The sequence below is a fragment of the Poecilia mexicana genome, unplaced genomic scaffold (genome assembly GCF_051168715.1).
Source record: "Poecilia mexicana isolate PSO_F unplaced genomic scaffold, ASM5116871v1 scaffold_13, whole genome shotgun sequence".
Taxonomy (NCBI): Eukaryota; Metazoa; Chordata; class Actinopteri; order Cyprinodontiformes; family Poeciliidae; genus Poecilia; species Poecilia mexicana.
The window spans coordinates 32,290,345-32,341,212 of record NW_028263382.1 but is presented as its reverse complement, the minus strand read 5'-3'; the positions used below and the strand labels follow the sequence as shown (position 1 = coordinate 32,341,212).

Here is a 50,868-nt window from a genome sequence, read left to right as displayed (position 1 = left end):
CTAAAGCAAAAAACCTTGTGTAGATGCAGGCTGAAGTAAAGAAGATAGTGTCATTGTCCGCAGTGAAGCATATCTTGTACTGACATGGACTGACAGGCCACTCGGTGAGGAGGAAGAAATTACTCCAGAGGAAAAATGAAAAGCCAGATTGCAGTTTGCAGATGCACACCAGGATAAGGATCTTCATTTTTAGAGACACATTCTGTGTCTGATAACTCTGAAGTGGAACTGTTTAGTTAATGATCATCAATACATTTGGAGGAAAAAAATGGGATGCTTGTACCATTCCAACTGTGAAGAATGGTGGGGCTGTTTTGCTGCAGGAGGAACTGGTGCACTTCATAAACTAGACTGCATGATTAGGAAAAAACGTTGTGTAGAAATATTGAAGCAACATCTAACTACATCAACCAGGAAGGAGGAGCTTTGGTGTTGAATGGTCTTAATGGACAATAACCCTCAACATACAGCCAAAGTGTTAAGTGCTTTATAAAAGTTTGGTTCGATTTAACTTCAGACAGTAATGGAACAAATGTGGATTTTATTTATTTATTTATTTATTTATTTATTTATTTATTTTTAATTAATTGTGTGCAAACTTCTGGTTTCATTTGTAGATGATTCCTGTGATGCAAACAAGGTTAAGAAGTTATTATGGTATAGTTTTTTACCTCTTGTAGGTTGTCTCATAACCAAACAGAGCAGAATTGTACAGTAGATATGCAAACTATACCATTGTTCATGTTAGCATTGCACATTCTCGTTTTTCTAAGAAACATCAACGCGTGCGAGAACAAGATGAACAGAAGGATTAAACTGCTCAAAAGGTGATGGATGTACCGATGAATCGTGCTGCATTTCCTGCACGACTGGTGCAACTACCTTTTTGTACTTTTCTTAGTGGTTGAGTTTATTTGTACAGGAGATTTCAGCAACAACACAGTTAAAAGTGCTTCACATGGTAAGTACATCAGGCAACAAGAGACACCAATTTATCAGCTGTAGCCTTCACGTCTCCCCCTCTCTGCACATAGAACATCTAAAAGCTTGTTAACTTCAGCCGTACCTAATCGTTTGTTCCTGTGGTGTTCTGCATGCGCCTCACAAGACTTTTTCCAACCCCAGAGTGCATCCAGATCTTAGCTGAAGGGATGTCAAGCCCCCTTTATTTTTCTATCATGCAGCTAAAATATAAACTAAAATGTTTCTTCAAATAACTGATCCAAATTTCTGCGTGCAGCATGTTTCCAATGGATTTTGAGATGAAAGAGTACACTGCATTATGTGTGTTTTTTTTCCGCTGGTTACATAACAAGGGACAGTGTGTAAAAGGGTTTTATTTAATTAGAATGAATAGACTAGTACACCCTCTTTAGGCTGCTGCTTAAGCATGACGCAGCTGAAAGTGACAGCAAATTAATCATTAGTGTGACAAAAGCTTTTTACTCCACAACAATATCTGCCTTTGCTAGCGGATGTTGAATTATGGCACTAATTCAATAACTATTAGACTCCACCTAAACTTTACTAGAAAGAAACTTAATCACTTCAGAAATGCCGTTAAAGTTCCTTTCATGGGCAGCCACACACCTTGAACGTTTCCACGTTTTCTCAAGTTTCAGCCACAAATTTCACATTTTATCACTTTTGACATCCCAAACCAATGGAAAGGAGTCAAGGTTTTGATTTTGAAATAAAAATCTAAGAGATGTCACATGCATTTTTGTTCCACTCCTTTCGAGTTAGTTAAGTCCATAGAAATCATATTGATTAATATTTGTGGGTCAACTATGGATAATATAGTAAATCCAGCTGATCTACGAAGGACCTCAGAGGTTTGTCAAACAACATCGTGAAGACAAATAGAAACAGTTATGAAGAAGTTTAAAGCAGGAAGGAGAGCATTAATCAGGAAAGCAGCTGTAAGGTTCAGTAGTTGTATTTCTGTTGACCATATAATTGCACAATTTTATATTTTGAAAACAAGTTTGCTTAATGGAATCTGACGAATTAAAAAAATAAAACTCACATTTTTGTCATAGAAAGATTAGACACCAAAGATGAAGTGTTTTTTTTTTTTTTGTCTTTATCAAAATTTGTCTCACAAAACTGCAATGGAAACAAACAATTCAACAACTAAACCAAATTCGTTGGAGGTTCTTAATAATTTAGAGCGCTACGTTTCATATTCACATATGAAATTAATTGTGTCTTTCATTTAATGGAAATGCCACAATTGTGAAATTCTTTTCTTTCTTTTTTTTTTTTTGGCATTCGTGACATATTGTCAAAGTTTTCTATAATGGAAATGCAGCAGATAATTGCATTTCCATTGATCACATAACTATCAAATTTATTGGTGATACTATGAGGTGTTTTTTTTTTTTTTTTTTTTGGCCATATAAAAATTGGTTTACTTTGCAAAACTGAGATGGAAACACTTTTAGCATGGAAAGATTCAGGGTGCCTGAATAGTTTTGCATGGCAAAGTAGCTTGCAAAAATCAACACAGACACTGGGTAGGCACGCACGAACAGATGTTTTATGAGATATTTATTTTTACAAAAAAAATTATGAGAGAACATGGAGAGAATAAAAACATTCCAAATTTGAGCAATTACACTTCAAACATAATTTACACTCTAATAAAATGACAAGAAAGCATTAGGCGAGATCAGCTTTATGGGAAACCTAAGAACACAATGTAAGATTAGACAAATACACAGAGCCATTTGTGCATTTAGTTTAATATTTTCAATGGTGATGTCTGGTGAACAAGAGTTGGGTAGTAGCTAGTTACATTTACTTGAGTAACTTTTAGAAAAAAAATATGTATATTTTCAGAAGTATTTTTAATATGCTGTACTTTTTACTGGAGTAATTTTATTGTGACGCATCAATATTCTTACTCTCTGGATACTCTTAAGTAACTTCACTGAATGAAGAACAAGCTTGTTGTAACCAAAAAAATTCAACAGACACAGACACATATCTGGATTGTCCTTAATTTTGTTAGTTTGTCATTGTTATGTGAATTATTTTCATTTTGATATTAAAAAATACCAAAATTGTGCACATAAATGTATATTTCAGTCAGTCTGATGGTGTAATTTTTACATATTACATGACTGATGTTTTCTTAAGTTATTCAGCACTTCTTACCTAATACCTTCCTTACTGTTATGACTAATGACTCCAAGCCTGATTTAGTTTGATTGAACTTTGTGCTTGTTCTGCTAAACTCGGACCTTGCACAATCCTGCTTCTGGATGTAGAAGAGCGTGAGATCCAGGCTGTTAATACCAAAACATGCTGAGTCTACAATGACTATGCTGTGGTGGGTTACACAATTCTTTTCCTTCAACTCTCACATACTTTATCAAAGGTTCTCCATCCATCCATCCATCTATCCATTTATCATTAGAGCGAGGAGTGGCCTTGAACGCACCGCGCAGAATGGGGCGTCTCCGTGCAGCAGAACTCCGGACTATAAAGAACCCGGTGTTCTCCCGGCTCCCTCTGTCTCTTTCACTTGTCCTCGTTACCTGTAGTGAAGACCTGGCGTGAAGCTGTGATGGACCGCTGGAAGGGCAGAGTGGCTCTGGTGACCGGAGCTTCGGTCGGGATTGGAGCGACCATCGCCAAAGAACTGGTCCGGTACGGCATGACGGTGGTGGGCTGCGCGAGAAGCCTGGACAAAATTCAGGTTTGTTACACTTTGATTAAAAATAAAATAAAATAAATAAAATAAAATAAAATAAAATAAAAATTGTGAGCAATTTGATATAAAGTTCGAATTTTACGCAGCTTTATCAAAGCAAATGAGAATACTTTCACATAATAACAATAATAAAAATAAATAAAAGTAGTAGAGAGCTTAAATTATTCATGAAATTAGTAACAAAAATATTTATATATGTATATGTACAGAGTCGGATTTATGTTTAAGATTTCTTTCGACGTGTCGTGATTGCATAAGCTGGAGAACAGAGGGGCGTTTCAAATGTAATATAAGCTAACAAAACCTTGTAAATATACAATGGTCCTGTTATGCAATAGAATAAGCAGATCGGTTTACAGTTAAAATCCACCGGGACTGGTTTGTAGAAAACTGGGAGTTCCGCAGAGCCTCATGAGTTACACAATAAAGCAAATGTCTGCAGCAGGCTACAATTTGGGTCTTTATTGAGTTGGATGTCGTTGAAAAATTTTCAAATGATTCAAAAAGACAAAAGCACCTTCCAGAAGTTTGAAATTAAATATGAAATATGTTCAGTCTCTGTGTTAAAACAGTGTAAATTGTGAAGACAAAAGAGAACCTCGTGTCACCGGGATACAGAGAGTAATTTCCTGTACAGGTTAAAGTCCTCCTCAGATTAAATTGTGTAGTAAATATTTAATTATTCACTCATAAAACCATAAAATTGTTCAATTGCTTATTCTGGAAGGATCATGTATGTTACAATAAAAAAAGAAAAAGAAAAAGAAAAGAAAATCTGCCAAGAAGTTTTTTTTTAATCTTCAAATTAAAAAGCATTAAATCATTACAGTAAGAAATTATTTAAATTACAATTTTTCATGTTTTATTCTCTTTTCTGGAGTTTTCGGTGGAAATGTGGGGGTTGTTTAGCATTTTTTTAAAAATAGAAATCAGTTTTGTTATGCAGATCTAAAAAAAAAAACAAAGAAAAACTGCCCAAAAACCAAACATTTAAATCCATCTGCTCATTTTTGAATATGTTCTAACATATTCAGATCGACTATATGACATTGTGGTAAAATAGTAAAATGATGCCAGTTCTGAGTCAGCTAAAACTAAACAGCAAAGAAAACCTCTGCATATAAAATAAATACTTTTTTATTAATTGCATTCAATGCATAGTTGTGTATATATTTATGTATTTAATGACTGGGGTTTGTTTTACATTTATGTCTTTGTGTGAGGCTGCTGTAAAAGTTGGAATTTATTGATCTGTATAATCAGATCCTGTTCACCAAACATTAGCTCAACATTATCTAATTCAAATATTATATTAGTCTTTGAAAAATCCAGAACTGACTGCAGTGGAAACTAAGGAAGCAGATGTACACATCAGATGTATGCAGCTTTCCACGTCTTTTTATTTAAACTTCCATCCTTAAATAAAACTGAAAATTAGTTTCTTTAGCACAAGATTTTCAGTCACCATATTGTCAGAAGCTTCAATCAAATGTTTGCACAAACGTCTTCTTCGTTTCAGGCCTTGGCTGCGGAGTGTAAGAGCGCGGGCCACAGTGGCGTCCTGATCCCGATGAAGTGCGACCTGACCAACGCGGAGGACATCCAGTCCATGTTCGCAGCCATCAAAGCGCAGCACAAAGGCGTGGACGTTTGCATCAACAACGCCGGACTGGCTCACCCCGAGTCTCTGCTGAGCGGCAAAACCAGCGCCTGGAAGAACATGCTGGACGTAAGAACTCACTGTGGCTCAGAAAATCTGATGAGACATTGTTTTGAGGCTTTCAGGGACAGTTAAAATATTTTATGTCTGAGAAGGAGAAGGGAGAAACGAGTGAAATGAGCAGAGATAAAGATGGGCTAGTTCAGCTACCTGAGATTAACCAGAGATGGTTAAGATAAGTTAGTGAGACCGGAGGATTGTTCGCTCAACCCAGAGCAGGAATTAAAACAAAGTTAGAATCAAGAGAAACTCTTGTTAGTTCATCTGGAGAAACTCCTCACTCATAATTTAGCATTAAACTGCTAATAATTGAGCAAAAGCCAGAGAAATTCCTTTTAGTTTACAAATCTAGAACAAACTTACAAAGTACCATCATCTTTATCAGAACAGGAATCCAGAGAAACCCCTAAATTATGGACTATTTATTCTTAAACATGGGGAACTAATTTGTAGTTTTATACTTTGTTTTTCTTTTGCTCTTTCCTTTGGTTTGTTGTTTTGTTGCATTTCCTTCTAATTCATGTAAAGCACTTTGTTGCTGAAATAATATAAATATAAGAACCTCCATCCATCCATCCATCCATCCATCCATCCATCCATCCATCCATTTTCTTCCGCTTATCCGGGGTCGCGTCGCCGGGGCAGCAGCTTCAGAAGGGAGGCCCAGACTTCCCTCTCTCCAGCCACTTCTTCCAGCTCCTCCGGGGGAATCCCAAGGCGTTCCCAGGCCAGCCGAGAGACATAGTCCCGCCATTGTCCTGGGTCTTCCTCGGGGCCTCCTCCCGGTGGGACATGCCCGGAACACCTCACCAGGGAGGCGTCCAGGAGGCATCCTTACCAGATGCCCGAGCCTCAACTGGCTCCTCTCGACGTGGAGGAGCAGCTGCTCTACTCTGAGTCCCTCCCGGATGACCGAGCTTCTCACCCTATCTCTAAGGGAGAGCCCAGCCACCCTGCAGAGGAAACCCATTTCAGCCGCTTGTATCCGTGACCTCGTTCTTTTGGTCATGACCCAAAGCTCATGACCATAGATGAGGGTAGGAACTTAGATCGACCGGTAAATCGAGAGCTTCGCTCTTTGACTCAGCTCTCTCTTCACCACGACGGACCGGTACAGCGCCCGCTTTACAGCAGACGCTGCGCCAATCCGCCTGTCGATCTCCCGCTCCCTTCTTCCCTCATTCGTGAACAAGATCCCCAGATACTTAAACTCCTCCACTTGACCTTTCCCTTCCTTACCTGCTATGATGCCAATAACAATAAACGTGTATATATATATATATATATATATATATATATATATATATATATATATATATATATATATATATATTTTTTTTTTTTTTTTTTTTTTTTTTAATTTTAAGAATCTTCTTAGTTTTTTGGCATTTGGTAAATAGAAATAATTTTTATAACTCTGCCAAAGCTAAAAGAAGGTGGTCTAATTTAACTTCATACAATAAGAGAAAAATAATGTCTGTTTCAATTAACTAAGAGACACTAAAATGTCTTCCACAGAGCAATTTTCCACGTGTTCATTCTCTGCACGTCATTCGCTTGTTGTTTTGCAGGTGAACGTTATGGCTCTGAGCATCTGCACTCGTGAGGCGTACCAGTCCATGAAAGAACGTAACATTGATGATGGGCACATCATCAACCTGAACAGGTACGCTTTCATTTTACTCATTTGTTTTCTTTGCCTTACAGACAGTAATAATAACTGACCGGGTCTTTTTTGCAGCGGAGAGCGAACTGTTCACGCTAACTTAGCCTCTGGTTCATTAAATATCACAGAAGTAATAATATGTAACTGGAACCTTATTGTAATTAATTCAGTCTTTTAACATATTTCTCTTCTTTTTCATTTTAAGTCTAGTTATTGGCATCAGCTACCCTGTCATTTGCTTTATCTAGGCAAAAAAAAGCATCAATAAGCACAGAATGAGTGAGATAAGTATACTTTATATGAGAAAGAAAAACAAAAAAGAGTACAGTTATAGTTAAATAGATAATAGTTAATAGCAGGACTGGATTAATATTCATTTCAAGGGGAAATAGAATCAAAGGAAGTAATTAAAGTTAATAGCAGTGATAACTCCAGCAATGTCTTTTGTTTAAAAGAGACATCCTTAAACTGAAAGGAAAAAGTTGAAGAACTTTAAAAGAATCATATAAGCAGTTCCACGGCTGGACTATTATTATTATTGCTTAGTGGAATCAGAGATGTGGATAACTTATGATGCATGCTGGTGTTATTATGGTGCTCAGACTGGAATTGCTATTAATATTTGAGTTCATATAATATATGTACTGTAGATATCATTGAGGGCGTGGAGGGGGATATTTTTGTTTGAATGTCATACTGATATGTTTAAAAATCTAGGTTAATTAAAATGAAGAATTGATTTTAAAAATTTGGAAAAAAAAACAAAAAAAAAAAACAGAAAAGGTACAGGGTTAAACAGGGAAGCACTAAGTAAGGCATACATTTTATAGAAGAGACATACAAATAGTCTGTACAAAGTTAATGGCATCGTTTGTTCTGCCAGAAGAACAACGGAGCTAAACTCAAAAGCACTACTGTCAATGGAAAATGATAACCGGCCACTCAGAGTTAATGGCAGCAACAGTAAATTCTGTGTTTTGATGAACAAGCAAAGCAAACAAAATCCAAGCGTGTGGTTGCTTATGAAAAGACTGCTGAGTTAAATGAGAGTCTTCTGGCACAGAACGTCTGATCCTGTTCTCTCATTTTATTGGGATGTTTTTGTCACTTTTGTGGTGGGGATATATCAGTAGTTCTTTGTAATGTGTTTGACTCTCATAACCCTCAAATATCCTTCCTCTCTCTTCCAGCATCTGTGGACACATTGTGATTAACAGCGGCGATATCCATTTCTACACGGCCACCAAGTACGCCGTGTCCGCCCTGACCGAAGGCCTGAGGCAGGAGCTCAGAGAGGCCAAGACTCACATCAGAGCCACGGTGACGTTTCAGTGCCATTCATTTAGAAACTGGGGCTGGGACTTTATTCCGTCAATTGTACCGCGCTGAAAATTATAACGTGATTAGCTTAGCGTACAGTTGTTCCAGTCGGAACCTTTTGGATTCGCGTGTTTCTGGTACGCTCGTAAATCTGACGCACAAGCGACATCCACAAACAACAAAGCTGCTTCTCTTGACCGACTCAAGGTTAATTTCTCTGTAAAAAAAAAAAAAAAATCTGATGGAACGTAGAAAAGTTTGCTGTATTCAAGTCGTGCTTAAAGGAGTTAACCAATCAACGAAGCTGTTCCAGCCTAACATAGCATCTGAATGCTAATCATGTAGCAGCAGCACAGACATCCCTAACGGCAATTTCATCATCCACAGTCTGCATTTCTAAAAGAATTTTGAAAGAACTTACTTGTATGATCAGAGGTACTTAAAACACTGAATTTGTATAACAGCATTTTGTACCAATCTGATGGTTCATCCATCCATTTTCTGTACACCCTTGTCTCTTAGTGGGGTCAGGAGGGTTGCCGGTGTGTGTCTCCAGCTAATGTTCCGGACGAGAGGCAGTGTACACTCTGGACAGATCCAATCTGATGGTTGAATAACCTAAATAACACATTATATAATTACATAATAAATATCTTTATTTTTTTCGCTCAAAAGTATTTTAAATTGAAAATTTAGCTTATTTTGTCTCAATATGGTTTTGATTAAAGTGCTACGAATTGTATTTAACTCGATAGAAAATCTGAATCGTGTCCCACCACTATTGAAAACGCACCTTTTGCACACAGTTAGCCTCCAATGAGTCAGATTATGATCTGCCCATGTTGATAGATCCACCACGCCCATAACGAACTCCCTCAGAACATCGTAGTGGTGACCAGGTTTAAAGCCGAGGCCGTCAGTCATCTTTTCATTCCTATTTATGTGGCGCGGCCCTGTGAAGGTGTGTTTGTTGACAAAAAGGTTCACGACTCGAGCTGCTTTGTCTCTGACAGATTTCTTGCTGCTTGAAATGCACGACTTGCTGCTGAGTTCGACTTATTATTCTTTCAGTTCATGCAGTAGTTTTTGGAATTGATCCTCAAAGATTCAGGTCCGACCAGTTCTGCAGTCTCTGATAGGACAGACATCTTTTTACGTCCTAACGTTAACTGACTGTCCTCTTGTCTCTTCAGTCCATTTCTCCTGGCATAGTAGAGACTGAATTTGCTCATCGTTTCTACAGCGAAACCCCTGACAAAGCCACTGCAACATATTCTCAGCTTAAGGTAAGCATATTTAAAAAAGCATACATTAATACACTTGATACTTTTTACAGAGAAAAGCAGTAAAGCCTTTATCTTATTTTACAGCCGTTGGAGGCGATAGACGTTGCTAACGCCGTGGTTTATGTCCTGAGTGCCCCGCCTCATGTTCAGGTAGTTGGTTTTTCTTTCTTTGCATTTTTCAGTTCTGAAGGATTGTCTTTTACTTTTCTTTGTCTGAGTGACTCCACCTTGTTTTTCCAGGTGGGAGATGTTGTGTTACGACCTGTGGAACAGCAGATGTGATGTAGAACCATGTGACGGCTGCATTTACACACAACTCACTCTTCAGATGATCTCCTTACTTCTTCTATGAAATTAACAATTTTAATCTCCAGTTTAAAGAATAAAAGTCTGATTTTAAGGTGGAACGTGTCGCTGCTGAGTGTGTGTTTTTTTTAAGTGCTTTGGATAAACCTTCACAGCCCTGGGATCTTTCCAACATTTTGTCTTATTAAAACAGTAAACTTGAAAAGATTATAATAACTTTTTTGAAATGAATGAAATCTTGATTTCAAACATACAGTGGCTTGAAAAGGTATTCATATCATTTTGTGTCACATTACAACCGCAAACATGAATATATTTTATTGGAATTTAATATGAAAAACCAACATAAGATGGTATATAATCATGAAATAGAAAATTATACATGATTCAAAACACTTTTTTACAAAGAAAAAACTGAAAACTGGAAAAAGTGCAAAAGTATTCAGCTCCCGAGTGCAACCATTTGTCTTTAGAAGTTTCCTGATGAGTGCTAATGACTAAGTAAAGCCCACCTGTGTGTAATCTAATGTCAGTACAAATTCAGATGATTATTCAGAGGATGTAAGGGACCAAACAACATCATGAGGTCCAAGGAACGCAGCAGTGTGGAGAAAATTACAGCAGGCCGAGGCTGTAGAAAGATTTCCTAAACTTTGAACACACCACTGTTCAATCCATCATCCAGAAACGGAAAGACATGAGACTGGGGCAGAACCTCACCTTCCAGGAGGACAACCACCCTAAACTTAAGCCAGAGCTACAATAGAATAATGTTGGAATCACATGTTATAATGGTCCAGTCAAAGTCCACACTTAAACCCAATCAAGAATCTGTGGAGAGATCTGAGCAGTTTTCCATCTAATCAGACTGAGATTCAAGGGTTTTGCAAAGAAGAATGGGTAAAAATTTCAGTGGATACACAAAGCTAATTTCTGCCTCACAATTGTATAACATTTTGTGTTTGTCTTTCACATTGAATTCCAATGAAATATTTTTAAGCTTGTGGTTGTAATGTGACAAAACATTGAAAAGTTCAAGGGGTATAAATACTTTTGCATGCCACTGTATAAACAACAAATGTTTATGAGGAAATGAAAACAAAGGGGGGCAAACTTAATGCAGTGCTATAGATGTTTAGAAATGCATTAGGCTATAAAAGTGAACACACTGTTCCCTGAAAAAGTATTTCAGTGAATCTTTTAATCTCTTACTTCTGCTTCAAGCTTGTGGTTATTGTTATTGTGTTGTACTTTTTACTTTTATTTGAGTAATTGTGTCATGTAGCAGCACTTCTTTACTTGAGTAAAATCTATGGATACTCCAAATAACTTCAATGAATGATGAACACGTTTTTTAAAAAAACTAAAATAACAACAGCCACAGAGACATACTTGCAGTTTTTGTGAAAGTTTATTATGTTTAATACTGAAATTAACTGATTTGGGGCCAGGGGGAATCTTTTGCTTAATTTAGTTATTTTGTGATTATGTTATTTACAAGAATTATTTTAATTTTGATATTCATAATTTGGTCCGTCTGATAATGTAATTTTTACATGTTACATGACTGATGTTTTCTTAAGTTATTCAGCACTTCCTACCTAATATCTTCTTTACTGTTATGACTAATGACTCCAAGCCGGATTCAGTTTGATTGAACTTTGTGCTTGTTCTGCTAAAGTCGGAACTTGCACAATCCTGCTTGTTAGAGCGTGAGATCCAGGCTGTTAATAAGCATAACTGAGTCTACAATGACTATGCTGTGGTGGGTTACGCAATTCGGCCCTGCTGTCTTCCCTTTCAACTCTGACGTACTTTATCAAAAGGCTCTCCATCCATCCATTCATCCATCCATCCATCATTGGAGCGAGGAGTGGCCTTGAACGCACCGCGCAGAATGGGAAGCAGATCTCCGGACTATAAAGAACCAGGTGTTCTCCCGGCTCCCTCTGTCTCTTTCACTTGTCCTCGTTACCTGTAGTGAAGACCTACCGTGAAGCTGTGATGGACCGCTGGAAGGGCAGAGTGGCTCTGGTGACCGGAGCTTCGGTCGGGATTGGAGCGACCATCGCCAAAGAACTGGTCCGGTACGGCATGACGGTGGTGGGCTGCGCGAGAAGCCTGGACAAAATTCAGGTTTGTTGCACTTTGCTCTTTTTTCTGTCTTTTTTTCTGGCAGCTCATCCAAGGATTCCTGTGTTCACCTCGGATCTTACTGTTGAGCTTTCAGTAGTTGACAAAACACAGGCGGATACTGCCGTCTTTCTTCTTTACTACTACAACTGGGGAGGCTTAGGGATTTCTACTCTCACGGATCACCTGACTATCCACCAGCTCGGCCTTTACACCCTCATACTCTTAGGGAAGAGTAAACCTCTGATGTACCGGTACTTTATTTAGCAGAGGGATTTCATGGGTAGACAAAGTACTGTGTCTCACAGTACAAAAGTACTGTGAGATACAGTACTTTTGAAAATGTACTGTGTCAACCAGCAGTGAATCCAAACACTTGTATTCAGGACCACTTCAGCCATGACCTACTTCTTCTGAAATGTGGCTCCACAAAGCAGAAGGAACTAGATTCCCGCCTGCTGATATGCAGCTGCAGCCTCTCCTTGTATGAGAATGGGATGCTACGAGACATGATTCAGCCCTTGGCTGACAACAGTTTCTGGCAATGTGACCGGGTTTTTGGCAACTCCCACAAATAGTAGGGGTCGTTCTGTTCGGTTGTGGGGACCTAGAGGTGGGTTGTACGATCAACAGATTTTGAGAGAGCATGTTAATCTGTTCCTGCTGATTTAACACATTTCCTTTACTTCTGACAAATCAGAAGCTCTTGGAACAACTTCTAAATTTGGCCTGCTACTTTGGGAATTGTACTGCACAATACGATGGCACAGAATAGCTCCTTTTTCTCGCTTCGGCTGTCTGTCCCTCCTGTTCCCACCTGCTTGCTTTTCTTCCTTATGTACAGAAGTGTAAAAATCTGGATTGTCTCCAATCAGCCTTTACAACTTTCTACATATGGTAGGATTATGAACATGTTCAGCAAACTGGTCTCTTGAAAGCATGGCAACATTAGCAACAACATTTCCAATAATCTTTTCTGTTAAATAAAAAAGTGGATGGGAAAACTCCTGCAATGATTCACCCTCTTTCTGTTTTCTAGAAAAAATAAAAAATAAAAATCCTGCAAAGTGGTCTGAGACAGCAGCTCTATAACTGGCACTTTTGCTGAAGATAGAGGAATCTAGTTCTAGCAGAAGTGGAATCTAGTTCTACCAGAAGTAGATGGTACAGAATTTCAATCTGATATGCTTTTCTTTAAGTTTCTGATTCTCCTCTTGAAGATGCCGACTCGTATCCTTCAGTTCTCATCTGCCACGGTTCCTTAGCAGAGAATTCCTTTCACGAAAAAAAGGGAACCAAAGACAAATTTAATCCATCTTAACCCTGTCCAATTCAATGAACCAGCTAGATTTGAACTACTACAAGCACACCCCACTGCCTTACAATCCTGCCAGCAACGCCAGATGGTGACCTGAGGTACAATTACCACTAAGTATATAGTGAGTTGTAGAACCTCAAATTCTCTTTTCACCAGACATTTACACAGATTATTTTGAAAGAATTAACAGTTAGATGTATTTTTATTTGGTTCACAAAGTGCAAAAATTCCCTGATTTAAGACAAAGTGTAATCACGGTATAAATAAATATTCTGTATAAACATTGTGTTATACAGGGGTGAAAACCCCCCAGCTATAAACAGAGTACGATGCTGGCCCTGGGAACCTCTTAGCTGAAATGTTTGAGTAAAGTAGACTGATTGGGGGAGAAATAAAAAAGAAATCATTACTGTTTAAACTTTACCTTTAATAACATAAAGTTACCTCATTTTTAAAGTGCAATCAGTAATACTTTTATAACAAATTTATATCAGTAATGATTTCTTGGTTAATGTCAAGTTGTCATAACAAAGACATTTTGAATAATGTCAACTTTGTATTAAAAGTGTCATAATTTACCGAATGACGCTTTATGACAACAGTCATAAATATTCATGAAGGCTTATTCATGTTAATGATATGTGTTTATGACAGTGTCATGTCAGTCTTATTCAACCCCCTTCAAATAAAGTGTTACCCCACTAACTAACTGAAATATTGTCTTCACCTAAGAAAAAGGCAGAATTGACTAAATTAACATTAGAAACTAGGAAGCAAATGTAGGATTACACACTAGATGTATATAGCTTTCCACGTCTTTTATGGAATTGTCTTGAATCTAAACTTCCACCACTAAACAGAAAATATATTTTGCACAAGGAATCTATATTGTCTGTTCCTATTGTCTGTTTTGCCAGAAGTTCCAGCCAAATGTTTGCACAAAGTAAAACCACAACTACTACTTTATTTCAGGCCTTGGCTGTAGAGTGTAAGAACGCAGGCCACAGTGGCGTCCTGATCCCGATGAAGTGCGACCTGACCAACGCGGAGGACATCCAGTCCATGTTCGCAATCATCAAAGCGCAGCACAAAGGCGTGGACGTTTGCATCAACAACGCCGGACTGGCTCACAATGAGCCTCTGCTGAGTGGCAAAACCAGCGCCTGGAAGAACATGCTGGACGTAAGAACTCACTGTGGCTCAGAAAATCTGATGAGACATTGTTTTGAGGCTTTCAGGGACAATTAAAATATTTTATGTCTGAGAATGAGAAGGAGAAGGGAGAAACGAGTGAAATGAGCAGAGATAAAGATGGGCTAGTTCAGCTACCTGAGGTTAACCAGAGGTGGTTAAGATAAGTTAGTGAGGCCTTGACACTAAATACCCCTATACAATGTTGCACAAAATTTGATGCTAAAATACATAAAAACACACATTTATTCTTTGTATATTTACATTAGACACCTGTTGTTTTGCAGGTGAACGTTATGGCTTTGTATGAGGGACCGTTTAGGACAAAATTTACGTTTTGTCTCTCACACACTACCAAAAACTCTCGCATACTCCAAAAAAGTAGCCACGCACACTCAAAAAAATTACGTTTCGTCTCTCACACACTACCAAAAGGTCTCGCATAATCCAAAAAAGTAGCCACGCACACTCAAATAAATTACGTTTTGTCTCTCACACACTACCAAAAACTCTCGCACACTCAAAAAAATTACGTTTTGTCTCTCACACACTACCAAAAACTCTCGCATACTCCAAAAAATAGCCACGCACACTCAAAAAACACTAAAATGTCACACACACACAAACGTTAACTTTCTCGCTCACATACACTACTATCAGCTCGCTCACATACACTGTACTAACAGCTCGCACATTCACAAACGTTAACTTTCTCGCACACACACTACTATCAGCTCGCTCACATACACTGTACTAACAGCTCGCACATTCACAAACGTTAACTTTCTCGCTCACATACACTACTACCAGCTCGCTCACATACACTGTACTAACAGCTCGCACATTCACAAACGTTAACTTTCTCGCTCACATACACTACTACCAGCTCGCTCACATACACTGTACTAACAGCTCGCACATTCACAAACGTTAACTTTCTCGCTCACATACACACAAACGTTAACTTTCTCGCTCACATACACTACTACCAGCTCGCGCACATACACTACTACCACCTCGCGCACATACACTACTACCAGCTCGCGCACATACACTACTACCAGCTCGCTCACATACACTGTACTAACAGCTCGCACATTCACAAACGTTAACTTTCTCGCTCACATACACTACTACTAGCTCGCTCACATACACTGTACTAACAGCTCGCACATTCACAAACGTTAACTTTCTCGCTCACATACACACAAACGTTAACTTTCTCGCTCACATACACTACTACCAGCTCGCGCACATACACTACTACCAGCTTGCGCACATACACACAAACGTTAACTTTCTCGCTCACATACACTACTAACAGCTCGCACACACACACAGACGTTTATCTCTCACATACACAAGACTAAAGTTGAACACACACACACAGTACTAAGACTCGTTTTTTGAATGTGTGAGAGCGAGACTTTTTTTGAATGTGTGAGAGCGAGACTCTTTTTGAATGTGTGAGAGCGAGACTCTTTTTGAATGTGTGAGAGTTGTCACGGAAGAGGCGGGGCATAATTTTTGGATCAAACTGCGCATGCGTAGATCCTAAACTATAAGTTTCGATTGTTGACTCACTGTATGTTCTATTACTTAATATATTTGTGCTTTTAAATATATATAGAACGTTTAACTTTCTTGTAGATTAAATGTGCTATAGAAATAAATGAATCTGATTGATTAAAAATAGCAAAATTGCTGTAGTACAATCTGTCCACTGGGTGCCAGCATTACAGGAATTATTAAGAGGTCTTGTGAGAAATTCTGTTCCCCCGTGAAAATCTGTTCCCCCTGTGACGGGAGCGCGCATTGCAGCCAGAGATGCGGATCCGGTGAATCTGACCATTTTCACGGCGCTTCTGATCGATTTCTCGGTAAAAACTACTCATATGATCATGTCAATGTGTAACTTTCAGTTTAATCGGCAGCTATCAACATAAAAATACATACATAAATAAACGAGGTCTGGTGTGGAGGTCTTTTTTCGCTGTTTTGTATTATTTTGAAAGCGAAGAAAATCGATCTTTTTTCAGCTTTTGTCTCGTAAGCCTGACAAATAAAAGTCAGTCAACAAACACAGGTTCCCAACACGTAGTGTGCATTTATAATTTTTCATTTCTGATGAAGGAGGAAGGAGATTAATATACCTGCAAGATCTTTTACTTTGTTTTCAAAATATTTGCACTATGTTTGACATTTGTCCTTAACATAGTTTAATATAAGGTAGCTATTGAAAGATAGTTTCAATATATTTATATATATTTAAAAGCACAAATATACTAAGTAATAGAACATACAGTGAGTCAACAATCGAAACTTATAGTTTAGGATCTACGCATGCGCAGTTTGATCCAAAAATTATGCCCCGCCTCTTCCGTGACAACTCTCACACATTCAAAAAGAGTCTCGCTCTCACACATTCAAAAAAAGTCTCGCTCTCACACATTCAAAAAAAGTCTCGCTCTCACACATTCAAAAAACCAGTCTTAGTACTGTGTGTGTGTGTTCAACTTTAGTCTTGTGTATGTGAGAGATAAACGTCTGTGTGTGTGTGCGAGCTGTTAGTAGTGTATGTGAGCGAGAAAGTTAACGTTTGTGTGTATGTGCGCGAGCTGGTAGTAGTGTATGTGAGCGAGCTGGTAGTAGTGTGTGTGCGAGAAAGTTAACGTTTGTGAATGTGCGAGCTGTTAGTACAGTGTATGTGAGCGAGCTGATAGTAGTGTATGTGAGCGAGAAAGTTAATGTTTGTGTGTGTGTGACATTTTAGTATTTTTTGAGTGTGTGTGGCTATTTTTTTGGAGTATGCGAGAGTTTTTGGTAGTGTGTGAGAGACGAAACGTAATTTTTTTGAGTGTGCGTGGCTACTTTTTTGGAGTATGCGAGAGTTTTTGGTAGTGTGTGAGAGACAAAACGTAAATTTTGTCCTAAACGGCCCCTCATAGCTTTGAGCATCTGCACTCGTGAAGCGTACCAGTCGATGAAAGAACGGAACATTGATGATGGTCACATCATCAACCTGAACAGGTACGCTTAGGTGCTTATGAAAACTCAACTTAGTTCAATATCAGTAAATGTCGCCTGGGTAACCCTTAGATGTCTTTCTCCATTTCAGCATCTGTGGGCACATTGTAGTTAACAGCAGTATTTTCCATTTCCTCACTGCCACCAAGTACGCCGTGACCGCCCTGACCGAAGGCGTAAGACAGGAGCTCAGAGAGGACAAGACTCACATCAGAGTTACAGTGAGGCTTCAGTGTTCAATTTTGCTTAAAAAAATATTTGGGACCCTGGAAAAGACTATTATTGTATACATGCTAGCTTTTACACTGCAGCTAACATAGCCTCTCATTAATGCTGAGGCTAGTTAGCATAGCCACCGATGAGGACGAATGAACGGTTTTCCTGTAACGGTAAATTATTTCTCCGCCATTGGCACATTTAGCAGCGAGTACATGAGATGGATTGACAGTGCTAAGACCGTCCTCCTGGCTCTGATTGGTTGTTTTTAATCGGAGCGATGCATTTCTCCAGACGCTCAATAGCAGCTCGTGGAGGAGATCGACCTTTTCACAGATTATATTTATTTCTTACCATACAGTCATAACATGGTGACAGTTTTAACAAATATGCAAAAAAATCAAAATAAAATTATATATATATATATTTTTTTTTTTTTTTTTTTTTAATTTTATGAAAGTTACATGGGGCACCTTTAAGGCTAAGGTGATCATTCATATTTTCATTCCTGTTTGTGTAGCAGAGCCCTGTGAAGGTGTGTTTATTGGCGAAAAAGTTCATAATTCAAGGCGGTTTGTTTCTGAAATGACAGATTTATTGGCTTTTGAAATGCATGACTTGCTGCTGAATACAACTTATTGTTCTTTCAGGTTTTTAAAACATTTTTTGAATTGATCTTCAAAGATTCAGGCCACTATTTTTAGACGTCTTTTTAAGTCGTTAAAAGTTAATGTTAACTGATGTAAAATCATAACTGTGTTGTCCTCTTTTCTCTTCAGTCCATTTCTCCTGGCCTAGTTGAGACTGAATTTGCTTATCGTCTCCATAGCGAAACCCCTGGTAAAGCTAAGGAAACATATTCTCAGCTTAAGGTAAGCATATTTAAAAAAACATGTTAATACACTTGATACTTTTTACAGAGAAAAGCAGTAAAGCCTTTATCTTATTTTACAGCCATTGGAGGTGACAGACGTTGCTAACGCCGTGGTTTATGTCCTGAGTGCCCCGCCTCATGTTCAGGTAGTTGGTTTTTCTTTCTTTACATGTTTCAGTTCTAAAGAATTGTCTTTTGCTTTTCTTTGTCTGAGTAACTCCACCTTGTTTTCCAGATTGGAGAAATGTTGTTGCGACCTGTGGAGCAGCAGGCCTGATGTTGAACCATGTGATGGCTGCAATTACACACCACTCACTCTTCAGATGATCTTCATCTGTGAAATTAATGATGTTAATCTCCAATTAAAAGAATAAAAGTCTGATTTTAAGGTGGAATGTGTCGCTGCTGATCTTTTTATAAGGGCTTTGTAAACGCATTCACAACTCTGGAATGTTTCCACATTTGTTTTTAATGTTAATCCTAAATATTAAAACCATTAATTTAAATGGAATTTAATTGCTTTTTGAAGGGTTAATACTTTTAATTGTGCTCTTTCAAAATAAATTATTATATTTTGCTAGCTTGGAATTTAATGATCTTTAAAAATGAACACATTTTTGTTGTTTGCAACAACAAAAATATTTCAGCATTTTAATCTTTCACTTCTGCTTCCAGCTTGACACATATTTGATTGCATTGTTTATTACTATTATTATTATTATTATTATTATTATTATTATTATTATTAATCACCATAGTTTTTTTTGTTTTGTTCACCTTCTTGTCCTTTAAGATTTCACCACGCTTTATTTCGTGTAACTTTCTGCCACTCTGAGTGTCCCCTTCTATGGCCGAATCATAACTGTGTTGAGAAATTCCCTGTCTGCAGCGTAATGGGGCAACTTCACCTGCTGAAGTTCAAATTCATCTCTCAAAGAGAGACATGACTCCAGAGTCTATTTTAGGATCAAAGAAAGGCTGTTATCAGTTTTATTATGACTGTTCATGGCGTGCGCTGTCAGCACATGCCATGAACAGTGAGCCAACGGTGGCTAACTGGAGTTTATTCTTTCTTTTGTTTTTTTTCCCTCTTCCAAACTTTTACCTTGAAGTTATCTCAGGTATTAAGAGCTCCAAATTATGTGTGAAACCTTGAGCTTATATTTCAGATAGAGATCGTTGATAGACATTCTGATTGAATCAGTTAAGCCTTTAAGATTATACATGTTTGTAGAGAGAGAGAAAAATATCTTCAAATCACAGAATATTTGAATTTTAACACCCACATCTTGGCTTTAGATTCTGTGTTTAATGGTAAATTAAGTTCACCACATTAGACAAAAATAAAAATTAAAAATAATAATAATAAAAAGAAGAAGTGTCACCTTCTGAAGAAGCTTGTTAAGCTTTTTTGAAGGTAATTCAACAAAAATTCCGGGGGAAATGTAGGTTAGCTTCTAAATGAGAAGGATAGGGTTAGCAAAATTCAGTTAGCTAATCTATTTATCTATAACTACCATATCAAACATTCTAAAATGTAAAGAGGTTAGTTTTATATAGTATCAGACAAAAGGGGAGGTGTGTCTTTTTATACGATAAATGCTAGCAAGTAGCTTAGCAGAAACGGAAAAAAAGGCCCGTTTGTTCATATTTCTTAGGTTTTCGCACGAGACCGGATGTGGTCATTACATCACGAGAGCGTCAATGAGGTGAGAAGCTTCAGGATGAGGACCATGGAATGGGGTGGGGGGCAGATAGTGATCGAGGTTGGGTGTCAGAATCCACCCGCAAACTATTTTTATTGAATAGCTGGTGGGTGGATGGTCCCTAATCGAACCAATGCGTCCTGGAGCGAGTACAGTCTGTCTAGCCACTGTCTCTGACAGCGCACGCCAGGAAAAGCCATGGTAATAAATCACGGAGATAATATCTGTCAAATGTTCAACTTTAAGCTGCAGGAGTAAAACTGGAAATTCGGAGTTTATGAGAAGAATTATCCAACCAATTTTGTGGATAAAGGTTGATAGAGACAGAAAGCTTTTTAAGTCACTATTTTCCACATGTAATGATATTGATGTCTCTTTATTATTTAAGGTCAATGTCTAATTTCTTTGAATAGTTTTATGATTCAAGGAATCATGCAATCTGCCTGCTGCCAGGAAATCATAAAAAGTAGAATGTCCGTCCACAAGTTTGCAAACTCATCCAGCAGTTCACCTCTGAATTACTAAAAAAAAATTAAGAAGAAATGAAAAAATTTCTTTTTAAATGAATGCTAAATTAACATTAATAATTGCATATGTATATATTTGTGTTGCACCCTGTCTTAACTGTGTAGATCTTTGTTGTATGTATATTGACTGGATAGCTCAATAGGCAAGCCATCAGTCTTTCACCTGTTGGCTTTCACCTGAAATCCAGGCCGGGATACAAAAAAAAAAAAACCTGGGTCCTTAGGCAAGTCCCTTTGAGCTACTGCCTACCTCATACCATGAGAGACATTGATATGCTTAACATGCCGGCTCAGATGTTGCCCAGCCAAACAAGGTCTGCGTCAGGTGCTGGGGAACCAGAGCACCTTGATGACAAATGGGCTACTGCAACAAGATGGAAATGGGCGAAAGGTGAAAACCTGGATCTGTTGGAAGGTTACATGCAAAGGATGCAAAGTTTGACATCCCCAGTCTACAATGACTGCTAAACCCAGAGATTGGGTATGCAGCCACAGTAATGAATGAGAAAAAATCGTGAGAGAAATAGACAACCCCGACGCCAATTACAACGGCTGAGTGAAGTACCATCAAAAAGTCTCATTGAGGATGTGAATGCAGCATTGAGAACGATCCCTACCAACACCATAACAGAAACCAGCATCAGTGAGCTGAGCTACTTGGCTATAAGAACAACAATGAGATTCAATACCCACCATGGAAAGGACGGTTAGATGGTAGTGAGCCAACTGTCAGAGAAAAGACCAGTACCCAAGAAGTACAGCATACCTGAAGCACTCGAAACTGCCAAACAGAGGCTCCAAGCCTTGGCCAGCCGCCTAAAGAGATACACGAGAGAGCAGACCCTAATGGTTAACTGAAGGGCGCACAATCCTGATCCAGAAGGATTGATTACAATGTGCAGTTCTAGGCACAGCCAAGATACTGCGCAGAACCCTCAAGCTCCCAGGCCTTGAGACCTGAGAAGGGGATTTTATTTTTTTATATATAAACATATATATAGTATGAGTATTGTACATAGAATTACTAGATATTTAGGTATTATCTGAATTAGCAAAACTGAGAAGGAATAAAGCAAATTCTTCAGAGAGGCTATAGAGGCTTCGTAGTGTCACAACTTTTAGGGAAGCTAATCAAGTAGTTTCACATTTCTAAGTCAGAGTGAAGAAATAAACTTTGTCAAACAGACTCAGCAGAAGCTCAGATTAAAGTAAACTTAAAAATACAGCTTCACATACAAACATCTGCTAGAAGAGAAAGAGAGAAAAACAGAGTTGTTTTCATTATCATGACTGCGCCACATAAAGCCTCTCCTACGCACACACCTTATTTTGTCCATTAAAATTGTAGATTGAATTTCAACAAACTCACCGATGCATTTTCACCGTCCAGGGAAAACAGGAGAAACATAGCAATTTGGCTAATTCTGGGGCATTTACAGAAATGTTACTTACAGTGCATTGATAACGCCAAATACATTAAAAAAATTTAAATTTCAGTCCAGCGTTAGGATGCACACATCATGCAATCATAAATATATTTATGCTTTCTTTTATCTTTGTTATTTGTTGCTGATATTCAGTACCTTGTTTCAGCTGTGGCTGGTGTTAAAGCGCTTTATGAACAAAGTTGTTGATGATGATGATGATGATGATATTTCCCTTTTAGTTTCAAATCAAAAACACAAAATGTTAACAATGTTATATGGACCAGGCACAATGGTTTTCACAGTGCATATTAAGGCATGTTAAGGTATGATTGGTGTTTTTTGTTTTTGTTTTTTGTTTCATTAAATAAACCAATCAGTTTAAAGGGGTCACATGTATCCTGGGATTTTTGCTATGCACTGTTTGTGTTCCCTAATCCCTAAGAGTACTGGGGTTCCACTGTAATTTGTCAATGCTGTACTTAGGAAAATAAATTGTTTATTTTAATTATGAGAAACTTTTTCATGATGTAATAGTTCAAAATAGCAGTCAGAATTATCAGCGAGTATGACATACATAAATATCATATTTTTGTATGTTTGTTGGTATATTTCTTACTGATATATATATATATATATATATATATATATATATATATATATATATATATATATATATATATATATATATATATATATATATATATATATATATATATATATATATATATATATATATATTTATTTATTTATTTCATGACAGTGGCAGAAACTGGCCTCCATACAATTCGCGACCGTTCCTGGTGTTTTTGTCTTTACGCGCCACATAGATAACGTATTGCGTCACCACCAGCGTGCTGCGTTCACGGGTTTGTAACTATAGAAACTCGCTGGTCGCTCTGCTGCCCTGTCACATGCTTTATGGTCGCCTTTTTTAGCTGAAGAACGTTCGGGTGAGAAGCACTGATGGACCGCTGGAAGGGCAGAGTGGCTCTGGTGACCGGAGCTTCGGTCGGGATTGGAGCGGCTACAGCTAAGGAGCTGGTCCGTTTCGGCATGAAGGTGGTGGGCTGCGCAAGGGACGTAGAGAAAATAAAGGTTTGTTTCAAGTTCAACTTTATTGTAACACTGTTCAGCGCTAACCATCTTACATAAGGTGAAGAGTGAGCATGTCAAGTGGATCACAAATTAAGTAGAAATGCCCAACTTCCTCCAGCGGTCTAATAAAAACCAATGGTCTGTGGGTATGGAGAGTGAAGAGTGCCAAGTTCCAATAAGTAAATTACTTGTGGAATAATGATTTACATGTGGTATTTATTTTTTTAAACTGTAAATAATTATGGAAATAATTTATTATATGAAGCAATCAAACAAGCAATGTTGTTTGAATAGCAGGTAGCAGCTACAGTGCTAATTTCAGCAACAAGGTAGTTCAAAGTGCTTCACATCATAAAAAATAAAAAGTCATCGAAACAACATACAGTTGAGAAATCAGTGACAAACATTGCATTTTGACGAGTGCCGTCATCAAAATCATGAATACACGTCGATAGCCAGTACATGTGTCTCAATTAAAATAATTTCTATGTAAAAAAATTAATAAAAACAAGTTGTGTTTTTTTTAAACACAAACCGGATTCCAAAAAAGTTGGGACACTAAACAAACTGTGAATAAAAACTGAATGCAGTGATGTGGAGATGGCTATGTCAATATTTTATTCATAATAGAACATAGATGGCAGATCAAAAGTTTAATCTGAGTAAATGCAACATTTTAAAGGAAAAATATGTTGATTCAAAATTTCACAGTGTCTACAAATCCCCAAAAAGTTGGGACAAGTAGCAATAAGTGACTGGAAAAAGGAAATTGAACATATAACAAACAGCTGGAAGACCAATTAACACTAACTAGGTCAATAGACAACATGATTGGGTAAAAAAGAGCTAAGGAGTGTCAGTGTCTCTCTGAAGCCAAGATGGTAAGAGGATCACCAATTCCACCATTGTTGCGCAGAAAGATAGTGAAGCAATACCAGAATGGTGTTACCCAGCGTAAAATAGCAAAGACTTTTAAGTTATCATCATCAACCTGGAGGTTTTTCAGTCAGGTTTTAAAACTCTTCATAGCACAGAATCTGCTTTTATAAGAGTTTTTAGTGACATCATTCTTGCATGTGATTCTGGTAACCATGTTGTTCTGATTTTACTTGACCTAACTGCTGCCTTTGATTACACCACGTTGTAGGTATTGGTGGCACTGTTCTTAAATGGTTCCGGTCTTACCTGTAGGACAGAATATTTTCAGTGAATATTAGTGACTCTGAATCATCTGCTGCTTCAATGCCATAAGGCAGTGGTCCCCAAAGTCGGTCCTCGAGGGCCGGCATCCTGCATGTTTTAGTTCTCTCCTTAGTTTAACGCACCTGGATCAAATGATGGCTCATTATAAGGCCTAAGAAGAACATTGACATGCTGAAAAGGTTGTTACTACCACCAGGGAGAGAACTAAAACATGCAGGATGCCGGCCCTCGAGGACCGACTTTGGGGACCACTGCCATAAGGTGTCCCGTAGGGCTCAATTCTGGGCCCACTGCTTTTCTCTCTGTATTTACTGCCTCTGGGTTCTATCCTCAGGAAACATGGGATTTCATTTCTTTGTTATGCTGACAATTGCCAGATTTCTTTGCCCCTGAAGCAGAAGGATGTCCATTCCATCAAACATCTCCTGGCATGTCTAGGTGATATTAAAGCTTGGTTGGCCTTGAGCTTTTTAAATTTTAATGAAACGAAAACAGAGGTGATGGTGTTTGGACCCAGTGGCTCCTGTGAGTCCTCCTCCGTTGACCTGGGACCCTTGGAGGTTTATTTTAAACCTGTTATTACAGATCTTGGTTTTAAGGTGGACAGTGATTTCAAATTGGACAGCCAAATCAGAGCCGTAGTTAAGTCCATCTTTTATCATTTAAGGCGATTGGCGTCAGTGAAATCTTTTCTTCCCAGGCAGCACTTTGAAACAGTGATCCATGCTTTTATTTTGACTTGATTGGATTACTGTAACTCACTTTATCTGGGAGTCAGTCAGTCGCTGCTCTCACGTTTGCAGCTGGTTCAGAATGCTGCTGCACGACTTTTGACAGGAACTCGAAAGAGAGAGCATGTGACCCCTGTCCTGGCCTCACTTCACTGGCTGCCTGTATATTTTAGGATTCATTTTAAAATTCTTATGTTTGTTTTTAAATCACTGCATAATCTTGCCCTGACTTACCTCTCTGAGCTTCTTCACCCATACATACCCTAATAGGGTCTCTCAGGGATTCCTGACCTGATTCCTCTCTCAGGTCCGCAGATCAGCTGCTCTTGGAGGTACCGAGATCCAGAAGGAAGCTCGGAGGGGACATAGCTTTCTCTGTCATGGGCCCCAAATTATGGAACAACTTGCCTTTGCAGGTCAGAGAGGCCCCTTCACTGTCCACTTTTAAAGCTCGTCTTAAAACCCATCCATTTTACCTGGCTTTCAACTCCAGCAGGATCTAGTTTTAAATTGTATGTTTGTTTGTTTTTAAACTCAAGAGTTTTTATTTATTTTTTTATTATTGTTGCGTTTTAATGTACAGCACTTTGTATCAGCTGTGGTTGTTTTAAAGTGCTTTATAAATAAAGTTCGTATGGTATGGTATAACATCATCAAAAGATTCAGAGAATTTGGAACAATCGATGTGCGTAAGGGTCAAGGCAGTAAAACTCTGCTGGATGCTCGTGATCTCCAGGTCCTTAAACGTCACTGCACCTCAAACAGGAATGCCACTGTCAAGGAAATAACAGCATGGGCTCAGGAATACTTCCAGAAAGCATCGTCAGTGAACACAATCCACCGTGCCATCCGCCGCTGCCAGCTGAAACTCTACAGTGCAAAGAGGAAGCCATTTCTAAGCAAGCTCCACAAGCTCAGCCATTTGTACTGGGCCAGGAGTCATTTAAAATGGAGTGAGGCAAAATGGACGACTGTTCTGTGGTCAGATGAGTCACGATTTGAAGTTCTTTATGGAACACTGGGACGCCATGTCATCCGGACCAGAGAGGACAAGGATAACCCAATTTATCAACGCTCCGTTCAGAAGCCTGCATCACTGATGGTATGGGGTTGCATGAGTGCTTGTGGCCTGGACAGCTTGCATGTCTGGAAAGGCACCATTAATGCAGAGAACTATGTTCAGGTTCTAGAACAACATATGCTCCCATCTAGACGTCATCTCTTTCAGGGAAGACCCTCCATTTTTCAACAAGATAATGCCAGACCACATTCTGCAGCAATCACAACATCATGGCTACGTAGGAGAAGGATCCGGGTACTGAAATGGCCAGCCTGCAGTCCAGATCTTTCACCTATAGAGAACATTTGGCACATCATAAAAAGGAAGGTGCGACAAAGAAAGCCCAAGACGATTGAACAGTTAGAGGCCTGTATTAGACATGAATGGAGAGCATTCCTATTTCTAAACTTGAGAAACTGGTCTCCTCTGTCCCCAGACGTCTGAGTGTTGTAAGAAGAAGGGGAGATAACACACAGTGGTAAAAATGGCCTTGTCCCAACTTTTTTGGGATTTGTTGAAGTCATGAAATTTTTAAACAACATATTTTTCCCTTAAAATGATACATTCTCTCAGTTTAAACTTTTGATCTGTGATTTGTGTTCTATTGTGAATAAAATATTAGATGTTGGCACCTCCACATCATTGCATTCAGTTTTCATTTACAATTTGTTTAGTGTTCCAACTGTTTTGAAATCCGGTTTGTAATTATTTCATGATTTTATAAAATATTCCCTGTTACTGGGTCAACTTCAGCCATCAAACTCAATGGGCGGGATTAGGGAAGCCAGACTTCTCAATGGCTACTTCAAACAGGAAGTCGGGAGAATTTCTTCCACATTTGCTATGACATTGAAGTCAATGGCTTCACCAGGAAGTACAAAAATAACTTCAATACTATATTAAACAAATAAGTTTATGAATGTTAGCCGGTTTTAGCTAACACTGATCCCGCCTGAAGTCTGTGGCATCTTCCTCCATGCAGGCTCACAGTGAGCTCTCTTGTAAACCTGCTAGATATTTCAGACCAAACCAGAAACATAAAGGCCGCAGTTGCTCAGCCAGAATTTGTAGCAAATAAATTACAAAAAATTATTGAAGTTATTTCTACACTTTGAGTGGAAATAAGAATTTAAGCATCCCTAATCCTGTCTCCTGAATTTGATGGGTGAAGCTAACAGTTTCATTAAATAACTTCATTAAATATGTGTAAGTAAAAATGTATTAAATCATGACATAGTTATGTCCAGTTTTTAAAATGATATTCTTGCATGTAATTGAAACCCTTATAATTTAATTCTATATTTAATAAATAATTTCTATATATTTTCCAGTTTTAATAAATTAATGACACATTTAAATAACTCTTTCATAAGCTATTAATCTAATTATAATTTGACACTCGACGCCTTCTTTCAAAAACTTAAAACCCCAGCTGTGAACTGTTTGCACAGAGATCCTTTTAAATTAAGGATTAAAATTTGGCATGAGCTTCATCACAAGACTTTCTTGTGACTGTATTTATCTTCAGTTCTTCTCAAATCTGTTCCTGCACAATAAAAAGAAGAGACTGTAGCTGGCTGTGTGAACTTAGTTCAATTAGACCCTGTGCGTAAAATCCCTGGAGCTGATTTTATCTGGGTTTTTTCAGTATTTGCTATTTTGAAAACATAGGAAAACATAATAAATCTGGGCGATTGTAGTTTCTGATGAGAACGATGTGGCCCTCTTCCCAGGGCAACATTCTGTTAGGGGGCAAATAAAAATGATTAGTATCCGTATCTCTACTGAATAAGTTTTTAGTAGCTTTTTGTGTTGCACAAAATATGGCCATGATTCTTAAGATTACCAGTGTTTAACTGTGCACTAGAGAAAAGATAAATCAGCCCATATTTTCTTAATTTCAGGCAATCGGTGATGACTGTCACTATCCCACATTGTCAGTTACTTGGAAAAAAAATCATGAATTAACTAAAATTGGACGTGACAGATCAGCCTTTTATAAAGATCGGTGATCAGCCAGAAAACTGCAATCAGCGTTTCCCTACTAAACTCTCGTTTCATCACTGAAGGACAGACTCTGACTGTACACGCAAAAGTTTCGGTAACACTTTATTTGAAGGGGGTTGAATAAGACTGACATGACACTGTCATAAACATGACATAACACCTGTCATGAACATCAATAAGCCTTCATGAATATTTATGACTGTTGTCATAAAGCGTCATTCGGTAAATTATGACACTTTTAATACAAAGTTGACATTATTCAAAATGTCTTTGTTATGACAACTTGACATTAACCAGGAAATCATTACTGATATAAATTCGTTATAAAAGTATTACTGATTGCACTTTAAAAATTAGGTATCTTTATGTTATTAAAGGTAAAGTTTAAACAGTAACGATTTCCACCGATAAATCCCTCCCACTCCCCTGATTTCATTCATTTTTGGAGAACGGTGATCGGTCTATGCTTACATGGGAAGCAAATATGATCTAAAAATCAACTGCTGAGGTTTGACTGGCAGACCGGCCCACCAGGTCATGTCTGCATGTTTGCAGATAACAATAGTGAGCCCAATGTTGCCAACTCAGCAACTTTCTTGCAATATGTAGCAAGAATCAACAACTTGATGTGTAATGATGGCAAAATGTAAGGCTTCAGTTGTTGACTGTGTGTTCTATGACTGTGTGTTTTTGTGACGTAAAAACACATCACATAGCATATTTCCTGAAATGTGCTGTACAAATAAAATTTTATTTGATTTTGATCAGATTTGATTTTGATTTTAGCTTTATTTCAGACAATAAAATCTTTAACGGCCAAAATCAGAATCTGCAAGCCAGGTTTTTTAAAGATCAATGACTGGTGATCGGCTAGAAAACTGCAGTCGGTGCACCCCTAGTTTTTTTTTTGTTTTGTTTTCTTTTTTTTGCATAGGAAGCACCTAAGATCGAAAGTTATTGTATATAATGTGTTGTATGACGAGCCTGCCAGAGAAACTCACATAAATTTCCTTGAATTTAGCTGACCTCTGACATCACGCCTTTGAAGTTCTTTTGAATGCACCGGTGAAGTGACTGAAATAAATTAGTTTTATTGCAGTAAAACATTTAAAGTGATGATTTTTTTTTTTTTTTTTACTTTCAGAGCCTGGCTGCGGAGTGTCAGAGTGCCGGTTATGGCGGCGTGCTGATCCCGTTCAAGTGCGACCTGACCAATGTGGACGACATCCAGTCCATGTTCGCGGCCATCAAGGCGCAGCACAATGGCGTGGACGTTTGCATCAACAACGCCGGCCTGGCTCACCCCGAGTCTCTGCTGAGCGGCAAAACCAGCGCCTGGAAGAACATGCTGGATGTAAGGATGGTTCTGATCCGCCTGGATCGGAGGGAAGTTTGGCTGCTGATTCCACTTGAAGAAAATTCTTTCTTTTCTTTTCTTTTCTTTTTTCACAATTTCACAGGTTAACATTGTAGCACTGAGCATCTGCACACGTGAAGCGTACCAGTCAATGAAGGAAAGGAAAATTGACGACGGACACATCATCAACTTAAACAGGTAAACTTTTGGTTAATAATGATAGTAATAATAATAATCCTCCAAAATGGAGACATGCGTCAATAAACTTATCTGTATCTTACTGGATCTTTCGTGGAATGTTTGTGAGAGAATTGAAACGACTGGTTTCCAATAAAATGAACTGAATCGAACTGAACCAACACAAAGCAGTGGGTGATTAGGAGAATCGACGCGTTTTCAAAATAATTTAAAATAAGGTATCTGAACAGCCTGGGCATGATTTATATATTAAGCCTTCTTTGTGGGGTTATTGAGCCTTTTTTACTTCACTTACTCTGAAGCTGCTAAACCAACAGACGATCTTGCAGCATCTTTTTGCCAAACACTGGAGACCTTTAGCTTCTTCTAGAAGTGAAGTCTAATGCATCTGTTCCTGTAGACGCCTTCACTGTTGAGTCTTTTCTCCCTTTCAAACGGTCAGTAACGGTTTTCTTCTTGCAACTTCTCTATAAGCGAGATTTGTGGACCACTGGATTTATACCAAGATCAAATTATACACAATTTAAGTTACTAATTAGTAGAGATGCACCAATCCGATACTAATATTTGTATTGGCCCTGATATTGAAAAACATTTGATATCAGTGACAAGATCTGTTCAATCTACTTCTATGCTTCACTCTCTGAGCGACATCATGCTTTATTATTTATTTTACATCATATTTAGAATTCCTAATTGCACTTTTTGAACCATTTTTTAAGAAGTTTTGTGGCTGTTTGTTTTTTTTTTTAAACTGTCAGTTTTGACAGTTCCAAGTTCTTCATTAGTTATTTTACATTGATAGTTATACTCCTGGTTACACTGACCGAACAAATTAAAGTTGCGTTGTCTTTACATGTTTGACCCAACTTGTGAAGCTGTTTATGTATTTAAGTGTGCTGTACTGGTGAAGAGTTATCAAATAAATGTATAATTCAGTACATGTATGTGTCAGATATCGGTATTAGTATAGGAAGTGGAAAAAAGTGCCTAGTAATTAGGTGACTTCTGATCGCAAGTGGTGTTTCTGATTGACTAAAAATGCACACCACACTTTTCAGATTATTACTTAGAATTTTGGACAATCGTGTATAATTCTTCAATCCAGAGATATTAAATTCAGAATTCAGTTAAAATTAAAATGAATAAATAATGTACTAACCCCAATGGAACTTGGATTAGTTTTGCTTCAAAAACCCTGACACTCGGGGGTGTAAAAATAAGACAAACAAGAATATTTTCCAAAATAAGACCTTGACCTTATGCGTTACACATGAAAAGCTGCCCCGCCGTTCCTGTCTGTTTGAAATAACACTGGCCCCTTATAAGCTTCCATCTTCTGTTGCAGCATGTGCGGACACCGTGTTCTTCCCAACGCTGATATCCATTTCTACACGGGAACCAAGTATGCTGTGACCGCCCTGACCGAGGGCCTGAGGCAGGAGCTGCGAGACGCCAAGACCCACATCAGAGCCACAGTAAAGGCCCCGTCGCTCCGTGGGGATTTTAAAGCCATGATTTATACTCATTGAGTCGGGAGTGCATCATTAAACCAAAGCAGATTCATCAGTTTAACCACAAAGTGTCACACACTCTGTAAACCCACCCACCGCACCGGCCCGCCCCTGTCTTCCCCTCCAAGCAGGGATTTGGAGAACAAGCCGTGTACTGTGTGGTGCTCAACGCCGTTTCTCTCTCTGCAGTGCATCTCTCCGGGTTTAGTGGAGACGGAGTTCGCTCCGCGCCTCTACAGCCAAAACGCAGAGAAAGCCGCGTCGGTTTACTCCTATTATAAAGTACGACAACTATCGTCGAGTGGGATTCTTTTGTTACGCTTCTGGGGAGCTGAAATGACTAAACTGTTTGTTTGTTTTTTCCCCCAGGCTCTGGAAGCAATAGACGTCGCTAATGCTGTCGTATACGTCCTCAGTGCTCCTCCTCATGTGCAGGTTGTTTATTTTTCTTTGAAACAGTTTTTTTTTTCTGTCATTTTTGTCCTGCTTTAGACAATTTTAAATGACCTTTTCTCTGTATTGTTTTTTTCTGGTTCAGATCGGAGACATTCAGATGCGATCAGTTGAGCAAGTGTCGTAGAGTTGCCGAACTTATACGCTAAAGCTTCACATGGTTTGTTCACCATGTCTGTGGGATGATTAAAACTAATAAAGAAGAGTATAACTAATAAAAGTCTGATTTAAGAGGTAAACTCTGTTGCTTTTTTGTGTCAGTATTTTCCAAAAATTTAAAGTTTGTATTTGTAACATAGCGAAGTAGGAACAATGTAGCTCAGGGTCCATTCTTCAGGAGTTGTAACCTTCATGTTTTAGATATTTAGTTCAACATAACTGAGTGTAATGAATAGCTCATGACATACTGAGACAGGAGTTTCTGCTATGACTTCAGCTGTGTTTAAGCAGGGTCACATCTACAATATCCAGAGTCTGGAGTTAGGGTTCCTCCTCCCCCAACAGCGTTAGCTTCTGGCCAAAGAACTCCTCACCCCCCATATCCCTTTTTTATTAAATTATTCGTATTGATTCACCGATTAGTGTACACAAAACAAAAATCAAACACATGTATTGATCTGCAAAAGAACAAGCAACAAATTAGGTAAGAGAACAAACAATGAAATAAAAATCAAAAGGGGAACCCAGTTTTCAAACCTACACACAATGCTACCAAATATGTAAAGAAACATCAACTTTTAGAATGTTTTTTTTATTTATTTTTTTATTCACTATTCATTACTACAGTAGATTAGCATGAATGCTGCCTCATCTCTTCTGGTTTTAGTTGGGCAGGAGTGCCATCTTTTGCACTTGCAAAAAATGGCAAGTGCAAAAGGGTAGCATAGCAGCTTGATGAATTTGGCAGCCAACCAGAAAAAATGAGTGTATTTACATACAAGTTAGAAAATCTGTAACATTTTCATTTTGTTGTACCCAGTGACCAGGCGTTTTAGTTTTAGTAGGACAACATTCACACGCTCTGTAAACCCACCCACCGCACCGGCCCGCCCCGGTCTTCCCCTCCAGGTAGGGATTCGGAGAACACGCCGTGTACCGTGTTCTCCGAAACCCAACAAATGTAGAAAGTCCAACTTCTCTATTAGATTGTAATGTGTTGACAGCATGGTGGTACTTGGAAAAAGTAGGTTAAGAAAAAGTTCATTGGTACTTGTTATTAAACTCTGAAGAATTCATACATCCATACATTTTCTTACACCCTTGACCCTAGTGGGGTCAGGAGGGGTGCTGGTGCCTATCTCCAGCGAGACATTTCAGGCGAGAGGCGGGGTCACCCTGGACAGGTCGCCAGTCCATTGCAGCTTAAGAATTCTTGTTCTAGAAGAATAATGCATGGGACTGAAGGTGGTAATATTTTTTACCTTTTTATCACCATTGACAGGGAGAGAATGTCTGTGTGAACTTCAATGACAAAATATTATCCTTGTTTTTCCAGATGATTCTGGAACCTAATCTAAATATTAGGCCAGGTCAAAGGTCACCAAACTGTCCAAACATTGTTCAAACTTTGTTCACAAACTTTATTACCATGCTAATACCCTCCTCCATTTCCTGTCCAAACAGTGAAATTAATAAAAGGAAAGTTGGTTAAACTAACATATTATGGAGTCTTGCTGCATGTAGTTTACCTCTAAAGTGGGAGAGCATGAACAGCATGATGCCAAAGCAGAGTTTCACGTGACAGTCCATTTTCAGATATGGATATTTTACAGCCTCTTGAGTGTCAGTAGTTTGATAAGATTAAAAATTAATTGAAGTTGTCTAGACAGGGGAATTTTAACATGCACCATGCATGGCAGACATAGTGGATATGGATATGGACAAAATGTCACTTTCCCAGGCAGATATCCGAATTCAGGGTGGATTCTTGTTGTTTTTCCTCACTGGGATATTTTTAACCTTAACTGTGCAAACCTTTTAGCTGACTGGAATTTGTTTAGCATTCCAAACTGCTGGTTGACCTTTTTTATTATTATTATTTTTGTTCTTTGTTCATTGAAACTGATCATACAGTTAACTTCAAGTCAAATCTTAAATCAGAGCGACTTATCGTTTAGCTAGACAAGATAGAAAGGTTGTTCAGTAACAGGTCAAATATCTTCAACTTGAACTAAAAGCCAATGGACAGTAGGGTTTACATTATCTTAAAATGATCTGTGCAGGTTGTTCTGTAATTCGAGTTCCAGCTCGACCTCCACACCAGCTGGTGGCGGTAATGCGCTGTTCTCTTCCTTGCCTACCGCCACAAAAACAACAGAAGAAGAATCTGCAGCATATGAATTGTTTTTTTGGGTGGGAGACGTATTTTATGAGAGGCCTCTATTGTTTCCCCCTCGTATATTTCAGTTTTTGTAGTAACAATGTCTTCATCTCAGGACCTTAGAGAGTTCATCAGAGAAAGACTGACTGCTGCTGCGGAGGAAATATTCTCAGAGTTTGAAAAGCAAATCATCCGATATCAGGAAAATAGCAGACTGTGGAATGCCCACTGGAAACCGCATTTGAAGCTGCACAGATTAAGTATGGACATGAAGCTTAACTCAATAAGGGCATTTTTAATATGTAAGAAAGTCTCTAGGACGCGAGGATAACTTCTTTTATTCTCGGGAGCCTGTGAGCTTATTAGCTATACCAGCTTTCAAAATAAGAGCGATGACGGCGTTTTTTTGTTTGTTTGTTTTTTAGTCTGTTGATATGTACTTCAGAAACCTCTGTTAAATTTGAAACTAATGGAACGGAATTTCTTTAAAATTCAGTAAAATGCTTTATGGTGGGCGGTGGTGACAGGTTGACTTACGGTTAACTGGCCTGGGAAGCCGTGTGGCATCTTTATTTAAAACAACTATTTGCTTTTTGGTACCTTGAAAACACATTTTTAATTCAAATCGCATATGCGATTCAGGATACAATCATTTGAGATAGATTTCACTGCATTGTGCACTTCTCTGACAGACATAGAAGGAAATATTCGTAGCTTCTATTTTGTCAAGATATCTGAGTCACTTGTTTAACATTTAAATCCGTTTTGTAATCCTAAGGAGACACGGACAGTTTCAGCTGCATTCAGCGCAGCAGAAAAAACTTCAGGTAGTTTCCAGTTCTGGGTTCTACTAAAGTGATTTACTGAACTCAGGCAAAGTCAAACAGTGATTTAACAAGAGACGAAATTACTTATCACACAGTTAAATGTGATTAGGATATATTCTTTTCCCCCTGGATAAATAAAATCAGAATTTAAATGTTGCTTTTTGAAATTTCATCTTGTTTTAAATCTAAAACTTGTAAGTGTGTCTAGGCCTGTCACGATATTTTTGCTGGATGATAAATTGTCCCAGTAATTATTGCAATAAACGATAATGTTGTTTTGAGTTCACTTCCAACAATAATGGCATAATAATGCAAGTTGGCCTTCTCAAAGTTCAATAAACTTTTAATTTTGTAAAGAACACTTCACACTGGGAACTGGTAGCTATTTCTAAATATGTAGAACAATGTAAACCAATTTTTGTTCTGATAGTCTCCAGATTCTCATCTTCTTCCGTCTTAATAGTTGTTCATTGTCTTTTTCTTCCAGGCCTCCCGCAGCAACATGTCAGCATGGTGGAGGAGGTTTCTGCCAGTAAGCTGGCCACTGACAGGGGGGCAAGCTGCAGCCAGGACCGGGAGAAACCACGACTTCCACGGGTGAAACACGAAGAGGAGAACTGCTGTAGCATCTGGGAGGAAGAGGAAGCAGAGCAAAAGGAGGAGACACACAGACACACTCTGAATGCTTATCAGGAAGGTGGGGAGAACGAACTAGTCCGTTATGACTCTTCTGCTGTTAAAGCGCTGTTCAATATTTTTAGTGGACACATTGTTTTTATGATTTTTATCTTTTTTAGTTTCCTGGAGTTCTTGACAAAAGTTGGAATGTTTTTACACTATGTATGGTCTGATTCCACCATATGGAACCGCGTGATTAAAGCTTGCCAAATTTGTAAAGGCTTGATTGGTTTACAGTAAAGGTTTACAGTGAGGACAGAGACGAAGGGGCTTCAATGCTCACTAAGTTTCTTTACTACAGCAGCACAAAGCCACGCATTAGAGTCTGGCCTTGGGTGGATTATGAGCAAGAATTACAAGAATATTAGTTTATTTTTCAGTATTTGAATGCTCTTCCCAGTCAGATAAGTTTCTAATGGTTTTCCCCAGAACATTTGAATGGTTAGCCAACACAGGGGGGCAAATGGCTTTTGATGCATTTTGGTTCTAATCAAATTTAACTTTAAAAAAAAGTTGATATATAAATCAATGAAAATTACAAAATAACATAATTTAGAGTTAGTCTCTGTTGTTATATTTGAATTAAAAGGTATATTTGAAGGATATTTGTTGCACTCTGATGTAAACTTAGACCTATTTTTCTTTTATTTCCAATTCTATCCGGTCACATTCAGAATATTCAGAATGTTCTTGGGTTTTAGTATTATTAGTATTATTATTATTAGTTTCCTGTTTCCTGCTCAGAATGGCAGCAATGGTCCTGATGAGGACTTTCAAAATCCAAGTCTTGAAAATGTAAAGTATCAAATTATTTTTGTCCTTCATTTGACAAGATTCTTAAATGGAAACTACTCCTTTCTACCAGATTCTCCTCTGCCCTTCAGTTACTTTGTCTTTTTGTTGCTGCAGACCTCCCACGGCAATGGCCCTACATGGAGGAGGACGCTCCCACTGACCAGCTGCTCTGTGATCAGGACAGCATCTGCCCTGGAGTCAAGGATGAACCAGAACCTCCACAAATCAATTTTCTTCGAACCAGCGTAGGTGACCGGATCCAGCCTCTCTCCCTGTTTGTACCTAAGGAGGAATCTTACGAAGGAAGCGAAGGTGCACATGCGGATGATATAAACGCAGACCACCCTCTGGTGTCGGGCTCTACGGTTGACGCGGGCACACAGTATTTTGGGTGCGGCTTTTGTGAGAAAACCTTTCAGTTTAGATCCAAACTGATCCGACACGTGAGCACCCACATGCGCAAAAACAAGTTGAGGTGCGGCGCTGGTAAGAAGTCGTTCAGCCAGAACTGCCAGCTGATCCACCACAAGAAAACCAACGGCTCCGGTGGAAAACCGCTCGGCCCACACGCCAGCTTCTCGACTGGCGCTGAGGTCGAGCGACTCCTCTGCAACACGTGTGGGAAACGCTTCAGCAACCCCTACATCCTGAAGCGACACGCAAGAGTCCACACGGGCGAGAAGCCGTTTGCCTGCGGCACGTGCGGGAAGTCCTTCAGTCGAAGGGACTACCTGCTGGGCCACATGAAATCCCACTTGGCCGAACCGCGAGTCCCGTCGCAGCCCGCCATCAAGCAGAGGGCCATCCGGGCGGCCAAGAAGCTCTATTCCTGCCAAGCATGCGGGAAATGCTTCACACGATACCGTTGCTTCTTGCACCACGCCAGGAGTCACAATCCGCTCGTCTGCAAGACCTGCGGGAAACAATTCAGTCAGTCATCGGGACTGAAGCGACACGAGTCGATCCACTCGGGCGTGAAGGGGTTTCCCTGCGGCGTCTGCGGGAAATCCCTGAGTAGAAGGGACCACTTGGTGCGCCACATGAAAGTCCACGCCAAGAGCAACCCTTTTTGTTTGACGTAGCCAAAGCGTAGATAGAAATGCAGCAGCTATGGGCTGCAAAAGTTTTTAGTTTGATGGTGGTAATTTGACCGTCCACATGAGAGATGCTTTCTTCTCACAGAGATTGAGAAGAGTAAATCAAGTGTAGTTCAGCATGATGAAGACTACAACTGGTTAGTTTGGTTGTTGAAACAGCAAATATACCTTAACATGCGCAGTGGAAACTAGGGGTGCACCGATTGTAGTTTTCTGAACTAACCAGTTACTGTCCGTCATTTAAAAAGCCTGACCTGCCCATTTCAATTTTGGCCAATATCAATTTCTTTTTGTCTGAAAATGTTAAATCGGTTCACCCCTAGCGGAAATGAGTTTATGTCTATCAGAGAAGCAACTTCTACAGTCGTTATCTCTGCTCTTTGGGACACTGCCAGTCAGCGCCTTGTTCTTGAATTCAGCTGCTGGGATTGGCTGGTTTGCTAGCAGCACACAATAATGTGTCAAGTAGCTATAACGAAAGAAATGCGCATAAATAATTTAGTTCAATAAAAAATGTTTTAGTTTGTGTAATCTACAAGTGTTTCATCAACAAAGCTTTTTACTCAAAACAACTTTGTTTTTCTCCCTAAATTTAAAATGTCATGGTTAAATTGTGTCTGTTTTCTGTATTGTTATCCTCGAGCAGAAATACTGAAATGATTGAAATAAAACCCATTTTGAAATATTTTCTGTCATTTTTTATTTTTATTTAGAAAAGAAAGCAAGGGGGGGAAATTAGATTTAAAATGTTATCATGAAAGAACAAAAAAAGTCACAAAAACATTAGACGGATGGATTTAAATGTTTGCAGGCACAAAAATTTCTGGAACTTATTTTGTGACCGTTGGAAACAAAATCATACTTTATGAATCTCTGCGGCACTTTGGTTTCAAGATACTTTAGATATAGCTGACATATTTAAGAAAACATAACAAAGAAAAGGCAATTTTTATTTATTGAAAAATGTGGAAGAATCAAAATCTGATCTGTTTGAGTCGTAGTGAAGAGGTAGTACCAGCAGGGGGCGACACAAAGTTGTCAGCCTGTTCAAATTGAACTGCGGGCTGCAGCTGCTACGGAGCTCGTGCAAATTAAAACATCTCGTCGGCTTTTTTTTTTTTATATAAAAGGAAATCTTTCCGATACATTCTGGGAACATAAAATTACATGGAATAACAAAGTTAAAGCAAATATTTATTTTGAAGTAGAAGCATTTAGAATACATTTCTACATCAAAAAAAATTATCTTGTGGGAATCAATAAAAAATGTCCAACATTTGTCATAGCAAAACTGACTTGACAGTTTTTGATACTAAAATGAGTGAATTTGCTACAGCTTTTTACTCTATAAAGACTAGAGGCTGCTTCTTCAAATTTTTACAAAGTTGCTGTTTCTTAGTAGGTCAGTTAGTTTGTAGGTGAGTTCATGTTCGACTCCGAACCTCCTTGAGATTTAAGCTAATGGCCACTTGAGTGTTTGTTGGCCCTCTAACAACACGAATCTTAAGCTTTTTTATTACTCGGCATGTTTCTTTGCTTTGCCATTTTGAAAAGTGACTCCACTAATTTGTGCCATATTTGGCACAAATTAGTTTCAACAGGAGCTTTCAACAGGAAGCTTGAAATTGATTAAAAGATGCTTCAATTATATTTGCTTGATAGAATTTGGTGGAAGAACTGGAATTTTATTCATAAGGGGAAAAAAGTCTATTAAAAATCATTTAGTCTTCTAAATGCTTCTGGTTCAAAAATATTTGCTTTAACTTTGTCATTCCACATAATATTCTGTTCCCAGAATGTATCGGAAAAGTTTTCTCTTATTGAAAAGATGCTTCTTGAAATGAAATACTAGCTTCACCAAATGAATGAATTCAAAATAAAGGTAAGCTGACAGCAGGTGTTGAATATGAAAACCCGTCTGGCATTGAGCTGAAGCTGCTTTCTGAAAACGTTCGGGTCAGATCTGTGTTCACTTTTAGACTCATCTGTCCAAACACTGTTAGTCATTGATTTTTGTCATTCTTCTATCAGACCAACATGTTTTTTGTTGTTGTTTTTTGTTGTTGTTGTTTTGGGTTGTTTTTTTATTTAAACTTCACATGAAATTTAAACTTGTTCAGTCTTTTCAGGCCTGAACCATCATGTTACAGGTCCCTTAATCACTCTAGGTTTTCTAAAGCTTCTTTTAGCACCACTATCACAAGTAGTACCAGTGGTTAAGGTCAAGGCAAGTAATTTTTCCAAACTGTTTAGAAAAACATCTTTGTTTGGGCTTTAATACAACAGTAACCATATCATATGAAAAGATAGGTTTTGTGTAATTGTAAAATGCTCAAGTTGACATAAGTTTACATGGCATTTTTAAAAATAGTATGTTAAATTGTTATGTCTTCCAAAGGTATTTTTTTCTATTTCTCCTTTGTTTTATTTAGATGAATCACTTTTAAAAAGTTGTTTAACTTATGTTTTTATCTCCACTAGGTTGTTGAGTAGGACTGTCTTTGGTGTCTAATAATAAATTGGTGTACAGAGGGAACCTGGTGGAACCTGGTGAAGGAGTTGGATGCTGGCCTTTACTGCAGATTCTCTCCTTTGACTCCAGACATTCCTGTAGATAACATTGTGTCCACCATCCCAAGGGCATGACGTGGGCTGGCACAGAGGAGTCTGGATCAGGGATCTGCAGCCTGCAGCTCCAGAGCCACACGTGGCGCTCTGGACACTCCTCTGTCCCTCTGACTAAATTGTAAATGTTTGTAATTATAGAAGCAATAAAAATAGGTGGGTTTAGGAATTCTTCTACTTCATGCAATATCTGGCTAGAATGGCAGCAAAGATATGAGGCTTGTAATAGTAAATTTATGTGTTTTAACTTTATTCTATGTACTTTATCATGTTTAAGTGGACTACCCATCTTTCTTCATTTTGCATATTTATGAATGGCTCACTCTTTTGGCCTCAGCTTGAGATTTCGTTCAATTGTAAAAGTTAGATTCATTTTGTTCTAAAATCTAAAAATAGAAAAAAAAAATCACTCCAAAGCTGTCAAAATACATATAATTTTTGGTGTGTACTTATGAAATCTTTTAATTATTATTTTTATCATCATTATTATCATCTCTAGCTATATATAAGTGTTTAAGTAAAAATAGTTGCAAATGTAGCGACTTCATCCACCCATTTTCTTTACACCCTTGTCCCTTGGTGGGGTTGGGAAGGTTGCTGGTGCCTCTCCAGCTAGCATTCCGGGTGGGAGGTGGGGTTCACCCTGGACAGGTTGCCAGTCTGTCGCAGGGCAACACAGAGACAAAGAACCATGCATACACACTCACACCTAGGGGCAATTTGGAGAGGCCAATTAACCTGACATGTTTTTGGACTGTGGGAGGAAACTGGGGTACCTGGAGGGGGCCCACACATGCGCGGGGGGAGCATGCAGGCTCCATGTGGAGGGACCGGGGCTGGGGGTTGAGCCCAGAGCCTCCTTGCTGCAGGGCAACAGCTCTACCAACTGCGCCACTGTGCAGCCCCAAATGTAGCAACCTTTAATATGACAAATAATTTCTAAATATCTATCTTAAGGATACTAAAGTTAAGACTGACCAATCCTTGCTTATCTTGTATTCGCGCTTGTCTTTCATTATTTTATATAGTTAAAAACGATACAAATTACTTGAAAAATTGCATAAAATGTACGGGCATGTTTTCTGTCTGAAGATAATCTCCCTTGTCAAGCCAAGTTTTGCAGAAAAGACTAAAAACATAATATTAATTTCTATCTCAACACGTTTTCACCTTAAGTGGACGGTGAAAGGTGAAAAATGTTTTTTCATAGAAAGACATTTAATCTTGTTTGCAGTTCATAAACTGTTTTTGTTTAGGCTATATTTTAGCAGGCGATATGAGCTAAATATTGTTGACAGTTTAATGTCCTTACAGAACATAATAATCAGAAGCCACAGATCTGAAACTCCCAAAAGATAACACTCATAGCACAGCATTTCTCTGAAAATGTCACTGAACTATAAAACAATATTCTTCAATATTCACTAACAAATTTGTGTTGTGTACCAACCCTATGCTCCACCAAATAGAATGTGAGGTATTCACTCTATTTTTCTATTTTTTCCAAACGTCATAAATTATCTTAATTTAGATAAACTAAATTAACAAACCAACTACGGTAATTAACTTTATTGAGTACATTGGCGGTGTGTGTGTTGTGTACTGCTCAGTCTGTTGTTAGTGATAGTTTTTTTTTACCTGATTTATCAAGTGAATAAATCAGTCTCAGCTCTCTGCACTCCCCAGCTGTCTCTCATCTGCTCATTAACTCACCTGTCTTCCATCACACCAACCTTCCCAGCATAAATACCTCTTCGTTTTTCTCAGTTTGTCAAATTATTGTCCCCAGTCTGTTTTGTTGTGTTCCTGAGTTCAGTTGCTATAAAAATCTGCTGTCTTCATACACCTGCAGTCCTCACCTCCACAGTTTTTGTTCTCATGTGTGTGCTGGTGTGGACTTTTACTCAGCTTGTTTGTATTACTTTCCAATAAAGTTCTTCAATGAAAAACCTTGTAATATCGCAGAAACAGTGGTCAAATGTGGCTGCTGTGCCTGTTGAAGTTTCTCCGTATAATGTAAGCATGTGGAAAATCACCTGACCAGGGGGTTTCTGTGCCAGCTATTACAACCCTAAAATGCAAGAAGTGAAAGTAATGAAGGTGTAATCTGTGTGGACAAGAATGTGATCCGATTTGTGTTGGAGGCAGCAAGTGGATCAAGGTCTGCACCACCCAGAAAACTAACCAAATTGCACAAACTCAGCATTTTCATGGCATCCCTTCTACAGTTTGAAAATTAAAGATTACAAAATCATCTGAAAGACATTTAAGAAGGTTACAGTAAAGCCTTTGCAGTTTATACATTGAGTTTTGTGATTAAACATGTCCAGCTGGGATAATGTGCACAAAGTATTAAGCTAGCAAGAATGTTAGGTGCTAGCGAGTGTGGTAGTGTTGTTGGATTATATAAATTAATTTAAATTTTCACGGTACTTCTATAATATCTCAAGCTTACACATTGTATGCCTGACAGTTCAATAACATGTTTATTTCTTTTAAATAAACATAAACTTCCCTAGCAGCTAGCTAGCAAAAAAAAAAATTTTCGTTTAGTAACACTGGGATACAATCCTACATTCTGCACATGGAAATCATCCCAATAAGCATTATGTTTAACTAGTTTACATTAAAAAATATCTATTAAAAATTTAAGCTAGGAGCTGTGGTTCTTTTTAAATCTCGTAAGCATCCTTTAGCTGTTGGAGAAATTATTGGTAACTTTGGCGTACTGAGAAGATTTTTGTAGATCAAAACTTTAAAACTACTGTTTTATAATATAAATAAATATATATTTACAGATATTTAAAAAAGTACTTTTGCATTTGCCAATTAAATCCTCTCTGAGCAATATTGGAAGAATCTTTGTCTTATAACTTGTCTGACGTTTATTGACCTACTGCAATAAACGTTATTGACCAACCACATTTTTGGCCCTTCTGAAGACATTCAAGGGTGCGCCTCAGAGTTCTGTTTTGGGGCAGGAGCTTTCTTTTATTGAAAAAAACCCCAACATTTTTATTGTAATTTTTTTTTTTTTTTACCGGCACACAATAAATTAAACATACTGTACATTACCAGGTAAAAGTCTGGACACATCTCATTCAATTCAATATGATGTTGTGTCCACACTTTTGATTTGTAGTAGATGTCTTGATTCTACTGGTCAGACGGTAATCAGCTTTGGGTGGGGCCTAAAAACAGGGCCAAAACTTATTTTCTCAAAGAGCCTTATTGGTTTTTGTAGCTATTTCTGTTTACAACTCTACAGGATTTCATCACAGATGTAAACCATTTCTCCAAACAAACACACAAAGAATATTTTATAAATTTTATTACCGACATACGGGAGAAAATCAGAGATTGTATGATTTCATTCTTTTAAGCAGTATAATCACACATAACCTCTAGACTAAAGCCTTCCTAGTCCAGCTACACCAGAAACACAGGGGCCTATTGCTGTCGACGCAACTGCAATGCCTTCCTCCTTTTCTTCCTGTTGAACTGTGCTCTCGCTCTCTCAATAGAGAACTGAAGCGGACTAATGGATGGAGCTGCAGACGTGGTCGTCCAGGACTTTTCAGATCTGACCTTGATTGGTGAAGTTGGAAGTGTCTCTGGTTCATTTTGTTCCTGGTCGGATTTCTGCTATTCACTTAGAAGCTTGTTGAGATTTGTGCTCACCGTGGGGGTGGCTGTTGTCAAAAGCCTCAATTCATCATGAGCTTCTGTGTCTCGCAGCGCAGGGGTGCTCGCGAAACCTGGTCGACCGACCAGGTTGTAAGGAGTTGTGGGAACAAGGTTAGCATTTTCAGGGCCGCTGTGGGAGAATAGATTTTGACTGGAGAGAAGGATGACTGTTTTCCTCCTTCTGTGTCTCGGCACTCTCTCTTTTGACCTTCGCCTCTTTGAGGCAGAAAAGTTGGGGCTGAGAGCTGTAACCTGACTGTCCGGTCTGTAAAATGGCGCTCTTAAAAGCAGCTGCTCCGTGTGTGGGGCTGGTGCAGAGGTGGGAGACCCAGAGAGAGGGAACGCTGTCCAACTCTCTGGAGAGGATTCCTGAGGGTCAGAAGGCACAATGAGAGTGTCTGAGCTGACTTTCTTTCTTTTCTTTCTCCTCTCTTTGTCTCCTCTCTCCTTTGACCTGCTCCTTTGCACTTTGGAGGCTACAATAGGAACACTGGCAGTGCTTGTAGTGGTGGAGCTACATTGCTCTGGTTCTGCGGTTGGCAGTAAGTCAATAATCATTGGAACAGAGTCTACAGGGTTTAATCTATGGTGTTCAGAGGAAGAAGGTGAATTTTTCTTGCCGCTCTTTCTCCCACCCTTTTTTTGTCCTCTGGTTTTTACTTTCTGTGGCGTAAGATTCATCGGGCTTTCTGACAAAGAGACTTCCTCTTTCATCCCCTCAACTGACTCATGTAGCATCTTCCGAACATTCAGAGGTGACGTAATGGAAACCTTCTCCTTACCAGAGGCAGGCTCATCTTTCATGACTTGATTGGAGGGCTCGTCTGTCCTTCTAAGCTCAAATTCCCTGTCATCAACCCTGTTTGCATCAAAGCTTGACTGGTTGCGTTTGTTGGACTCGCTGATGAAGTTGCTCAAAGACAAGATGTCTTCTGCCTTGCTTCCTGCAGCTCCTTCCTCTGCTTTCACACCCGCCTCCGTTTTCTGCTTCCTCCTCCTGCCCTTCCCTTTCTTTTTATGTTTTCTGTTTGCTTTCTTCTTCACCCCAGTGCTCTTCCTCTTCTTCTCCGAGTTTTGCCCCTCCTCCTTGTCGGAGTCGGCGTTGGAGCTTTGAGACGTGGAGACAGTGGCAAGCACCTTGACGAAGTCCTCGGCGGCGATGACGACGTTCCTTAGTGATGGCTCCGATATCTTACTTTGAGTGGGACTCTCCCGCTGTTCTTCCTCGTTACTCTTCTTGGACTCCTCCCGCTTGGGTGGCACCACTGTCAGCTCGTCTATGACGTCAACACCGCCGTAGTCGTACGGCACTGCTTCTCTCAGCACGGCGATGGGGAATTTGTCATATCGTTTGCACCTGCGGGACAGAGGAGACAAAAGGAAAGGAAGTTCATAAAGAATTCATGAACTGCAGCCTTGCGAGTTGTCGGCCTGCTGAACTGGGCGGTGATACTTACAGGCCGTACCAGTGGCGCTCAGCGCACTGTTCCTCATAGGCAAAGTCAAAGCAGGGCACACCAATGACGTTGAAAAACGCCTGACCCACAACCCTGGAGGATGTGTCGTTGACTTGTCTCAGACAAGCTTTCAACCTGCAGGAAGAAATGAGTGTCGGTCAAAACGAACAAAACAAGAAGATATGATGTGCCCACATCTTTGCATCTGACAAGTTACATGTAAAATAATGTTTTAATGTTTTTGCTGTACTTGATTCTGCTTTAAATTTACAAGTGAATCTTTAATTTTGTCTCAGTTGAACCAGGATTTTAAGGCCTTATGCAGTGTTTTATGAATGTGGGGTCAACGCTGTTGACCTTCCAACTGGATCCTCCACGCTCGGTGGCTTTTTGATTTTAAAACCTGCTATACAGCGCACATGCGAGCTGACCAATGAATTAAATTCCCTAAATGACAGAACATGTTTTCCTTGACAATCACAACACTCAGTTAGTATAAGGTGGTTATTTCAAGCACTTATTTATTTTTGTTGTCATATTTGGTTCCAGTCTTTGAACCCACATGCAAGAACACAATCAGGAGATGCGTATTTCAAAACAACAAGATGGTTTATTATAAAGGGAAAGGGAGTGAGTGCGGGGCAGGAGTCAGGATTGGATCCACCAGAACAGCCACTGTAAATGAGAAGTAATGGTGAGGTTCTGATAAACAAGGAGTCACAGATCTTATGGTGGAGGCTTACTTTAGAGCAGAGTGAGTTACTTGTTGGAGCAGACTGAAATCTGGAGGCGACGAGGAGAACCAAGAGGTGGTGGGAGGGCGGACAGGTAAGGTTGCTGTGTGGAGGGCGAGCTGACGGCTGACAAGGATCCGGAGGATGAGAAGCCGGACGGCTTTGGGCACAAACAGGTACGTACTGCTGCATCACGAAGGAATCCACAGAAAACAGAGGACCAGGAAGGGAGTGCTCGAGGAAGGCAACCGATTGGTAATACCAATGGCGTTGTGAGGAAGCAGACAGGGGGTTCACAGGAGTTAACATAAGCTCCATTGTTGAGAAATGCTGGAGAACCTCAGCCAACCCCAGGGTAAACAAACACTCAGGCAACGACGTGTCAGCTCGCCACTTCTTAAATATCCACAGAATCTGTCATCTAAGGTGCCACAGGTGTGTCTCCAGGTTCTCCCACGCGTTTGTCCAGGGGCTCTGCTCACAGGCGGAATCTGGTGGGGGAATGTGGAAGCAGCAGGCTTCCCAAAACAAAATAAAACAGAAACCAAAACAAAAACAAAACAGGATCCAACCTGATATTCGTCAGTATTTTTTATTTTTTTTACAGAAACCCATAAAGCTTCCCTGAGTTCACTGATTAAAAATTGTTTACTTTACTGTCTGTTTTCTACTTGTTCTTTAAATGGATAGATTTTTGTTTTCAAATTTCTTGTCTTAGTAAATGGCACAGTAGGAGAAATGAGTTACTTAAAAGCTTTTTACCACCACTTTCAAAGTATACAGATATCTGATATCTGGTGGTATTTCTCATCGTGTCTTGTGTTAATTTAAAGAGGCGGTATGATGTATTTCCAGGCACAGCACAATCAAGAAACCGTGTTATAAAAATGTTTTTTCATATGACTTAAAAGACATGCTGCTGGACTGAGAAATAGTTCCTATGTTAAGTTAAGGAGACTTGCAGTTCCACCAGGAGCATTAAGTCTCTCCTAAATGGTCGCCATGGGAGATTCAAGGATTACTCAAACCTTCATGAAAGGATCAAATCAACACTCCAGATATGTTTTTTGATGAGGGGATAATGATATAACAAGATATAAAGATCAAAGTTGATTTTACAGAAGTTCTTGGTTGTCCCACACCCTCTGGTGACCCTAAAACAAATATCGACTGTTTCTACCCTGGCCATCTTAACACTTTGGTTTTTATACACGAGTTACACAGTGCATTAGATATAATAACATCATGCTAGGGACTGCTCAAAATAATTATTTTAATTATGTTTAATCCCATTTACATGTTTCAATACAACAAAAAACTCAACTAAGCCTCCAGTGTTACTCACTCCTCATCGCAGTCACAGTGACAGATGGAGTGCCATTTGAAATTGGTGTATCCGTAGTTTGACGAGAAGGCGTGGATGACGTGGGGGCAGTGGTCGTGGGTCCTGCAGCAGCTGTCCGTGTCTGCAAAGTCTCCTGCAGAAAGGAGGTCACGGGGTCACCGTTTAGTCAGGCGTGTATATGCGCGTGCGATCATTTCATTTCGACAACGCGTCGCCTCTCTCTTACCCAGCTGGTTGTAGTTATCCGCCATGTTCCCGGCTCCGCACCAAAGAGTCCCCGGGTAGGTGAAGCCCCTCTTGGATCTCCTCAAACCCTTTCCCTGCTCATCCTCCCCGCCGCTGTGTGCCCTGCTCTTCTCAAACTCCCGGCACGCCAGCCTGGCTTCATCCATGCGCGCAAAACGCGCCTCCTCCTCTTCCTCTTCCTCCGGCCGCCGGCTGGTTCCGCTCCGCTCCTCCAGCCCCAGGCTGCACTCGTGCGCGAACGACTTCACCTCCGTCCGGTTCACGACCACCGAGCAGGTCACCAGCTGCCCGCCGGGACTCACCACGGTGCGGATCACCTCGGCTCCGTCCGACACTTGGTAGAGGACGTTCCCTCCCAGCGGGGACGTCTTTGCGCAGAAGGTGCCATTGACCACGGAGAACATCTCCTTGCTCTCCTTGTCCGCGTCCGAAGCGAGGCTCGAGAAGTCGCCCCTGGCCACGTTTCTGTCCAGGTAGGACAGGAGGACGAAAAAGACTGACCACATGATGGTGGGCGGGTGGCACTTTTCAGCACCACGCGTAGCGCAGACAGCTCCCCTGGCGAGCATCTTCTGGCGCTGTCTGGCGCAACCCTCCCATTTTTAAAGCCAGGCCGAGGTGGTGCGACTCGTAACGCAGAGTGACCACATGGGGAGGAGGAGTCAGAGGACAGAGCTTAACCTCTTTAGACTGGGCGGGCATTGTGTTTCTGCTGCGTGGCCAGCAGAGCAGAGGGTTAAAGCCGATCTGAGCTTGAACTCCCCCCCCCCATTCCTCCTCACGGCTTCTCCAGAGAGACGTGACCGCAGGTTACCTTCCAGGCCCCTCCCCTGACAGAGGAGAAGAGTGCCACTCTAGGAACATGCGTGGAGGAATTCGAGCTTGCCTACGTTTCCCATGGTAACGTAAGCATCATGGGGTGGTTGTGCCAACACACCACGGACGTTGGACATCCTTCAAACGCAACAACAACAAAAAACGAGGCGGTGAATCGATGTCGACCTAAAATCCCGACGTCGGGACAAAACTCTCCGGCTGAGGAATGTAGAGAGAGAGAGAGAGAGAGAGAGAGAGAGAGAGAGAGAGAGAGAGAGAGATCCAAACTGAACTCCAGGAGTCAAAGCGTGTCAAGTTTAGGGCCAAATTCAGTTTGGGCACCGAAGATGTAGGTCAGCTTGATCCAGAAGAGTTTGAGATGAAGTTAGAAGATGTTTGTTCCTGTTAAGCATCTCCTCGTCTAAACTTGGGCCACTTTTTGTGTGTCTTCCTGTGCTGTTAAAAATCCTAATGGATTTTAAAGATTTCTCTGTTTACATTAAGTGTCGAAAAGTTTTGTTGGATTTTTTTTTTTTTTTTGTATTTGTTTTGCATCCTGCATTCAGATCGCATAAGTTCGAATGTTTCATTCCCGCTCGGGGGCAGACGGTGTCGATTTATCATCGGCAATATCATTACTTTATTACCATTTTTTATCTTCATTAGTGTTATTTTATTATCATAAGCAATATAATGTAGCTATATATTTTTTCTTCTTCTTTCAAAAATGCATACAGATACCTAAAGGACTGCACTGGACTCTTCTTCGCAGATTTCGTTTTGTTTCTGTGTTCACTTAATTTTAACACCTCTATTTGATTTGTCTCATCACAATAAAAGAAAAAAATGTTCTTTTCATGATCGACTAACACAAATTAGTGCCGTTCAGAAGTACCGTTAAAGGAAAGTGCTTCCCCCTCATTTGCCTTCAGAGCACACCTGTAGGGACATCGTCAACAGAACTATTATCAGTGGCGGTTTTTGATATGGACAGTTGCCCAGGGCGGAACTAGAGCAGGTGGCGTGGCGGATGTTTTAGAACAAGGGATTTGACTATTAGTCATCACTTCCCAGCGGCAACACCGCACCTTAGTTTAAACACATCGAGCTTTTCTTCAGTTGCTTCAGGGATGCTGTTGATGGAGGACAAACCATATTATTAGAATGGCTTAGTAAAAGTCTTAAATCTAACTGAAAACTCTTGACACTTGACAAGATTTAAAATCTAAAGTTCAGATAAAATTTCTATTAAACTGACTTAACTTTCCAAAGAGGAATGGCCAAAAGCATCAACCGTATATGTGTAAAGCTGTTTGACATATGAACCTAAAAAGATTCAAAACATATTCAATACATTTGTGAAATTAAAATGTTTATTATAAATACATTTCACAACTGTCAGATTATCTGTAAAAGAAAATGTATGAGAATCATTTATGAATTTTCTTCCACTTAATGTGACAAAAGTAAAAAGTTTAACAGGTAAAAATAAATTAATTCAGTTTACATAATCATACATAATTGAATACCTTTGTAAGGCAAATTATATTTTCCTAATCTGTCGTTTTGATATAATGCCTCTTGCTAATAAACGTAAGTGATGCACGCTGCAGTTTCATGGATCTCGGTGGAAGTGATTTTTTGTCCCAGGACAATAAAACCCTTCTTGTCAGGTTGGCTTTCTAATGAGCCCAGTGTTTTTGTCACATGGTTGGTCTTACTCTGAGGCGCTAGAGGAAGAGATCCAACCCACACAAGCCACTGGAATCGGATTGCTGGAAGGCGGAGAAAAATGATGTAAAATCACCAGAGGCAACATTCGATCACATCTTGAAGGAGTGAAAGGGGGGAGGGAGAGAAGAAGAATGAAGAAAAAAGTTTCCCACGAATTGAAGTGCTCAGTGGTGGAAGGATTGGGGGCAAGAGAACAAGAGTAATAATCCTGCAGTTCCTGTAGAGCTAATTTACCCCACATAGAAGAAATAACACAAAATCACTTTGAAGGGGTTTTACATACTTAAACATTGAAGAAATAGAAAAAATTTTTTTTAGGATTTCTAGATTTTTTTAAAATCGAGGTCATCAATTAACCACCTGTATGTATAAAAAGTCTAATTTGTTTTTCCACACTGAAATATTTAGATTATGAATGTAAATAAGAAGCTAAAGTGACCATTTTTGATAT

General features: G+C 39.3%; 5 protein-coding genes across 5 annotated transcripts; 4 read left to right on the top strand and 1 right to left on the bottom strand.

Annotated features, from left to right (window-relative positions):
• Window positions 1-3,500: 3,500 nt before the first annotated feature.
• Window positions 3,501-10,120, top strand: LOC148155910 (dehydrogenase/reductase SDR family member 11-like). The gene is made up of 7 exons (XM_088012082.1): window positions 3,501-3,706; window positions 5,241-5,450; window positions 7,013-7,107; window positions 8,298-8,427; window positions 9,621-9,713; window positions 9,798-9,863; window positions 9,954-10,120. The coding sequence occupies exons 1-7, from the start codon at window positions 3,575-3,577 to the stop codon at window positions 9,993-9,995; spliced, it is 768 nt and encodes a 255-aa protein (XP_087868208.1). The 5' UTR covers window positions 3,501-3,574; the 3' UTR covers window positions 9,996-10,120.
• A 1,737-nt stretch (window positions 10,121-11,857) lies between these two features.
• Window positions 11,858-19,173, top strand: LOC106907488 (dehydrogenase/reductase SDR family member 11-like). The gene is made up of 8 exons (XM_088012081.1): window positions 11,858-12,155; window positions 14,443-14,652; window positions 14,949-14,966; window positions 17,615-17,691; window positions 17,780-17,909; window positions 18,684-18,776; window positions 18,859-18,924; window positions 19,014-19,173. Exons 1-8 carry the CDS (start codon window positions 12,024-12,026, stop codon window positions 19,053-19,055), a joined length of 768 nt encoding a protein of 255 aa, XP_087868207.1. The 5' UTR covers window positions 11,858-12,023; the 3' UTR covers window positions 19,056-19,173.
• Window positions 19,174-23,272: 4,099 nt separating this feature from the next.
• LOC148155909 (dehydrogenase/reductase SDR family member 11-like) lies at window positions 23,273-32,295 on the top strand. Its single transcript, XM_088012080.1, has 7 exons — window positions 23,273-23,533; window positions 29,679-29,888; window positions 29,995-30,089; window positions 31,438-31,567; window positions 31,793-31,885; window positions 31,973-32,038; window positions 32,142-32,295. Exons 1-7 carry the CDS (start codon window positions 23,402-23,404, stop codon window positions 32,181-32,183), a joined length of 768 nt encoding a protein of 255 aa, XP_087868206.1. The 5' UTR covers window positions 23,273-23,401; the 3' UTR covers window positions 32,184-32,295.
• A 2,059-nt stretch (window positions 32,296-34,354) lies between these two features.
• On the top strand, window positions 34,355-38,458 carry LOC106907494 (uncharacterized). Its single transcript, XM_014973229.2, has 3 exons — window positions 34,355-34,636; window positions 35,691-35,900; window positions 36,791-38,458. Exons 1-3 carry the CDS (start codon window positions 34,477-34,479, stop codon window positions 37,756-37,758), a joined length of 1,338 nt encoding a protein of 445 aa, XP_014828715.2. The 5' UTR covers window positions 34,355-34,476; the 3' UTR covers window positions 37,759-38,458.
• Window positions 38,459-43,714: 5,256 nt separating this feature from the next.
• proca1 (protein interacting with cyclin A1) lies at window positions 43,715-48,552 on the bottom strand. Its single transcript, XM_014973230.2, has 4 exons — window positions 47,848-48,552; window positions 47,622-47,754; window positions 45,543-45,677; window positions 43,715-45,442 (listed from the first exon to the last, which is right to left on the bottom strand). Exons 1-4 carry the CDS (start codon window positions 48,434-48,436, stop codon window positions 44,044-44,046), a joined length of 2,256 nt encoding a protein of 751 aa, XP_014828716.2. The 5' UTR covers window positions 48,437-48,552; the 3' UTR covers window positions 43,715-44,043.
• Window positions 48,553-50,868: the final 2,316 nt, after the last annotated feature.

What these genes read in the sequence shown, in the direction of transcription:
- proca1 (XM_014973230.2), bottom strand. Translation starts at nt 48,436, where the DNA reads ATGCTCGCCAGGGGAGCTGTCTGCGCTACGCGTGGTGCTGAAAAGTGC. An exon ending in CACTGTGACTGCGATGAGGA is followed by an intron (nt 45,678 to 47,621) that starts GTGAGTAACACT and finishes TTCTTCCTGCAG; the next exon opens with GTTGAAAGCTTGTCTGAGAC. An exon ending in GAGCGCCACTGGTACGGCCT is followed by an intron (nt 45,443 to 45,542) that starts GTAAGTATCACC and finishes TCTGTCCCGCAG; the next exon opens with GTGCAAACGATATGACAAAT.
- LOC148155910 (XM_088012082.1), top strand. Translation starts at nt 3,575, where the DNA reads ATGGACCGCTGGAAGGGCAGAGTGGCTCTGGTGACCGGAGCTTCGGTC. An exon ending in GAAGCCTGGACAAAATTCAG is followed by an intron (nt 3,707 to 5,240) that starts GTTTGTTACACT and finishes TCTTCGTTTCAG; the next exon opens with GCCTTGGCTGCGGAGTGTAA. An exon ending in AGACTCACATCAGAGCCACG is followed by an intron (nt 8,428 to 9,620) that starts GTGACGTTTCAG and finishes TTGTCTCTTCAG; the next exon opens with TCCATTTCTCCTGGCATAGT.
- LOC106907494 (XM_014973229.2), top strand. Translation starts at nt 34,477, where the DNA reads ATGTCTTCATCTCAGGACCTTAGAGAGTTCATCAGAGAAAGACTGACT. An exon ending in TTTGAAGCTGCACAGATTAA is followed by an intron (nt 34,637 to 35,690) that starts GTATGGACATGA and finishes TTTTTCTTCCAG; the next exon opens with GCCTCCCGCAGCAACATGTC. An exon ending in TCTGAATGCTTATCAGGAAG is followed by an intron (nt 35,901 to 36,790) that starts GTGGGGAGAACG and finishes TTGTTGCTGCAG; the next exon opens with ACCTCCCACGGCAATGGCCC.
- LOC106907488 (XM_088012081.1), top strand. Translation starts at nt 12,024, where the DNA reads ATGGACCGCTGGAAGGGCAGAGTGGCTCTGGTGACCGGAGCTTCGGTC. An exon ending in CACATCATCAACCTGAACAG is followed by an intron (nt 17,692 to 17,779) that starts GTACGCTTAGGT and finishes TCTCCATTTCAG; the next exon opens with CATCTGTGGGCACATTGTAG. An exon ending in AGACTCACATCAGAGTTACA is followed by an intron (nt 17,910 to 18,683) that starts GTGAGGCTTCAG and finishes TTTTCTCTTCAG; the next exon opens with TCCATTTCTCCTGGCCTAGT.
- LOC148155909 (XM_088012080.1), top strand. Translation starts at nt 23,402, where the DNA reads ATGGACCGCTGGAAGGGCAGAGTGGCTCTGGTGACCGGAGCTTCGGTC. An exon ending in CCTGGAAGAACATGCTGGAT is followed by an intron (nt 29,889 to 29,994) that starts GTAAGGATGGTT and finishes ACAATTTCACAG; the next exon opens with GTTAACATTGTAGCACTGAG. An exon ending in AGACCCACATCAGAGCCACA is followed by an intron (nt 31,568 to 31,792) that starts GTAAAGGCCCCG and finishes CTCTCTCTGCAG; the next exon opens with TGCATCTCTCCGGGTTTAGT.